Genomic DNA, 72,089 nt, shown 5'->3' with positions numbered 1-72,089 from the left:
GATCTGTAGTCACTGGGACGTTTGAGTCACAGCAAAACTGAGTCTGCGTTCAGCTTGCAATATAAAATTAAGTTAAATAGTTAAAAAAAATTACCTTCAGCCGATTGTTTTTTGGGAGCATTTTTAGAAAAAATGTAATCTTTATTATTTGTTATAGTGTTTCTTTTTAAACCGGATGAAGAAATGGCCTTTGGACATGTATTTCTGTATACTCTAATGTTTGCGTTTGATCCTGTTGTCTGGGGTGATGTTCTGCTTTCAATAGATGTCAAATCATTTACGTTGGTTAAGGATTTATATAGTTTATATTCTATCGTAGCCTCTTTTCTGACAGAATTAAATGAATTTGAAGGATTATCATTAAATGAGCTTGAAGGATTTTCCCAATCTTTGCAAGTTTCTGTATGCCGTGAAAGATTTCCATTACAACTTTTTTTCAAGCTTTTTCTTCTATTGTTTGAGATTTGTTGAAAAAAGTTTATTTTTAATCCGTTTTCGTTTTTAGTGAATTTTTTTGGTTCTCGCTTACTTTGTTTTGTTGGTGATGTTTTTGCGTTAGATTGTTTATTTCCCATGTTTTAATTATTGTAAAACACAAAAACTTGATGCTAAACATGATTGATTACCTAATTAAGAAAAAAATTATGTATCAGATTCATAAACAAAATTAAACAACTTGCAGTAAAATTGGCAAACAAATGAGCTAAAAGTAAACGTTGGAATTGAATGTTTGACGTGTGTACGATAAACTCACCTGCATTTCTTACATGCTGCCTGCGTATCCACGTTGCTGGAATGCAGCCACTTTCTTATTTTCATGATGAAGTGGATGAGATTGGAGAGATCGTGGCAGCCAAAAAGTGTTTTGCTGTTTCTTTTTTGTTAGAATTTTGTTAATTGAAAATTAATCTGTTAACTTGATATCATTATATGTTTTAAAATTCTTTTTATAAATTCTGTAACAATAATAAAAAAGATACATACATTTTTACTATTCTATTCTATTTTGTGGCGACTCGTGGCGCATTAAGCAGAAGTTATTGATCAACTCTATTGAATGATTCATCGATCAGTCCAAAAATAATACGCGTCTACACACTGATAACGTTCTTTCAGGGAAGAATTTTGCTCTAACAAGTCAAAAAACGTCTATCCAACATTTTATCTATCAATCTGCCTGTCCGTCCGTCCGTCTGTCTGTCTGTCTGTCTGCCTGCCCATTCCGCGATCTATCCATCCATTCATACGTTCATCCAATTTTAAAATTAAAATTTTTTGAAATTTTAGAAAAACTGGCTTGACTTTTTTCATTAAATTGGAAATCTTAAATTCAAAATATATAATGTAACTTTCTTGCTTAATAATGGCTAAAAATTAAGTCAGCCTTTGTAACAACGCCTGTCGGCAAATTTCTGTGTATGTCCTTGGTTTTGATATTTTGTTTCAAAAGAAAGCCAGACAAAAAAGCATTAACTGCTTGACGACTTTAAAAAGCGAAACATTCTCAATAAAACAAAAATTGATAAAAACCCCAAAATGATATCGTATGCAATATTTAAATTATAAAATGTTATGTTGTTCACGACTCTTTTAACCTTCAATGTTATTTATCAAGTTTACAAGCATTTTTATAAATAATAAGTAAACATGTTAACTTTTCTAAACTTATAACTGATGATTTAAAATTTTAGTATAGAATAAAATTTCATATGTGCACGACTAACAGTAGATTGATACGGGCCACTATATATATATTCGATTTTGGTATTAATTATTACACCTATGTAGTTTGCTCTTATATCAGTTATTTTTTAATTCACCTTTATTTTATTCTGCTCAAACGTCTTGAATATTTTATTTAATTCAAAGTTTAGTTGATGAGTTTACAACTCAGCTTTGAGAATACGACACATACAAATTTAACAGTGCACAAATAAACAACGACATCGTCACTTTTACAATACAATATTGATGTAAAATGTTGCGGTTTTATGAAAAAAGAAACGTACCATTACAAAAAAGACCGTCTGCAACGCAAAATTAATTGAAAAATACCTTTACATCTTCTAGAACTATGTTAATATCAATCTAACAAACATTTAACATGATTATGACCAAACTAAATGCGTCGTTTCTGTATGAATGAAAATTGTTATCTAATTTAAACTTGAAAGGTAACTCTTGAACATTACAAGATTTATAAATGTACTTTAAACGAGATGAAAACAAAAGATCTAGTGGTTATTACGGTATATAAATTCGTGTGGACTTACTAAATCATTAGTACCTGAATTATTAAAAATTTGTTACAAAAACATTATAAATTATCTATAAAAATAGACATTTGTATTCAGCGTCAAGTGTAAAGTCCTGCAGGTGTCTATGTGTTGTTTTCTCGTGATTTTCTGCATTCATTCAATTGAATTACATCTGTCCGTTGCTTCAACTGTTAACACAATTACTTAAGATCCCAAATAGAAGCAATTAAAAGAGCATGCATAATATGCTTAGTGAAAATTTAAAATTAAAGTTATTAAACTTTCAGTCCACAAATTAAATTTATCTATTAAATTTTCTCTTCAGCGACCTTACAAAGCCAATTAATTTTAATTGTCGTTATCGATAGGTATGTAGTTGATGATTTCTGCATCGGTGAAATTGGATGGGTCGTTTGCATCAGCAGATTGCAATGGCGAGGACCTTTCAAACATGAGTGAAGTTGGAGGTGAGGGCAGCGGGATGTTGGCGTTGATGTAGGAAGGTTGGCTGATTATTGTTGCTTGGTGTGTCGTTGATTCGTTCATAATGGAAGATTCTGGTGAAGACGTCGATTGGAGTATTGCTTTATCGGCAGTGTTATCTTTATCGTCGTTCTCTATGCTCATTTTGGCGGTGTTTGACTCTTTTGAGGACCTATCATCTGCTGACATGATGTTGGAGCACATGATATTTCTCGAGTCAGACCTTTCCATATTGCTCATATCACCGTGCTTTGCAAAATTGTACAAATTAAATTAGATCATAATTTATTTTAAAAAAGTTGTTATTTCAAGACGAATTACTTTGATAATACATGATATAGAAAATAAATCTACCATTCAAAAATTTTTATCTATTTTTATTGGTTTGATTGAATATTTAAAATTAAATGCAAGTTTTGTAAACTATTTTATTAAAATCACTTCATCGTCTCTCAAAGTTCTGTCATCAGCAGTGGAACTTTCGCTTTCAGTGTTCCTCCAGTTTCCAGGGGAATGATAGTTATCAGCTGTCTGGTCGATTTGTTGCTGCTCTATCAATGCTTTGTTGCCGTTTTTATTGTTGTTGTTCGTTGTTGCTTTCCTTTTTTCTTTTTCTAATAACTGACCGAGCCTGTAAATAATTGCCATGGTGACAGTCCATACTCCAATGAAGATGAAAATGATCAAATACAGGATAAACTTTTCTTTGTTCACTGTCGGGGACAATTGGATAGATTTAATTAAAAGATTAATGATAACAACAGCATTTGTAAACTAACAACTAATAAATTTGCTAATCTCTTTAGGTTCTTTCCAAGAAATGATCCATTTAATCATCTGTCTGCTAACAAATGTTATTTTCGGTGTTGTATCATTTAATTGGTTTTCATCCATCATAAGTTCGGTACTGTTGTCTACGTGGATTCAAATGATGTTATGCCAAAATTGACTGGACAAAAGTTTAATTTAAATTATACATGATTCTTCACATTCATAGTTCTCCACACTGATGCACAAAAACATTTAAAAAAGAATGCGTAAATTTAAACTTTTTATTTTAAAATTGCCAAAAGACAAACTTACGAACAAAATAATTTGCAGATAACGTTTGCTTATAAAGTTCCAAAAACGCTCGCCTGTGTTAAAACGTACCTTGATTATGATGTAATTTTATCGGTCCGCGAAAATACGTTATAACGAAGTTTTACTGCAAACATTTTTGAAAAAGTATGCAAATCATTAGCAAGTTCCAGTATTGAGCAAAAAAGCCGTATTTATGTTTATGAAGTTTTTCGTAATTTATGTTTTTACGGAAAACATTCTAGCCTTTAATGAGTGTGCTGAATGTCTTAAGGCCCAGCACACGATGCACGTACCTTAATTATGGCGCGTGCCTTAAAAAATATACTTCAAAATATTTGAAAATTTTCGCAACATGATCACCGGATTTCAGTAAACATTTTCTCAATTTTATCATTTATTATAATATAAACGTTAACATTTTTACGATTTGATAATATCAAAGTTGAATAAATTTTTTTGGTTCCGACTTCTTCAATCAAAATTGAATCTTTCAAATTTCTCCGAACCCGCAGTCATGTTGAAACATTTATAGTTTCAATAATAAAAAATTTATGAGATCTCCGTTGTTTTAAAGGGTCAATAAAAGGTTTTTTTAATTTTCTAAAGTTTTGTTTATATACATCAACAAATTTGAGTTTTAGAAACAAAAGCGTTAGTATGGAACAACTTGCACTATTTCATGAAACAAATTCATAATTCTCCATTTTAATACGTTAGTAATACACAATTTTTGTGCATATCCTTATCTCATTTTTCAGTTGTTAATAAAAACTTTGTACCTGTTAGATTTTGTCTAACTTCCCTTTTTGGTGAAACGCGTTTTCTCTTGAAAAACATCCTGGATTTTTCCAGACCATGCTTTGTTGCTCTTCCATCAAATTTTGTGCTGGTGATATTAAGATTTTCCATAATATTTGACTCAATGTGCTTTCCCGTTTTGTTATAAATTTCATGATGTTCTGGTAATGTTGAGTATATTGAGCTGTTTAGATGATGATTGCGTGGTCCGTTGAAACTTTCCAATTGATGTCTGTGATCTCTGGAATTGTTGCTACTCACATTTGAAGCATTGTTGGTTAATTTAAATTTTTTCAGTGCTTTCAGTAACAAATGATTGAATTTTGTAAATTTAAAAGATTGAATGTTCCTATTAATGGCTGATACGTAGGAAGAAAATAGAGAAGGTAAGAATTGTTTTGTTAACTTTAATTGGAGTGGTAGAGCATCATGAAACCTTTTTCGCTCATTGGTTTTACTTGGAGACACCATCAAATTCTTAATTACCGGGCTTTTGCAAGAAGTCAGTTGTTGTATTGAATTGTCTGCAAAAACATTGATAAATGTTTGATACTTTATAATCGTATTAATTTTCACGAAAGCATACCGCAAATATATTCAATGATGATGTTGCCAGATTTAGAAGCATTGGGGCACCTCTGCATGATCGAACCTTGCAACAAAGCATCGTACGAGAGGTGACACTCAGTTCTTCCACTGCACTCACGGAGAACGATATCATTCAAACATTCCGTTTGGCATTTCTTTTGTAGTGCTTCTATTGAAAATGTTAATTTGCTAATGAATTTTGAAGCTCACCGAACAATTGAATCGAAAATTGTGAATTTACGTTAATTCTTTTGTTATTTAATTTTATCAATTAACTGATTATTTAAAAAATTGAAAAAAATGGTTGAAATAATTTAAAAATCACAACCGATACTTTTGTTGGCAATGTTGGCATTGAAGGAGCTGGCAAGTATTATAATTTGTTCTTTGTCTCCACAACCAAATGATAGCATTTGAGATTTCTCATTCCAAATTTTTTTCAACACACTGACTGTTGGAAAATCGCATAAATATTAAATGAGGAAAAAATTTCTGTTTTTCATTTACAGTAAAGATTCATCGTAATTCTCAAATTGCACTGTTATAGAACGAGAAAAGTTCAGATACGATTAACGGATTAAGCAACCCACATTACCTTATGAAAAGACAACCAACTTTAAGTAAAAGCAGTGTAGGCAGCCGCAAATGGTGGCACTTTTTAGGGTCGGCAGTTTCATAAATGTAGAGACATGCACACCAGTCAATTTAACATTTTAAAGCTTTTTGTACATTCAAGGACTAACCCACTTAATTTGCATAAAAAAAGGTTCGATAAATTGATACATAGAGTCCTTGCCATTTTTATGCAATTTCAAGTGCCTATAATTTCTATCAACGTTGAAGTAAACGATCTTACAAAAAAAAACATTTAAGTGGCACCCGTTGAGAAAAAAGAAGGGTTGATGATATTCGTTCGAACACTTCCATTTCAGTGGAGTTTATAAGGCACTAATTGCCAGCGCTGAAATTCTACGTTAAAAAATATTGCGTAGACTTGGAGTTAACAATTACATTTCATATAAATCTAATCGATTTTGTTGAGTCGTGTTTCTGCTTAACCTGATCTACAATTTTATATATTTTTGTTCCAACAAAAGATAGATAGATAAATATTTTTTCATTATTATTCATTTTGAAAATATGTTGTCTTTTGAATACACAATTTTGCATTACACTCACACGCAAAATTTTTAAAACTGATTTTTTATGCATATATGCGTACATTACTATACTATATGTTACCAAGAGCATGGGAATGTCAGGATTAATTTGGCATTTGAAACAGACCAAAGCTCAGCCGTTAGTTAAATCACAACTTAGCTAATTGATGAGCCAAATTATTGACTATTAGCAGTTTTGTTATTAGAAAACATTTATAAGAACTCACGTTTTGAGCATGGATTTTTCAATTTTTCTAAACCTTCTCTTAGCGTGCAAACGTGTTGATTGCTCTTAAAATAAAAATTTAGTTAACTTATTTTAATCTATCAAACCAATATTATAACAGAATCTAACCGAGAATGCAAAAATATTTATCCAGGTTAACGATAAAATTGATAAAACGACACCGCCGACAATCGATTTCATTTCTGTTAACATTCATGAAAAACTGCTCAAAACTATCGAAACATTTATTATTTCTATCGAGTCGGCATTGCCTCTTGTGGTAGCTTCAGCAGACGCACATGTACTGTACATCGATCCAATGATGGACAATTGCGTTGCACACAAGCGTACACAACATGTCCTGCTTCCAACAGCACCAGCTTATTTCAGATATTTTGCTGCTTGAGCGTATGCCTATAAGATGTAGACATCATCACCGTGCATATATCATACGTGAATAAATACGAAAAAGATGTGTACGGCTGAATTCGATGAAAGCTCTGATGTTATCACATTTCTTCTCCCGTTTTCTTATTTTCCATTCATTTTATAATCATTTATTTATTTATTCATTTATTCATTTTTTTCGTTACTATTTTATACTATTGCCTTGCATACAGTAACAGTTTCTGCGTCTGTCAGATCCTGATTTTTTTAGGAATTTTTTATTTAATATATATATTTTATTAAATCTATTACCCCATTGCATGTTAAATAGTTTTTATAGTTTTTATTTTAAAGACAACGGTCTATAGAAAAAAAATCTTTTTTCAAAAATGAATTATTTGGCCGCCAATATTGTTTAGTCAGAGTGCCGTCTTCAGAACCGAATATTAAACAAATTATTTATATTGTAACATATATGGAAATATGTTTAAACAATATGAAATAAAGTAAAATAATTTTGTATTGTGTGAAAACTATTTTAAAAAACAGAAAAGATGTTTAAAGTTCTAGTCAGAAAAAAAACTCCCCAACAAAAAGTTAAGTTGAAATAACTGTGGAAGAAATTAAAAACGCATCGCGAATTTAAAACGCTTGCAGTTTATGACTGGAATAAAATCTAGAGACATGTAAAACAACCAGCTTTAAAATATTACTTACAATTTTGATGAAATTAAATAAATTTTACACTTCCAAACTTTTGCGCTTATGAATAAACTGTAAACACGATCGAAGTCGAAAGATCACATTGAATAGTTAGTAGGAAATACTTAGCAACAGTAGAATCCTCAAAAATAAAATTCATTCCACTTTGAACGCCATAACGCATATATCAGCTTCATTGAAACTTTCAATCAGTAGTTAAAAAATTTGTTATCGTCATTATCACAACTATCATTACTATTAATATCACCACCACCACCACCATCATCAGTATCATATTATTATCATCGTCTTCATCGTCATCATTCTACCGTTTGTCCGTTTGTTTTATGCGTCATCGTTCATAACGATCCATCTATGATCTATCTATGTTATTTATGTATCTATCTATGTACCCATCTATGTATCCATGTATCTATCTATGTACCTATCTATGAATGCAACGCAGTATCTGTAAAAAGTATACACATGAAAACGAATACATTCTCAATAGACACATTCATTTTCTTCATTAATATACTTACACGTTGTTTTTATAACGTTATAACAATTGTTATTATATAATATCTTAAATAAGCTATCACGTATCCTTCCTCAAAGATACAATGATCGTAATTCTATTCTTAATTTTCATCATTATTTTCTTGATTGTTAATATTTTCTATTTTTTTTTTAATTTTTAGCACTCTTTCAATGTTTTGTGACAATATATTTTCAAATCATATTAAGTTGGTTCAATGGTTGCTGCTTACTCGCTTGTTTACTATGCATCATCTACTGTACTTTTATCCTTAACAACAAACATCGTCGTCGTCGTCATCATCATCATCATCGCCATCATTGCAATTGTTTACGAACTATTAAGCTATCTCGCACCATAAACTAACTCCTTTGACTCTACGAAGATCTGAAAATTCGTAATTTCTTTTTCAACATTCGCGATGAAGTTCTGGTTAATTATATTAAGTACTTCTATTCTTTATTTCACGACCTTATGAATAATTATTTACGAATATTTACTTAACTTATCTTAAAATTATTTTCCTTCCAGATTTTGTGGTGCTCACATTTTTTGCTTCAGCAGATGTGAATTTTTGTTCGTTGGTTTTACAATATTTAACTTTGTTAATACATATAAATACTGTTTTAAATTTTATTCCGCATAGCTTCTAATCACCCGTGTAGGAATAACACGGTCATTTATTACGAAGACCGTCAGACGAGCAATGTCGTTGATTACGGACTGTCTGGGAAAGTTTTATGTGACAGAGTTATGAGGAATAGATGGTACAGGTTCAAGAAGAGGAATGGCTTAAATGGAATGCTGCCAAGTGAATGTGCCGAAGAATATTCCTGTGGCACTCACTCTCCTGTTTATTTGAATGCCCAACCCAACCATCTACGTAACATATGAGATATGATATTCCATTAAATAATAAGTTTTTCATAAAATTTTTAATTAATTGTTAATTAACAATAAATCACGAGTTTAATATAATGTGTGTGTGTAAAATTTCAATGATGTCAGATACCCAACATCCAACTGAAGCTGGAGAGGAGGCAATTCGTGAGGTGTGTGCGAGTTTGGCCGGCAACTGTTGCATTCGAAGGTGGTACATCAACATCTTCAACTGCGGTGGTTATTATGTCTACAGACTGCCCGATACACCAGGCTGTTACTCCGCTTATTGCGCTGGTTTATTTTTATATATTTATTATTTATTTATTTATTATTATCTAACTTATTATGAAAAATTTTTCAATTATATGAAAGTTAATATTGTCATCATCATGCTATTTTCTTGTGATGTGTGACCCTTTATAATTAATTCGTAATAATCAGTTTAAAGCTTTTTCAATTTGCTACAATCAAGTTGGGACATGATTGTATTATTTCGAAAATTTGCAGAACAAATTCGCAGAGCAAAACTGCATTTATAAACTGATTTATTTTAATTGTTCAACAGATGACATGTGATGGACATGCTTCCAGTTTCTCGTCTATCGTCATTGTTGTGATGACTTCTTTCCAACTGGAAACTAACTTGATGTTTGAAAATTTTTAGTTGTAGACCCCCATAAATGTAAATTTAATTCTCTTTAAGTTAACAATCGTTTCATACATTTTTTAATTTTTTTTTCAAAATATTTCGCTTTTTTATTTGACAAAATTTTTGTTAACTTATTTCATCTAACAATTATTATTTGATTTTTAAATATTACTTACTAAATGTTGAGCTTTCACCTAGTGACAAGCAGATATTTTCATCCGGAAAGTGTTACTAATATGAATTTGTTTTTTATTCTAAAACATTTTTTTAAATCGGGTTTTTTAGAATTTAAATATATATGGCGATGTGCAATCATCTTTAATACTGAAAACATAATATGTTTATCTCTGCTTTGTATTTATATCCTTTTTGTAATGTTAAAGGTTAAAGTTTACTCTCACTCTTTTGCGTTAGCTTCAGAGGTTTCAACGAAAAACACACACAGCATATATGAATACGCGTGCAAACCACGCATCATACACATTGCATTTGATAGGCGGGGATCTTTTTGTATTTGAACCCAGTCATTGCAATAGCAAGACCAGGCGCCTATAACCATTGAGCCATCACGCCGCCTATATATAATGTATATATCACTTCTGTAATATTTTCAATTAGTTTAAATTCTTGCTTTAATACTTCTCAGCAATATCAACAACACACACATCAAATGTAAAAACGCATAAATCTATGTGTAACGTACACTACAAGTGAGAGCATGAACTTTTTTGCAGTTGAACCTAGTCATTGCGACAGTGTCAGGCATCTTAACTATTACACCATTCCAAATATATATGTATATATATATATGTATATTTATGTGTGTTTGTGCGTGCGTGCGTGTGGAAGTAAGAGTGCACATGTGGTTTGATGTTGGTCAGTTCATGCTTGCGCAGTGTTATGAGTACAGGAAATCCATTTGAAATAATTTGGCGAGCATGAAAAGTTACGATTGATATGGAGGTCATGAAGGTAGACGTGATGCCGGAGATAACAGACTGCTCGCAACCTCACAGTGAAGATTGTTGAAGATTAATAAGCAGGGTAGTCTTATTTGTTGCATCTTGCATTTGACAACTTGCTTACTTGGAGTATAAGTTCAACGTTGGATTTTGTGAAATGTTAAATTGATTTTTAAAATGCAGAATGTTTGGTATAATGAAAAATTTTCAACAATGAAGATATCAGAAAATCAAAAACAAACAAGTAGAAAAGCCGACGTATGATCTGATCGGTCACTGTTCATGAAACGTAGCGGCAAATATAAGACAACATATGTTTCTGTGTTGTTTAAAAATTTTGCAATAAAAATGCATTGCCGAGAATTCACATTGAAAGTTTAAAGCGACATTAAATTAAGACAAACCCTCAATCTAATTAATTTAAACATTATTAACACGATGAAAACTTTGTAGGCATCCTCATCTTTACTCTCACATTAGTAGAACAAAAGCAATTTTTGAACGGGCGTTTGATAATTACTCTGACAAATTTGAAATTTCAATATTTCAGAATAAATTATACATGTTGAAACTTGTTAAATTTACAGCTTTCAGGTTCTATCAAATTCGTCAGCTTTTTTTAATTATAGAATTAAAAACATTAAAAAAAATCAAACAAGCAGAAAAAAATAAACTCGCCACATCAAAGCTTTAGAAGTGAAGAAGTGATGAAATAATAACTTTTTCTTTTTTTACAGCCGTGAATAATAATTTTTAAGTCTTTTTGATAAATGTATCACTCAACTGAGAAAACATGTGAACAGCACACAATGGATATTAACATTCGCCTGTGGAGTTTATAAATTTTCGTCAGATCAATTATACTGCGAGATAATTAATAACTGTTGCTTAAAATCATTCACTTCTACTGCATCGAGTTTTATAATCTCATTACTAGCAAGTTTTTTTAATTGTTTGTTGTTGTTGTTCGTGTTGTGGTTGTTGTTTTTGTTGTTGTTGCTGTTGTTGTTGTTGTTGTTATTGTTACAAGATTCCCAACGATACATACAGATCAAAAATCAGAATTTCTATTTAGCTGTCTGCCTTAGCTCGTGAAAGAAAAAAATGATAATATATGCTGCCGTCATATGCTGGCTATCAATAACATTGTTCTTATTATTTTCATGCAAACATGCCCACAAGATGAGCTAAACAAATACATAAATAAATTAAAAATGGATGCGTATATGTATGCGTATATACACACATTGTACAAATATATATATTTTTATTCATATGTACCTATATATGGTAGGAGATATAGGTTTGAAGGAGATCATATTTTATACAGTATTGTATGAATTCTACAGAATTGTTAACATTAATCAGTTTAAGGTTTGTCTTTTCAATTTTCCTTACTAGAATTTTCTGGAAATGGTTCAATTTGTTGAAAATAAAATTATCCAAGTTCACCGTGAAATTTTCATAAAACTGCTGTTATCCAAATTCATCATGCAGATAAGGCCTTGTTTCGATTTGTCATAAATCCTCTTCGGAACAGATGTGGTTTATATAGTTTTTTTAAACAAAGCAAAGTTTCTTTAGCAAAGTTTATTAGTTGGTTTATTAGCTTCATATGTGTTGTTGTCATTCCTTTATTCTTCATTGTTATTAAAGTTAGTATTAAGGCGTCGATTTGGTAATGATGTTATCATTCCTTGTTGGATGTTTATTTGGGGTTTATTGATATCTATTAGGACAGCTTATACAAATTTTAAATATATTATATTGGTGTTTTGACAAATTGTTTGTGTGTTGTTGTCAAGAATTTGGCGAGTTATTGGAGTTGCATATGTTGCAATCTAACTTTAGATACTTGAGCATTTGGCCAAATACACAACGCATCAATCCGAACTCCGAAAATGGTATAAGAATACCGAAAAAAGCTTTTTCGTTCTGCCACGCTTAAATGATGTTCTATCATGATTAAAATAAATAAAAATTTTGGTTTTGAATTCAAGAAACTTGATGATGATCAAACGCGGAACATGCTGTGTTTTTCAAATATATATATATATATATATATATATATATATATATACATATATATATATACAATTAAGACTGTCAGAAATGCAATTATTGATGATTCGCATTACTTAGCTTTTTGTTTAATTTTTCGATTTTTCTTTTGGTAAATCGTAAGTCATTGTCAAGTTTATTGAGTTCCAAAGTAAAATTTTTATTTAAGCGTGGATTCAAAACCAATTTTTTTTATTTATTTTTAGTATTCATTTATTTTATTTAAGAAACTTTACAATGATTTACGATTTACCGTTAAAAAAAATCGAAAAATTGAACAGGAAGCTAGCTAACGAGATTTTCATCAATGTATATATATGTAGTATATTATATATATATAATAATATATATATAGTATAATATATATATAATATATATATATATAGTATAATATATATATATATATATATATATACACACATGTGTGCTACAATTATGTTTTTAAAAAGGTATTACGTTTAAATTTAGTTCGATCTCAAAGAAGCTTGAAAATGAGCATTATGATAATATTTTACGGCTGCATAATAAAACATTACACTATCGCCTGCAGAAACAGAGGAAAATATAAAACTGCTGTGAAGTTTCAAGACTAAATGGTATATAAATAAATAGTAGGTTCTCATCTCTCCGTAACAACAGCCATCAAGCGCAATCACATTCCGACCGTTTGTATCAATTTTCGTTTTGTTTATTTTTGTTGCACTTTTGAGAGATGAACACGGATCAAATTGATCTCGTATGGATATCTTCATCGTCTTCACATTCATTCGAACAAAGAAAATAAGTATCGGATATCAACCTTAGATGCTCGGATTTCTCGAAACGCAATTCATCAGATGTTTAATACTCTTACAAATGTTAACACTAGCTAGAGATTTACTTAAAAAAACAAAAAAAAGCCAGCAGGTAAAATGTTTAACGTTGTGTTTCTGGACGGATTTTATGAACAACCCGTCCATCATGTACAACTTGTTCCTGCCAACTCCAATGAAACTCACCTACAGTCCCGACAAAGTTGTCCTGCTGGGAACTGAAACCGGGATGATCAAGTTAGAAAGGAAATTTTTTTTATTTAAAAATTTTTTATGTAAAAAACCTTAGAAATTGTTGTTAAGACAATTAAAATATTGAAATGAAGTTTTGCTACCAGTCAAGTTCGGAGCATTATGTTTGGTATATTGTTTCCAGAGAGGAAATAGAAGAAAATTAGAGTTTGTATAGCAATCTGCACATTTGTGGAATAACAGGGAATAAATCACTTAGCGGTGATAAGCTGTTTACATGCATTGCTGAAAATATCTTGCTTTTTAAGACGCTGCGATCTTCATTCGATGTTAAATGTTGTTTGTGTTACATGAAGATTAATTCAAAAGTGCTGGGAGGTAGAAAAAAAATCAAAATTTTTATTTTGATAAAGGGTTTGTTGAAAGAATTTAAATAATGTAATAATCCTACTATGAAATCAGAATGCACATCTGCTCGCTGAACGCTGCATTATCATCAATTAAGTATCCTGCCATGGTGCGTGCAGCTCGTCATGTATGAAGTTTTGATGCAGCAGATACAATTCGTCTAAAATAACAATCACTAATCTTGTTTATGGAAAAAATTTAGATAAAAGTAAATATATCGTTCGTGCACGCACACACCCTTCAAATGTATATGTGTGTGTGTTGTGTGTATGTGTGTTGTGTGTGTGTTGTGTGTGTGTGTGTGTGTGTGTGTGGTGGGGTGTGTGTATTGACTACTATATTAGCTTGTTTAAAAAAATTTGTTAAATGTTATTTATGGCCGAAAAGGTAATACTGTTAGGATTATATTTGACGTTGTAGCGGCAGTTGTTGAATTAATGTTGGTGTTTGCAAACGAAGTAAATAATAGCAGGTAGTGTTGTAAGTTAAGTAGTCTCATCATATCAGTCACTCAATCTAGCATAATAACATTTACTTTCTTACCCTAGAATTTTCATTGTTTTTTCAAGAGTGTCTGAGTCGGAAATATGTAATCCGACTCTGACACTCTGGTTTTTCGTTGTGTTAATTTTTTTTTTGTTTGATGATATATTTTCACTTTTTTGAGAAGAGGTTTTCTTGTGATCAGTTTCCATAAAATAATGAAAACATGATTACTTCTACTACCACAAACAATAATAATAATAATAATTGTTATTATTATTGTTATTATTATTAATAATAAAATTGATAGTAATAGTAAAGATTATTTGCACTGCTCTAACCGATTGAATTTTAGGGACTTTGTTTCTTTGATACAATACAAACTTCTTTCAAATCACCAACCTGTTTCAGACGTATATATAAAATGATTTTTAACGTTAAACAAGATATTGCATCAGCAAACACTTTCCTAGTGTAGAGTTAGTTGTGATAGGAATATCTCAAAATATGTCATTTTCTGACAATTTTTCACACGGTTCATTGAAGTGTGTTGAGAAAAATAACGTTTTTAAAGAAGTGTGATAATGCTGGTGGATGGCCATAGTAATAGTAATAGCAATAATAAGAATAATAATAATAAGAAAAAGAAGAAGAAAAATAATGATAATGAAGATGATGATGGTGATGACGATAATGATGATGAGGATGGTGATGACGATAATGATGATGAGGATGGTATGGTAATAAGGTGTTGAGAAAATAACAATTTAGAAAAAAAATTAACATCGTGCAGTAAGATCCTTTTTTCTTTTCTCTAGCAAAATTACTATTATAGTAACTAATAAAACAGAGAAATAATGTTAATACACAAATAAATAAATAAAAAAAATATATTAAAAAAATAATACATATCTTCTCAGTTTGGTATGCATTTTGAAATTATTTAAATAAAATTTATATTATGTAATCTAAATGGTTTTTAACGGTAAAAACTTTTCACATTCATTAATTTCAAATTTTAGTTTAACCCTTCGAGAATGACAACAAGGTTTATTGGAGATCCACACAACTGTGATGTTAACCTGAAGGAAGAGTTTAAATAACGTAATTACATGTATGCTAAGATATTGTGAGATCAAAAGTAAAACGTCGGAAACGACAGTTTCAAAAAAACGTTTCAAAAAAATTCCTATGTATTGATGTAACATAGGAATACATTTGATCGCGAGAATACACAACACTACTTCATTCATAGGAAGATAATTGTAACGTAATGATATTAGGTTGCTCTACAAATGCATCCATACGCTATTTACTTTCAACGCAACATTTGTTTGCAATTAATTACCATTAGGTTGAAAACAGCTAAAAAATCACTAGAATGTTTTTTTGTATAACGTGTGTACGTGTACGTACAATGTATATAAGTGAGCGTATAACACGTAAAAATGCACAATATGTATATATATATATATTATATAAATATATATATATATAAATATATTATATATATATATATATAATGCTTATAAAGTTTTGTGTAATGAAGCTGTATAAATAGTAAAGGCGAGGGTGCTTTATTGAAAGAATGTTATTGCGTTTGTTTAAATATGTGTGCTCATTATATGTATATATATATACATATATATAATATATATATAATTATATATGTATAGTATATTATATATGTATATATATCTTTATGATGTTTCGAGAATAGAGCGTTAGTCTAACTAAACAAAATGGATGTCCGTGTGGTCGATATTTTTTCGATTTAGAAGATGAGTATGGTTGGTTTTCTTGGTTGAAGAGAGGGAGATATGCCGTGTAGGGGATGCATAGAAATGATGCGGTAGATAGATTTGACGTGGGAGAATGGTTTGAAGCGTTGGATAGTTTCGATGTGTATAGTGTGAGTGATAAACATATTTTTCCATAAGCGTAAACAAAAGCGCTTCAGATGCTTTCTTCTTTAGTTGTATCATACCTCTTCAAGTCTACAGAGAGAACATTCCACAACCAAGCAGACGCCAGAAAAAATTCATCGTTCAGCACAGAGAGTGGTATGAAATTTTAGAAGTACCCCCATAGCCATTCCAAACATCTGAATTTATTTTATAACTTTGTATAAGGTCAAATAAAATATTTGTTTATATTACATTTATTTGTAATGAATGTTGTCTAGATATGCCACTGATTGCACTACTCAATCTTGTGCATATTTCAACCCGGTTGATTTCACTCTAAGGCAGGGTACCTACCGCCCTGTTAATTTAAAAACTGTAATTGATCAAACCATGTTAAGAAAAATAGTTTGACGTGGTTTTCCATTAACACTACGACATCCAAAATTACTCCAAGATTAGATCGCATGTCTTGAAATAAAAAATAGTCGTTAACTTCTAGTAAAGAATCTCGTTAACATTTCGTAAAAATTCTAAGCCATCCCCACAGATAATTTCTGACTCCGCCACGGAAGACGGTATTAGGTATTTAAAGTATGCCGCATTGAATATATTGTACTTTCATGTTAAAATATAACAAAATATAGATTTTAATATAATAAATAGTACGTGCAATATTAATATGATATTTCAATAAAAGACAATATTACCATCATCGCCGTCAAATGTTTTTTTCTTTTATTACTATTATTAGCTTTTATGAAGAATATAAATGAAGATGGATTATTCCTCATTACACCTGCCGTTAATTTTATAGCAAAGTATATTTATTCATGTATTGAAAATTTTCATATCATTCCAGCTTGCAAATTCATTCCATCAAGAGACAGAGATAAATGTTTTATTATTTTATTCAACTTTTTTCATTAAACCAATTATTCCTTTGCTAACTTAAAATCGGAATGGTTCTAATTCAACAGAAACTGATAATTTCCTAATTGTTCATTGTGTTATTTAGATCAAACTGCTGCAATCAAGCATCCTATCCATACGTTGCAATCCTCCATCAAGCAGTAATGAATGACTAAATAATAAATTAAATCTAACCATTAAATACTTTTTTCTAAGCATGGTTTAACATTTTCTCTAGTCAGATTATGGTGTCAACAGTTGATGACATGGAGCTTTTCCACGATGAGATAATGGGCCTTCCTCTGCTCATGAGAATTTGGGTAGAATACAATCGGAATGAATATATAGGAGCATCTTATGACGGCCCTTATTTTGAAAGTACGCTTTCACATTTTTTATTATATTTTTTATTTATAAAATCTTTTTTCCCAATTATTTGAGTTGAGATACAATACAACAAACATGCGATAAGTCTTGTTTACCAAGCATTTGATCAAAAATACATCCCTCAACCATCAGTCATTTCGAGAGCTCTTATATTTGTTGTGTAACGATATAAGTGCGTTAAGCCGGTAAGGAAAAGAAATTTTAGGTTAGATGTAAACAAATCATTCAACTAATCAATTTGTAAATTATGAGCTATTTTTTCTAGACGCAATTTTCAACAATTTACAAAAATTTAGCGCTAAATTGTAAACTGCCAAATACGCATCATGCACTTTAGAGCATGACAGATAGATGGAAATCATACAGCATTAGTTTTATCAGCCGACAGTCTATTTTTCAAATCAGCTTCACCAAAGAGTATACAGCTTGGAAGTTAAATTGATGAATGTTTTGTGACGCACCTTATTTGTTAGTACAGGTTTATAAATATTTTGCCAACATTGCAGGTGATATGGCTTTGTTAGTCGATACGTCTCATCCAATGATTTATCCTGAATTCCAAAAAGGCATCGAATGGGCAAAAAAATCTATTCAATCCAAAAAAAAATTTTGTTTGCAGGTTTTTTGTTTTTTTTTATATTAACCTTTGTTCACCATTTAACAAATAAAAAATAAACTACATTAATACATAAATTTATTAAATTTACTCTTTAGTTTTCGAATGTGTTTTAGTTACTTGATAGCACTTATTCCGTCGGCTATTAGATCGGACAAGTGTTATGCCTTGTGTTTTTATTACGAGCTGATAGTTCGAACCGTGTCTTTCCGAAAAGTGCCCTAGAAAAATAGACTATGAATCACAATTAAAATGCAATGTATCTTATAATAGGACATATAAGATGCTTGAAATAATTTATTTAATTATGCAAATATACATTCTTTTAATGTTCAGTTTGACTTTGGTCCTTCCATTGAAAATTGGCTGTCAAATAACTACCCTCAAACCTTTTACACATTCAAAATACTGAAGAATCATCAAGCACGACTCTATGTTACTAACTTCTGCAAGCCAAAACATTGTTTCGACTGCAGCGTGTTGTGGTGTTTTTTATTGGGACCATGTTGGCTTTTTTCGGCTCCATGCTATAAGGTATTTTTTTAGATTTTTGATGAATCATTTAACTTTTTAATGAAAATATATTCATAGTGTTTTTATCTTCTTTCCATGCAATAAATTTTATATCTAAAAATCGAATCAACGCGATAAAAACTGCTATATTTGGAACAATTCATAGATATATTTTGGTTAAGCCAACACCCATTTTTAAATGTGTTCATTAACAACCATCAATATTGTAATAAAAAATTATGTAGAAAATTACTAATAATTTTATCAAAATCTGGAGCTGTAATTAATAAAACGAAACCCTTAAACAGTATGTAAAAGACATAAGACCATGTATACAACAAGACCATGTATAATTAATATACATGTTCATGTTAGCGACTCCAATGCAGCCTTCGAACGTTCAAATTAATTTCTGTTCAAATTTTTTCGAGCTTCAATAGGACATAATCGCGCCACACTTATAAATGCTTCTGTTATATACACGATCGAGATCCAATAAAATAAAACTTACACGTTTCAAATGTCAGTTTAAACATTAAAAATTAACAAACGATTACTGCGAAATTGCCCAATTTTAAAATTTATTTTGTTCACCCCCGCCCTTCTGTTGTGAAGACAACACATCATCCGCCTTCACAGAATTTTAAATTGAAATTGCTCTATCGTACCTTTCCATCATATACACTCTTTCTACTTGAAGAAAAAGAAGCAACGAAGTCACGCGTCCTTTATAATCGATGCAGGAAGACTCCAGCGGGCGATTGTTTAGTTACAGCGTAAAAATACTTTGTAATGATGTAATTGCTCCCAGATCAGCATTCAGAATAAACGCTTCCATTTAACGCTCATTATATAAATATTACTAAATATTTTGCAAAAAATTAATTGCAGTTGTACAGAAAGCTTCAATGCAAAGATCTAATCATCCAATTCAACGTTCCTGTCGTCAGGAGAACTGCACTACCCACCGGAGCATGTATTGAGCTCTCTAAATAACTAACTGTATTCATTCATACTTGTTTTATTCGTTACATTTTCGTTGTTAAAAATGTCAAATTTTTAAACTGCCTATTTTTTATAAAAAATATAAATACAGTAAAATATTCTTTATTAGTTACATATGAATATATTACACATATTACCGTTAAAGAAAATCGAAAAATTAAACAAGAAGCTAACTAACGCGAATATGCTGTGAATTTCGTCAATAATTGCACACATACGTATATATAATACATAAATCAGACCGGTAATTTAAAAAATCAGTATCGATGTTTCAATATAGGTGACAAAAAGAAAACTATGCCGGTTAATAAAACAGGAACCGATACAAAAAAAAATTTAGCTCTAGTGTCGCCATAAATCTACCGACGTATTTTTGTTATTAATAACATTAAAAAATTTGTAAAGCCTTTCGAGCTAGAGATGCTCAGTAAATACGATGACAAATTTACACAAACATGATTGTTGCTTACCTATGAATTTATTCCTGCAAATTTCTAAAGTACAAATACAAAGATATGATCATGCTTAATTTGGTTTAAGTGTTGACGTCTTTTAAAAAATTAAAATAGTTGAAAGAGCAGTCCTAAAGATCTTCGCTGAGTTATAGTAGTTTCAAATCTTCCCAAGTTTTTAAAGCATACGTGCGATTTGACGTTAATGAAACATTTTAATTACGATTTAATTACTATTTTTCATACTTTTTTATCCTCCTTATACATTTTTACTCAAATGTTCAAAATATTGCAACTTAACATGTTTGACAATAACTGTACACAATTTTCATTGCATGTAAACATAATTAAAAGTTATTTCACAAACTAACTATAGAAGCTAATTTACACAAACAATTAGGCTCAAGCAAGCTAAAATGTTAAATAATTTTTTTCACTGTGAAAATTTTTAGTGAATTGGTTTTCAAAGTATTAGTGAATTTTTAGCACAGGTCAGTTTCTAGAAAGCCGGTATCGGTAACAAAAACCAATTTTGAAACGTGATTAACGCCCAGTCCAATACATGTATACTATATATATATATATATTTATATATTATGACAGAGAAAAACGAATAGACAAGCAATAGTCTGCATGATGATATGTTGCAACAATAAGTAACAAGTTGGAAAAATCTGAATACATGTTATAAAATTCATAATAACAATTACACGAAAGTACTGACAAGGCAATAAAAATGATTATTAGAAATCATTACAAATATATATAATTGATTATGAACGAATAGAAGTAAATAAATAAGGCATAGAAAAGATTGGAGGTTCAGGGTTGGAAATGTTATGCAATATATATTAATAACTTAATATAAAATTATATAAAAATGCAATACTTAATGAAACATGATATAACATTCAAAAACGATTTTATGTAGAGAATGAATAACTAAATCTCCGTCGTCAGAGAAAATGGCTTTTCAGGACTTGGAATTTTTTTAGCTTGTAAAGCGATCATATCTACATCATTCTGTCGCAAATAAAAAAAATTAATTTAAATTGTTACCACTAAAAATTAAATTTAATTATCATTTAAAATTATTTGAAAGTAAATCTACCGACAAATAATTTATTGAACTACAATGGAAGGTTGCAACCGAAGATATATAATGAAAACGCTAATGATTTCAGCTTCTAGAAGTCAGCTGATTGGTAATCAATAATTTTGTCACATACCACATATACACAAACAAAAGCACACACGCGCACTCGAACGCGCAGTTACACAATTGTGCTGTTTTGCCCTTTTACTTTAACGATAAAGGCACGTGATTGTGATAGTCTTCATTTGCCATATTTTCACTAGCTTCATTTTCATGTACCGTGCCTTATTCAGCGGCCGCAAACTAAGTTAATAAGAGCAGAATTAAAATTTATTTTTTAATATCGTAAATAAGATAACATCTCGGAACCTCGAAGTTTGAATATCATAAATTGTTCATCAAAATGAAAATACATCAAAAGCCTAAAAAAACTGAGATATTAAAGGAGTTCAAACGAAAGTTTAGCTTGAGAGTCATCCCAAGATACAACAGAGTTGAGATATAGGTACAGGTGACTATTCAGCTTAAGAAATATTTTGAATGATAAATAATATATAGTTGAGACGCAGGGATGGTATGTGAACAAACCAAGTTTGAGTAAAAGAACAAGCATAGAAATCATCAGCAGACAGCTGACACAAGAGGGAAAAATGCAATAACACTAGGTAACACGAAATAATTCAGATGCGTCAATATGAAAATAAAAGAATCAAGGAGATAACCATGACAAAAAGAGTAATTAGCATCTGAATTCGAGAGATATACTCATACATCAGAAATATAAATAAACCTAAATCAGAAACACTGAAAGTTTTGTCGCACTAAAACATCATGAATTTTAAAAAAACCTTTTGCTTCCAAATAAGTTTTATATATCCTAGGCACTGAGTTTTCAAATAAGAATTCTGTCGACTTATTCAACTCACGCAAATCACGTAAATATTATTTAATGTTACATTTTGAAATAATTGAAAAATGTTTTATATTAAAAAAAAGAAAAATGTTTACCATTCCCTGAAATTTTGATTCCTTTTGACTAGATATCTCGCAACCTCTGCTGACAAAAATGTTCATTAAAATTGTTAAGAAATATGAATGGCAAAAAAGAAACGCTAAATTTATGTTCATATGCGGTGTAGGCTGTTATATTTTACAAGTAACGTCACCTATGAGATACAATGAAACACTTAGCAGTGGCAGATCCAGAACTGTAAAGTGGAGTAGAGATGATTAATAAAGTTGACGATCCCTTTTTTTTTGCTTATTCGTCACCAATTTTTCATTTTTTCTACATAACTTCAATACTACTCAAAACAGAGTTAAAACCATGTTGAAAAGTACGAAAATATTCAGTGTGGGAATACAACCCGATATCTACCCACTGGATTCGTCACTGTTGAATTTGAAACAAATACCATACTAGGACGACCAAATATGTTACACATTATAATTTTTTTCCTATAGTATCAGTGGCGGGCCTCTGGATCCGCCACAGATACTAGAGAGTTGACATAAATCTGATAGTAAAAGGAAGAAGCGTAAGGTCAGATGGAAATGATAAATTTAAAATCGGCAAAATGATCGGGAAAAATCAGATATTTCAAAAACAATTATTCAATGTATTGTAGCTTATGGGACGATTTTGAAATGTTTGTGAATACATTGCAAATAGCTGAAAGAATTTCGTTAAAATGAATTAAATGCAAAATATTAAAAAATCATGGTAAGTCTATTGTTTCCTGCTCTCCGAATTTAATAAATAAGACGAATCTCTAACAAGTGTGCAAAATATTTGCCAAATAATATATTGAACACACCTTATTTCTTTGACGGTATCATGTAAGAACGGGTCTTGCCCTATAACAGAATGAGAGAAATAAAAAAACTAACAAAGAGCATTTAACATGAGAAGTGAAAATTATTCATTTAATTACATTTTCACTGAAATATGTGTTCAAACAAAAAGAAACTTAAAAAAGAAATTGAAATGTGAGCACGTGGCCTATCTGCTCTTGGTACCTGCTCTATTCTTTAATGTCTCCGAATTCTGAGATGGAAAAATAAAAAATATTTCTGATAGGTCCACATATTTGAATGAATGAAAATTAACAAACCAGGATTAGATTATCAAGACGTTCCACTGCAGAAGAAACTAAAGCATCATTTTGAGTGTTCCTTCAAAAAAATGTTTAAAAAATAAATATGTAAATTCACATTAAAACCATGGTTTGTTAAGAACATTATTATTTCATGTACATTCCGACAACAGTATATTAATGTTTTAAAGATTCTTGAAAATTATAGGTTTAATCATTTATTGCAATTACTTGTTAATAGCTGATGCATCAGTTTCATATCGTTTTGAAAATTTCTGACTAGGTTTCCTTTCAAATTTAACACTTCTTCGAGCTTTACTCATAGTAGCAGATTGAAATTCAGTTCGACCACTTCAAAATAAGAAAGAGTCATTAATTTAATGCACTGTTTAATTTAGATTTAGATATAAACCTGTATCTGAATCTAGACCCAATTCTCAAAAACATCTGTTTCTGGTTGGTATCTTTTCTTGAAGTTCTCAGCCTAAAGAATGTGTGGTGTTCAACTGCACATTTCCATAGATGTTTGCAAGCTTTGTCGTTTTTCATTCGGAATAAAAACGTATGTTCTTGCTCCCTACCCTGTATGCAGGGAAAAAGAAAGTTAAAAAAAACTGTTAAGTTTTACAACAAAAATGAATTTGAAATGATTAATACAAATATTTACGTTACAAACTGATATAATAATCGACTTTTCTTAAACCCTAACTATGTTCCATAGGAAGAAAAATATGTAACATTGAAGAATTCAAATAAAACTGAACTTCTGATAGGGTGAATGTTACATATTATGTTTTATTTCAAATTTTAAATTTATCTTAAATAATTACTAAACTTTTAACAATATTTTTGAAAAAAAATAATGTACTTGATCATTGTCTTCCAGTACGACAAGCTTTAATTTTGTTTTTTTGAATTGAAGTTTCGTTATTTTTGGCCTAAAAAAATTACTTATTAAGTTAAATTGTAATATGATTTAAAAAATGTTTACTCACCAAAAAAATAGTCCTATCTTTTCTACTTTTTCAAAAATAAGAATTCCAGTCGGTGTAAGTCCAAGCATGTATTCATTATCGTCTCTACCCTTGAATAAAAACGTCACAATTGAAAATTGAATCACGTTATTAATCTTGCAATAACTTTCACTCTCCCACGCTGAAGACTCAATTTTAAACCAGTTTTAGCCATTTTTCACTGAACCTCATTGTGTCAATCAATCAATCAATCTTCGTTTTGCGTCCAGAGACCCGGTTTCCCGAGGCAGGACTAAACCTCATTATGTAATTATTTTTTCTTGACATATCTGTTCTTGATTCACAGATTAATTTTATATCACTTAAACTAAATCAATTACAATTTAAGCTGATTTTTTCCATTGCGTGAGCTACGGTAGAACTTATTTTTTCTTCTTTCTCAGTTAAACTTCTCTACTTTCATACATAGTCCTAATTTTAAATCTGATCAAAAGTTTCACTCTTGAATCAAATTTAATTGGTCTTTCGAATTTTCCAACATTTTAATTTTTATAGAAATGCTTTTATCCAATCATTGGTCCATGTTCTTATTAAACTAGACCACCTGGTCATTTTTTGCCTCATGCACATTCTGAGACCACAATGAAGTAGCCAATCCTTGATGAAAATCTCAACTCAAGTCCGCCTGATATTATGAGAAAACTCACCAAAATACTACCTTTTGCTACATTATTCCAACTCTTATTCTGCCTGTCTATAAATTATGCAATATCTATAACTTTCGCTAAAAGTACCCAAAATACTAACCCAAAAAACTCCACCTTTTGCTACATTATTCCAACTCTTATTCTGCCTGTCTATAAATTATGCAATATCTATAACTTTCGCTAAAAGTACCCAAAATACTAAACTCCACCTCTCCAACTAATTTAATTTCAAAATAGTAGCTACTTGTCCATTAAATCTCTTCTCGTTCATATTATCTCCCCTTCAGCAAGCTCATCTACTTTCATACTGGTCACTCTCTGGCTGGAGTGATTTACCATCAAAACCCTATTTCAAGTCATTTGGGAGTTTTGACGACAGCTAGAGGCACATTCGTTCCTTTAATAAGAAAAGATGGAAACGGATAACCGTTTTGATTTGTTTAAATTTGTTGATTTGATTGGTTTGATCGTAGTTATGAATTTTGTTAGTCTTGAGCATCTTTGTAGCTTAGTCCTTAGAACATAGAGAATATAAACTGTACTGTTTTAAAATGAAAAACGTTACTCAGAGCTTTGCTACAATAAATTTAATTTCGAGACTAAATATGTTTACAAATTATATAGTAATCTGAAGTTAAAAACCTCTGAAATTGCCTAACCCTATTTAATGTGAACAATTAAAAAAAATTTTTCTTTGAATATTTGGCTAAATATAAATTACTTGTGAAAAACCAAACAAAGACAATATAATTACCATGACAGAATGCATATCAACTCCGTATAGTTCTAACCATTTTGCTTTGTTTAAGTAACCTAGTTCAGCCTGTGCCGGTGTTTGTCCCCTAAAATTTGTTATACATACAAATATCAGAAATTGCAAGTCAAATTTAGAGCTTTATTTATAAATACTTGTATGTCTTAAACTTTTCAATGACATCTTTTTCAAATTCTTCACTTTGATTATCCACAAATCGAAATTCTGACACAAAGCTTATATCATGAACTTTGCTGTCGAAATCTCCAACCTCAGCTGAACAGTGAAGCAATATTTAAATACAAATTAATAAATATGTAGGATATGAAAAATTAATTTAAGTTGCTATGGGGAAGCAAAGTCAAATTGCAAGCAATGCAGTCACAACTTCAGACGTTATTCAATTCTACATAAACACAAATATCTGAACAAAAGTCAAAATATCATAACACAACATATGAATCATGTAATCATTGGTAGATTAGATAGATAACGCAGTATCTTCTTTCTGTAATGTGTGTGAACGTGACATATTAATAATGAGTCACAACACAACTTTCGTTTGTAAAAATTACATTGATACGTCTATCAATATATGAATATGTGTATAGTCAAGCTGTGTGTGACTGTGTGTGTGTGTGTATGTGTGTGTGTGTGTGCGATTGACTGTGAGTATTGTGTGTGTGCCCGTGTGGCTAAGTCCCAATGACGAAATATACAAACCTAAACCTGATGTGTTTTTCTTGTGTGGGGTTAAAATATTATTTAACAGATATGCAATAATCACCAACACTGAAGTGCTAATGCAGCAAGTTCGACAGAGGTTTCATATGAACATTCTAATCTGCCCTCCAATATGTCTTGCTTCAGCTGTAAGAAGAACTGATACCTATTTAATTTTAAATTAGCATTGAAATTATTACACAATTTTGATGGATAAAGGCAAAATAACATGCAAAAAAATATTATCATTGAGTTTAAATCACAAGGTAATTTTTCACTTGTGCACATGTTGATATATGTTTATAAGAATTTTTGAAATTATGAATGATTTAAAAAGAACTTTTAAATTGTGGACCTTAAACTATCTTTAGTGGATACTTATGTAAGAATATTTGAGGAAAAGTTCTTTCTTATTAATAGTTAACTCTTTTATTTGTGAAATAATCACATAAAAGTGATTTGTTGAGCTCAGACCACAACGATATTTTTTAAAACAAAATTTTTAAAATTAGCCCAGTCTTTCAATGCTATATTATATATAAGAAGTAATCCTCCCAAAACTTATTAACTTGCTAGGTGTTTTCATAGCTGGAGATCTCTGATATCAAGAAATAATAAAAAGAAATACAATAAGTCATGAAAATCATTTAAATCCGGACGAAAATCAGGTAGTGTTGCATTGGAAATTATTGCAGGTTACCAAAAATTAATGTCATCAATACACACTGATTAATAAACAAAACGATTTTGCTCCAATAGTGACATGAGTGACAAAGTTGGGATAAAAAGACTTTGTGAGCTGAAAAGACAAAAAAACATGAAAAAATATCTAAATTTGGGTTGTTTGTCGAGTTCGGAAAAAGTCAGGATGAATGAGAAATTTGTGAAATTATAATCCGGAATTGTGATGTGTGTGAGGTCTGGTAGATGAAAATTTTCAATCTATAAACATTATCATCACTTTTTATGTACCAAATATTAAAGAAAATTAAAAGTAAATAAAAAAACTAAATAACAAAAATAGATTAAAACATGAATGAATGGAGCAACTTGAAAAACAGTTATTTACACAAAATTCACCTTGTAAGTTCTTCATGTAAATTGCTAGGCTCGCTTGTATAAAATTTGACTTGAAATTTGAAGCAATAAACTGCAATTGTCATAAAATATAATTTGAATCCAAAATAAATTAATATTAATATCAATAAAACTCTTCTTTTCAATTGTTATAAAATATATTCTGAATCAAAAATATATTAATAATATTAATATCAATAAAACTCTTCTTTGGAGATAGTAAAATCTTTAGTAAATAAATATATTTTTGTACTGATTGCATGCATTGCATAGGACAAAAAAAAACTTGAGAACAGAATTTCGGCATTAGAAAAATCAATAAGTGGCAGACTGGGTTGGCCCCAACCGTACTGATTACTGACACATTAGTTGGTTGTATTTTTATGAATGGAGTGTTGTTTAGCAAAGACGATAATGATGATACAATGATACAAACATAGGCATTTGTGCTTATGGTTTCAAGAGTTTTATTAGGTATAGTGTATTATAAAACACAACAACAACACACGTTTAGACGACATTTTCCCCGAGATTGCCGTTTGGCTACCTATGATGAAACCGAAATACCCCCCGATGATAGTGTATTATAAAAGTTTATTTTTAAAACATTTTATAATTTAATGAAGCAAAACAATACTTTTATCTTTTGGATGTAACTGCTTTTTAATTTTCTTTGTTGAATCAAGCCATTGCTAAAAATAAAAAAGTTAGAAACTTTTTCAACTAAATCATGAAAAAATAAGAAAATATACAATATATATGAAAAAAACACGACTTTCAAGATAACAAAAATAGTTAGAAACAACCAAGGATCCTATCAATCATTTCTAAGAGAGGTAATTTCAAGAATATCTCAGCTTGATGTGACAAAATGAGATGAACATTTTTTTTGAAGAGTAATGAATGAGAAATTTATAAACAAACGTTTCTGCAGAACAACAAAAACCAATTAACTACATTTAAACAATGCAATAAGCATCATTTAAGCCTAGAAAAGAATCAAACCTAACAAAATTAATTATAAAAATTTAAGTAAACCTTGACATTGTATGCATCCAAGTATTGCAATCCAAAATAATCAACTTCAATCAAATCAAGGTAGAAAAACACTTTCTCGTATAATAAAGATCCATGGCAATTTTTCTGCAATTGGAAGATTCATTTATCTAAAAATATTTGATGTTGTAAAATATTTCATGTCCTTATTTGTTGTTGATCATTCCAACCAACAAAATTAAATCCCTGAAATTCAACTACTCATTTCATTTAATACAAACCAACTGTCAATTATTATTATTGGATAAGAAGTTAAATACAAATGGAAGTAAAGTCAAAAAATTGAAAATGATGTATGTATTGAAAATGACGCCACAATCTTGAAAAATAATTTTTAATAAAAGTTCTTAATTAAAATCAGTAGATGAAATTACATGATCTGAAAACTGGAATAGTCCAGATAATTTTAGGCCTAATCAAGATTATTTTTAATAAAATATTTAATGAAAGGCATGTGAAGCAGACACAAATAAAATTAAAATCATTAGATCCAAATGAACACGAAAAAAATTGACAGAATTAGTCTGATTTGAATATTTAAATAAAACGTAAAAGAGCTTCTCACATTTTATTAGCTGACGATTTTACATTCATTTTTTATATAACATCATATTATTTTATTACTGATTTTTTGAGGAGTATTATTATCAGGGGTCTTAATTCATTTCAGGGGTCTTAATTCAAATTAAACTTAATGTTGAAAATCATTTTTAATTTGCAGTTCTTTAAAAAGCTCCAATTAATAAATAATAATAAACCACTCAAAAGAATGGACTTTCAAGTATAAAAAAAAGTATAACCAAGTTGACAATAGCCAAACCTCAAGTAAACCAGTTTTACTACATAACATCCTAACACAAGCAAAAACAATTATCTTCAGCCTTCAGAACCAGATGACCTAACTAATCAAAACAACAAGGACAAACACCATATAGCATAAAAATTTAAAATTCAATAAATTAAAGGAAATCTGTTCAGACAAAGTATTTTAATAAAAAGGAATTAAAGAATTAAATCCGAAAATGTTACATAACTGTAATTTCAGCTATTTTATTATGATCCTAATGCATATTTATGAAACATTCCAAACCAATTCTATTTATTCAACCAGGGCTGAAAGATTATTTACATATACATATGATGCTAGCAAGTGCTAAAAAATTCAGTGATTTTTGTTTTCCATTAGTATTATAATTGTTTCCATTTAATTTGTGCATTTAAATATGTAATCTGTTAATAAGCATTAGCTATGTCAATATGAAATTTTGTCATTCTAAGGAAGAAAATGCATAGGAATGATGAACCTCCTCATTTGAATATTGCCGTTAGAAACATTAATTGTCAGAGGTTGCATAATTTTTGTTTAAAATACAACAAATTCTGGCTTTTTAATAAAATGTAATAAAATAACTCAGTCTTCATTGTAACAATGTTGAATTAAAGATTTTTCTAAAATTTGATTTATGAAAAATTCAACTTTTAATTAATTAGTTAATATTATTATGAAGAAATTTTGTTGAATCACTCAATTTGTCAATAATGAAATGTTTTTTAAGAATTTTATATTGAAAATTAATCACAAAAAATGAAGTAACCAAAATTTTAAAATAAAACTTTCAATTAAAAATAAATAAAAATTATAAAATTAAAATTTTACAAAATAATAGAAATAATTAACATTATTACATTAAATTTAAACTATATCATTACTGAATTTTAAAATAAATTTAACCATATTTAATTAAAAATGAAATTTAAATTAAAACAAAGTTATTAAATTATAAATGAGTAACAAACTAATCAACAGAAAACCATACATATTTTTTAACAAAACTAATAGACAAGTTTAAGTTAGGTTGTTAGTTAGGGCTTAGTAAGGATACTCACCGAACTGAACCAACATATATTATAAACAAATGAGAGTGAACATGAACTAAACACTGAACCTAACCAGCACCAACAGGGAAAATGATATTTATATAACAAACCGGCAGAAATGTTTCAAAGAAGGTGCCATCGAGAAGAAGAACTTTACAGTGAAGTTTATTTTTATCAACTTGAGCCAAATTCGTTGAATCTCTCGAACTACGGGATCTTCTTCTAATAAACAAATCGATGAAAGAAGACATCTTAACTTAACTTAATAACAACAAGCTGTTGACAAAAGTTCTATACAGAATCACTCGCCGATAATTGTACAATGACAAGAAAATGTAGAATGCCACTAAACTTAATACTGTTTTTGTATTCATTGTTGTCATATATATCATATAATTAGAATAAATATATATAGAATGATAAGTATATTGTCGTTGTTCCATATCATATATAATTGTCAACTGCTCTATCAAACTAATATATAAGATCAAACTACAATGGTTCGTTTGAGTGAACGAGTGCCTTAGCCCGGAAGCCATAAAATATATATAACACCGTAATCAACATTCTTTACTTCTTCCAATTTGACTAAATGCTTATTAAGAGCTTTCTTAGCATGGATATATATATCCATGTTTCTTAGTGGCGATTCAAAAAGTAAAGAAGAATACAAGAAGATATTTCACCAGCTTACCAGGATTTTATCTACGAACAAAAAAACGATGTGAACCTGACGCACTTTTCACGCAAACCAATTCTTAGCAATAATCATAAAAAATCACAACCGATTTTAAAATTGGGATTAATATTGTTACCAAATTAGTTTTCAAAAACCTTTCCTGGTATTTCCATGGATATATCCATGGGATTTCTGTATTTCGTGACGCAATAACGAAAAGCAACGAGTTATTAGTAAGAATGGTTCACTTTTAGTTAATGTTTTTTGTTTTCTCCCGTTAGTGTTTAATTTTATCGCGTGGGATGGCTTCTGTTAAACTTGAAAATGCAAATCCTTCAATTTTTAAAAAAGCACAAGAAAGAAAATTATCTTTCAACGATTTAGATGATAATGTTAATGAATCGTTTGATGCTAGAGAGATTTTTGACATATCCTTTTTGTTTTTTTTTAGTATGGTTTGATTAGTTTTTTTGTAGTAGTTGACCATATGATCATATCGTATATCTATATATACTATAACTATATATAAATATATATATGATATAAATAATTATAAGTTAGATAATAATGTTAATGAATCGTTTGATGCTAGAGAGATTTTTGACATATCCTTTTTGTTTTTTTTTAGTTTGGTTTGATTAGTTTTTTTGTAGTAGTTGACCATATGATCGTATCGTATATCTATATATACTATAACTATATATATATGATATAAATAATTATAAGTTAAATATAAATACAATAATTCAGGCTACGCTAGCCAGTCACAAAAGAAAAGATGCTAGTGTAATCTGCAATGGTAAAGTGCCTTGGTACTGCTATTGATTCCTAATGTTGTTTGGTCTTTTATTGCAAAGATATCTATACCTATCACAAGCATTGTATTTGGTTGATGATGTCTGAACCAAAAAGTATTGAAGAATTGTAATAAGTAAATAAATATCAAAGAGAATGGCACTGATTTAAAAGATACAAAATCAGAGAGCAATCAGAGAGGAAAAGCAATCTTTTTAAAGTAAAGACCTTGTAGAGGCTAGGTTCTACCTCATCCTACTTAGGGTAAGCATCTGTCTGTAGGAGGTGAACTACGATCTCAGAAAACTAGTTTTTGGTCACCCATAATTCGGTTTTATATTTTATAAGTTATATATTGTTAAAATGTTTTGACAGACAGCTAGTCTTTTTAGTTTAGCTTTACGTTGTTTTAAATTAAAGAATTTTAATTATAATTATACTGGGTCCAGTTGTCTCAAATTAAGCTTCAGGTTCAGGTTGCTGGCATTTATTTATTGATCTTTAATAAATGATTCACGTTGGACATTTTTTTAGGAAAGCTAATATTTTAATTATAAATTATATTATGTCCTTAAATTAAAAAAAGATTATGATTTACTTCTTTAATTTAAATTCATTCACTGTATAAGAAATATAAATGATCCTGAGCATCCACTCACCCTTGAAGAATTGAATGTTGTGGCTGAAGATCTTATTGAGGTTAGCCTGTCCATTTATTATTTGTTTAATAAAAAATTTAGTATTAATCTCAACCTTTCAGGTCAATGACGAATCCAACATTGTTAATGTTTTCTATAAACCTACGATACCTCATTGCAGCATGGCAACACTCATAGGGCTCTGTATAAAAGTAAAGCTTATTAGATGTTTGCCTTCAAGATTTAAGGTAGTAATTTTTTGTTGCACGCTCTTCATTCTGTAAAATACAGTATTGTTTTCTAATAGATCTCTGTTGCCATAATGCCCAGTTTTCATGTTTCTGAAGCAGCTAGTAAGTATACACTTCTATTGGGTTGTAAATAACTTTTGATAAATTTCTTAATGAATTTATTTATATTTTGTGAATGTTAAAAAGTTAATAAACAGCTGGCGGACAAAGAAAGAATTGCTGCTGCTTTAGAAAATGTGAATCTTCTGAAAGTTGTCAATCAGTGTTTATCAATATAAAAAATATTATACAAATTATCGATCATCCCCTTTTTTTGCTGTTCAATTTGAAAAACTTTAAAATTGTATATTTTGATGTATAAAAAATGTACTCAATAATGTATTACGCTTGTCGAATTTTAATCTGTTTGTAAATGAATAAAAGCTCAAATATCAGTGTATATATATATATCATGAGTGATCCAAAATGCTGTTTAATTTCTGCCAGTGCTATATGAACATTTTAATATTGAGGCAAAAAAATCCATGGCGTGGTGACTACGATATTTTCTCATCTTTTATTTTCTGGCTCAGCCATCTGTTTGAATGAAATAAAAAATAACAAGGTTGCCAGCCATTCCTTTCTTGAATAAATCGAAACAAACTTCACTATTTTAATCGATCCAACCGTATGTTAAAACTAATAATGGAACTTGCTATTGCTTTGCCGTATCCTTTTTTTAAAAAATGACAGTTTCTAAGTAGTAAGCGTACTAAATGATTTAAAAGTTTTGCGACCGCAATAGAATGCGTTGATAAATCATCGATAATGGGTTAAAAAAACGTAGAAGGCCGCAAATTCTAGCTCCTGATAACAAACATAACCTATATATATATGAAAATAGGCACAATGTTAAAAATCTGACACGTCTGTTCATTTTGATAGTATATTATTATTTTGCTTAGTCTTTGGTAGTTTATTGTTGTTTTCTCTCATATATATTTTCTCTTTTGTTTGGATTGTCTTTATCGTTACCGCAGTGCACCCGTGGTCAAGTTTCACGTGTGTTGCTAATTTAATTTGCTTGTTCGCGATCGGATTTCACACAAAAAGTATTTAAATTTTTAGTTAGTATTTTTTGTTGATTTTTTTGTTTAACATTTTACAAAGATGGTTTTTCATTGATATAGTAAGTTTTTTATGGTATAGTAGCTTCAATCACTTCTTCACAAGGTTTCAAGAGTTAAAGATGAAGTATCTGTTTTCACTTTTAAATAATTAATAATGAATAAGTATAGCCTATGACGCATCAAAATCTAAATTATCAAAAATAATAACTTTTCAAAACATTCTAATTTAATAGTCATGAGTTTTAGAGGAAGAGGTTCAGGTAGAGGAGGGGGAGGCGGACGAGGAAATTTTGGAGGTGAACGTTTTTTTAACAGTCTTGTAAACAAAACATTTTAAATTTTGTTTATTTTCAATTTAATCTGACTCAGCTGTATAGGTATTGTAATAAAAAAATTATTACGAACTATTTGTACCAGGAAGGGGAAGAGGCAGAGGTGGCTACCAAGGAGGTTCTTATGATTCGGGTCCTCCAGAAAAAGTTATAGGTTTGATTCTTAACCTAATCATGGTTACTAATTCGTCTTTACACATTAGTAAATATTTTATAAAATTCTATTTTAAAAGAGATAGGCCACTTCACACATTCCTGTGCAGAAGATTTGGTATTAAAAGCCACACAGGAAAATGTACCATATTTTAATGCTCCTATTTATTTGGAGAATAAGCAACAAATAGGAAAAGTTGATGAAATATTTGGGCCAATCAAAGATTATGTTAGATGTTTAATTTTATTTTGTACCCATTTTTATGGAAATATAGTATAATTTTTTAAATCATTTATTTCAATACAGTATTTGTCTGTGAAGTTATCAGACAACATGAAGGCATCGTCTTTTACAAAAAACACAAAGGTATTCCTATTAACAATTATTCTTCATCTTAGGATTTGTTATTATTCAACATTGTTTTTTTTTAGCTTTTTATAGATCCAATGAAAATGCTACCCCTAGCAAGATTCCTTCCACGACCACCTGGTGAAAAAGGAGTTAAAAGTGCTGGGAGAGGCAGGGGTGGTGGTGGACCAAGAGGCGGTAATTTATTGTATATGCTTTTCACAATTTAACACTGATACTTTTAGCTGAAAATTATTCATTACTTGATTTTGGTTCAATGGGCTATGGTTTTTTTTTTTGATCAAGCAGTTTTGTTCTTATTTGCCTTATCATTTTTACTGTTTTTAGCCTTTGTTTACCCATTTGATTAATTATTTAATTTAGTTTTTTTTGGTATGCCTGTCTTTCTCATAAACTGCATTTTGTGCATCAAACTGATTCCAAGACATGATGATTCATATGCGATTGGTCATTTGAATTAGCTTTGCAGTCATTCACTTATAACCTTAACCTTGCATGTTATGAATCACTTTTTTAAAATCTTTGGGATTTTTTGTATTTTAACTGCTTAAATGTTAACACTTAATCTTGAAGTTTGTTAATATCACCTTATTATATCATGAATAGTTTTTTTTATAAAATAACTTCGAAGTGAGTAAACGTTTAAAAATGGGAATTAAAAATTATTTTACATGAAAAATTCATATTTTAAGTAAATTTTGTGTTCTAAATGATTGATTGTGTTATAATTTAATTATTTGTAAAAATGACGTTTTGCAGGTTTTCGAGGTGGTAGTGGGCGAGGCAATCGAGGATTTCGTGGTGGTGGCGGCGGCGGCGGTGGTAGTGGTGGTTATTCAAGAAGTGGCTCTAATAGAGGTGGAGGATTTAGAGGCAGAGGTTCACGAAATTAGATAAATTTTTAGTAAAACTTGTTTCTTATTTCTGTTGCAACATTCTTTGTATTTGTTTATATGACAATATATCCAATTACACTACAGTTTTTTTAATGTTAATGATTTCTGTTCGTAGTGGATGTTGGGTGTTACAAATGATTACTCTCTCAAAATAAATGGTGGTGTAGGAAAAATTGCTAGTAAAAAATTAATTTATCATTCTTTAAGCTATTTCTGTTGCTTTTAACATATGTATTCATGTTATGTATTTTAAATTATATATAAATATAATAAATATATTTATATTTATATATAATATATATATATAGAGAGAGAGAGAGATAAGGGTTGTACATCTGACAGTAGTCGGATTTGCAAGCATAAATTCAACTGGAGCTGAAGTTATATTTTATGCTGTAACTTGTGACTATGGCTTTATTAGCTTGCCTACGATAGTCTCTAACCTTGTTATATTACATACATTGTTATCAGTAACTTAGTAAATTAACATAATTTTATTATTACAATGCAAATTATTACCTCTAGTGATGTCTGTAAATGCTATCATACACAAAGACAAACACACGTGAAGCAAAAAACATATACGTATAAAAAGGATTTCATTGAAAATTTTTGCCCACTTGCAACGATATGGAATTGTTGTAAATCTTATTCATTGAGAACTAGTGACATAATTTGGCTGGCTAACAACGTTGTTTATGTCACTAATTCTCAATAAATACGATTCACAACAATTCCATATCGTTGGGTGTATTTTTAAAAAGTTTATTAATGCTAAGTGGGCAAAAATTTTCAATGAAATCTGCATAACTGAAAACCTCGTCCCAAAATGTATAAAAATGAATAAACGTGTGATTTGCATGCATGCACCACACCTGTTAGCATATTTTGAAAAGAATCTATTAATCACTCTTTTATCTGATAATTTAGAAGTATGATGTATGAAGTATGATTTAGAAGTATTAATCTGATAGTCAAATGTGTTCTGTGTTCTGTACACTTGTATGCATTCAAAACGTTGATCATATCTTTTATATGCTGATTAAGATATATGGCATGGACGATAAAGAAAATATAGATTGTCAGCATTTGAGATTAACTGCCACAGTTGTTGGAAACCAGTTGGTGACGGAGAGTAAGAAACGTTAGTATGCACGAAAACTAGCGCGTGATTGCAAGGCAAGTTTTTTTAGACATGTTTGCAGATTGTTTTATAATAGGTTAATTAAAATTAGTAATAACAAAAAACTGGAAGATTTGCCAAAAATGGATGAATGATGTGATGTTGCAGAATGCGTTGTGGTGGGAATGTTGAATTTAATGAAGCTTGCTAAAAGTAGAAGGTGATGTTGAAAATTGACTAAAAATAAGAAATGGAAACTCCATCGACATTAAAAAGAATTGAAAATCATTGATTGACTTTACAAGTGTCCGGCCGAATATTAATATTTTCTGCTCAAAATTATAAGAAGTGAGATAGCGAAATATCGTTATTGGAAAGGTTCAAACTCAATGATACCTGTTTTCAAAAGTAATTGGGTATGACACTTTATCTTATGTATGTTGTGTGTGTGTGTTATTTTAATAAAAATCTTCAAACGTTTTATTGCCAGTGATCGTCGCGAGTTAATAAGTTGAATATAATTACGCCTAGGCTTCCGGGTAAACATTTTTTATCTATTATTATTATTGTTATTATTTCAAGTAGCACAGGCCCCTCGCCAAACAAATACAGAAAAATCAAAAATATATGAAATTAGCAAAAACACCGTCCACCGTCAACAGAATTGAGCTGAATATAAACACGTGAACCTAAGAATGTACACGAAAACCAAACTGATGAGTAAATCGTTAAATGACAAACGAATCTAATTTTGATTCAAAAGCAAAATGGATTTAACTGTACAGGTAGACAGATCAAGTACAAATTATGAATTAGATGGCCAGTTGAATTTGAACTCCACGTAGCAACTATCGACTGCTGACTTGTAAACGCTCAAGAAGATGGCATTAGCAACGGCCTAAGGCAGTTTGTTCTATTCTTCCACCACTCTATACGAAAAAAATATACCGCAGTCTTTATGACTAGAACCTACAGTTAGCTTAAAGTTATGGCCCCTTGTACGAACATCGTGTGCAAATCATGGATATAAGTTTCCATCCAAAGGGTATAGGTTAAAGACGGTTTGTTGGAGCAAATTTTTATCAACTGACATTTATCTTTGTTTAATCTCAATTTCCAATTATTAGTTTTTTTTAGTCTATATTATTGCAGCTCTGACATATGCAGAACCACTTACATGTTACAGATATATTATCTAGATATTTTTTATTATGTTTTTCATATCTTTATCCATTAATTAAAAAAAAAATTTTAACAATTTATTTTTAGGTAATTTTCAAACTCTAATAAATATGATATAATATAATGACCAAATGACATTTAGGTCAAGTGCTTTATTTTGATTCCTAGTTATTCAATGCATTTAACCGTAAGATAACACTTCAATTGTCGGTTCTTCAAATAATGGCTAGTCCATTTCTATTTACGTTTAAGGTCCGTATTGTGTTTTTAATCAAATTTTGTGTATCTGTAAACGATTGTAAAAGATCGTAATTTAATTAATTAAGTTTAAAGTTTTACTGCATTTTTTTGCAATTTTTAGCATGTGTCTTTTGTGGAAAATTGTCAAGGTAAAAATTTTTCGTTGATTTTTTTTGTTTTAGTCTTCAGAAGTCAAATGAAATCCTTTGGTTCATCATTCATCATGGAATTGATAGATCATTTTCACTTCTTCATGTCTTCAGCTTCAGCTTGTACTTTCTAACTCTAACTTTTCTTTACTTACATAAATTCGTTAAATACTTTTTTTACCTTACCTTAATTAATTAAATCGCTGTTAGATGTTAATTCATAATTGTCATAGATAATGAATGGTTAAAAACTTAAAATTTAATAATTTTTAGTATTTAATAATAAAAATTGCCTTTATTTTGATTTTATTTAATTTAATAATTAATTATTAAGTTGAAAAGATTTTTAAGAAGATTCTTAACTTTAAAAAGTTTTTTTTTTATTTTATTTTATTTATTGGTATCATGGTGGATTGACGATGAGACAACAACTAATTACAATAGAGTTTTAAATTTAATAATAATAATAATAATAATGAAAAAGAGATTTAAACTAAAGTGACCCAACCCAAACTAGAAGTGGGCAAAATAGTATAGAATATTATTATTTATTGATCATTCCAATTTCTTTCAATTCCCATCTAAGATTCCCATTTTTAAAATTCCTTTCAGATTTATTTAATTTTGTTTCTGTATTAAATTTATCATGCTATGCAAAAAAATACTGACCATCACTGACCATTTTTGCTCTTATTCCTGTCTTCGTCTCATTCATAAAATATTATTTTTTAGGGTGTTGAAGTCAGGGTATTGTTGCACAACCTTAAAAATTATTTTTCCAAAACAACTTTTGAAAACAAAAGAAAAAATTGTAATAGTAAATTTTATAACTTTATGTAACTTTATAACTTAAATAAAAATAGTTATACTAAAATAATTGAATTTTTATTACAGAGTTTTTTGCATTAAGGCTAAGGATTTTCATCCATTATGATTTCTGTCATTTTGAACAACATTTCTGATATTGAAAATGGATATGTTATTCAAGTCCCATGTTCTAAAGATCAATCTACGAATCAATTTTTGGTGGAGGCAATTAAATGTCTTCAAAATGATTTAAATTACACTAAAAGTATAAGTTTGGAATTGGTGGAAATACTGTTTAGCGATGGACAACCTTGTAAAGAGAGATATATATGTGAAGATGAATATCCATATGTCATCAAGAAGCTGTGGCCACAACCAATTAATCAGCCTTCTTCTTACAAATATGAATTTGTTTTGAGACCTAAAACTCAAAACTATATTACTTACAACTCATTAAATACAAGAAAAAAGGACAAATATTTGACTGGTTTAATGACAACACGAAGAACACGTGACTATCAAGACCTATGCAATCTTCCAGAGTTAAATGAAATAACTTTACTGGACAATTTAAAACGACGATTTTTGATGAATAATATATACACCTTCATTGGGTCAATCCTGATATCCATAAATCCTTTCCATTACTTTCCAATTTATAATCCTAAAGATATTGAATTATATCAAAACAAGAAGTTGGCTGATCTTCCACCACACGTGTTTGCCATAGCAGATGCAGCATATTACAACATGATGACGACAAAAACTAATCAATGTATTGTAATTTCTGGGGAATCTGGTTCCGGAAAGACCGAGAACTCCAATTTTCTTCTTCACCATCTTTCAGCTTTGAGTCAAAGAAACTTTTATAGTAATGGAATAGAAAAAAATATTACTGGTGTTGGACCTGTTTTAGAGGTTTTTATTTAATTACCTTTTATTGTTTTTTTCTTATAAATGCTATTGTATCTTAATAGAATTGTGTTCTTTTACTTCATTTATTTTAAGGTTATTTCTATATATTATATTGCAATATATTAGTAACAATTTTTAAGTAACTGTGTGTCTATAGTTACGTCTATTTACTGATATTTGTTTTTTTTCTAGCTTGACTAGACATCAAGAAACAATGACCTAAATATTTTTATCTTTCATTCAGGCATTTGGAAATGCAAAAACTGTTCATAACAACAATTCAAGTCGATTTGGAAAGTTTGTTCAAGTGACATACAGGGAAGATGGAACTGTTTCTGGGTTTGTTCACTGTTTTTTGTATTTTTTAATGTTATTTTTTGGCTTATAAAGAGTCAAATTTTTTAGGCTATAATCTGAAAAATTTTTAAGTTATGTTAAATCTACAGTAAATTAATGTTAATGGAATTCCTGTTATTATAGAACATTTGTTTACAGAGCCACAGTGGAGAAATATCTTTTAGAAAAGTCAAGAATTGTATCCCAAGCCCCCAACGAAAGGTTTTTGTTTATAAAGTATTTTATTTTTTTGTTATTGGTAAGATACGAATGTAGCAAGTTCAACTCTTGTAACTCACATAATGGGTTTTAATTGGAAAATTGGGTTATTGAAAGTCCACAGCTCATGGTGTTACAGTAACAAAAGATCTATAAACTTTTTTTTCCAGAATTATCATGTATTCTAATTATTGCTGGCTTGTTCCTCCCGATTATAAAAAGACTTTACTTCATTTGCCTAACCTGAAAATTATTTTTATTTGAATCAGGTTTGCGCTGTAATTTATCTGTTCTGATTACAATTATTAATTATTATTTATGTAAAATAATCAATCAAAATTTAAAAAATTGGTCTACACATTTATAATTTTATTCTTGCAATAATAAAGGGACTTTTTTTTACAAGTGTTTTTATCAAATTTTTTTGGTTTCATTTTTATTGAAACAACCTAAAAATGTCAACACTCTTAATATCAATTTTAACATACTGAAAATAATTTGACTAAATTATAAAAAAATTTTCACTGTCTAAAATTTTTTTATCAAGTTATATATTGAGGCTACAAGATCAGATATAAATGTCAAGCATCATCCTCATAGTTTCTAATAAAATAGTTTGGAATTAATTTTGTTAACTATTAGAAATATACTAAAATGTATTAAATTACCTAAGGGATTGTAACAAATTGTACCTAATTTTAATTTATTTGTCAACTTCAAAAAAGATTTTAGTTGTTCCAAATTTTTAATAATTTTCATATAGAAATTGTTTCAAAAATTTTAATTTCAATTGTCTGAAAGCTTTCGAGTATTTGTGGAACTTTAACGACCCACGAATTTTATAAATTTATATCTCAAATAAAAAAACTGACAAAAGACTAATGCCTCAATGTCATCAGACCAAATTTATTATTTGACCAAATTATTATTTGCACATTCAAATACTCCCCAGAATGATTACCCTTGGCTATCGATGGATGCGGAGCACGAGATCAACGAGTTTGATCGTTTGAAGAATGCCATGACAGCTGTTGGATTCACTGCTGGCATACAACAGAGGTAGATCCTATATGTTTCTTTTTATTGTAGGCTTTCGATTGAAATATCATTCACTTCACATGCATGCAATCGTGACATTGGTCAATTCTGAAAGTTTCTTGTAATTATTAATTTAGTTTGCTGTATTATATCTCCTAATCACATTATTTTTTTCTATTTTCAACATGTCAACCAATCTTTCATTTATACATTTTATTCATTTTCCTATTAGTTTAAAAGTTAAAAAATTGATGTAGGTTGTTCACAGTACTGTCTGCTATTTTAAACATTGGCAACATTGAGTTTAAAAAGGTAAGAAAGTTTATGTATTGTTTTGCTGTATTGTTTTGTTGCAATTGCAAATATCTTGCAAATGAGTTTTTCATTTTAATGGATTTCTCAACCTGTATAAAACCTCTTCTTTTATTATACTTTATAACTCCACAATTATTTTTCTGAATGATATAATCAACTTTGATAATTTGTTTTTTGAAAGTTCTTCAGCTTTTTAGATACTTGCATTTTAGCTTAGTAAATTGATTATGAACTTTGCTCTACAGCTTTAGCTTTGTTAATTGTGTTTAAAAAGATAAAAAGAATTAATTTTGTTAGCTGCTCAGTGCAAGTCCTACACTCCGTTTTGTTGTCGGCTGTGATGTTAATTGTTTTGTGTAAGCAATAATTTTGTTTTGCTCAAGCATTCATTTTTTTAATTGTTTTTCGGCGTTGTTAACTGTTCTGCAGCAGATAGAGGCAGGCCGTCATGATGAAAGTACTTCAATCTCCAACATGAAGCAGCTTCAAATTGTGTCAAATCTCTTAAAAGTATATAAATTTTTTTTACTTTCGTAGTCATTATTATTTAATTTTTTGGATGTTGTCCTGATTGGCATAACCTTGAGAGTGGAATATATTTGTTATCGTACTTATGATCGCAGGTGACAGAGAAATCTTTGTTAGAAGCTCTTACAAAGAGAAGAACAATGGCTGGAGGAGAAACAGTTGTCATGGCAAACAAGATTGATGAGGTATTTTGTTTTTTTTTAAATTTCCAGTCAGCGCATTGATAGTTCGTACACTTTTTCCAACTGTAGATTCTGCCTTGAATTTGACACTTAACGCCGTATACTGTATTTTGTTAGCAGGTTTTTCGGAGACTAAGCATCTTATTGGGTCTTTATGTAATACCTACACATATATGCAAGACTGTTGAATCTTTCTTCACCTAATTCTTCTTCATTATTCTATATTGCAAATACAAAAACCCAAGAAATGAAGAAACTACTAACAGCTCAGACAGACAGATCCACAGTGCTTTGTTTTTTTTCTCGTTGAATATTTCATTCATTCTCGCAGCTTTAATAGAACCAAACAAAGTCCAGTTCGAGCAATGGACTTTAGTAGAATAATTATCATTTAGATGTTCATCATTTGAATCCATCATGTTTCCATCCACGTTGTTAATACCGTTATTGTTATTGATAATTATTATTTTATTATCATTATTTGTATTATGATGATTATATTGTTATTATTGCCAATTCTATAACTACCGTTGCCATCACTTCTGTCATTATTAGTCATTATGGTTAGCACAAACCTTCACATTTTTACTGCAAGAGTTTAGGATTTAAGTTTCAAGATTTGCATTTGGTTGTTGTTTTTTCACTGGAACATTCAGCTTGTGATGATATTTATAAAGTTGAACTATTTCACAAATTGAGCCGCACACACACCACAGGCTGTGTCAACTCGAAATGCAACGGCGAAATGTTTGTACAATGCTCTCTTTGACTGGATTGTCTATCAAATTAATGCTGTTCTCCTCGCTAAACATGATCTTTCCAAACTCATGGTTAAAGAATTAGTTTCAATTTTCGAATATTTATTATAATGCAATAATTGAAAATTAATGAATTTTCTTGGTTTTTTAATGTTATTCTTTTCACCACGCACAGCGTAAATACATCGGAGTCCTTGATATTTTTGGATTTGAAGATTTCCAATTCAACAGTTTCGAACAATTCTGCATAAATTATGCCAATGAGAATTTGCATTTTTATTTTAACCAGCATATATTCAAGTTGGAACAAGAGGAGTATATAAAGGAAGGTTAGCATAGCACTAATAAAGAACTTGAAGTTGAATATTGTTCTATAGTTTTTATATTTGTTGACATTTAAAATTTTCATTTCATTCAATGGTTGAATGTGATTCATGTTTGTGATGAAATGTTTTGTTCTTATTTCGAAGCACTTTTTACGATTCTTCAATTAATTTTCTCTATTATTCTCTCATTGTATTAAAAAACTTTCCTCAATGGTTATTTTGTGATAATATTTGATTCAAACGGTTTTCACATTATTTTTGCTTCTCTATAATTTTTGGACAAAGATAAAAAGTTTTTAAAATATATTTAATCCGGTTATTTGCTGTTCATTTTAAATGTTACCTCTTCGATACTGACAATATGTTTTGTTTTTAATTGAACTTAGTAGCTGTAATGACACATGTATTTGTTGGTTGAGAGTTGGCTGATTGTTGGTAGATTGCATGGTTGCTTGAGGCTGTTGTAATTTTTTATTGTGGAAAAGAAGATATCAAGTTTTAACTTTGCTGTTTTGTGTTTAATTTACTTACCAGGCATATATTGGGAGAACATAGAGTTCATTGATAACACTGGTTGTTTGGATCTCTTCAATAAGAAACCTTCTGGTCTGTTACATCTCCTCGATGAAGAATCCAAGTATGTGTGCCTCTGTGTGTTTAATAATCACAAGTTATTAATGCATTTATTTCTTTTATATAATTTAGAATAAAATTAGCTTAAGATTAAAATTCTAGCAAACATTAATTCATTTATTATTTTAACATGCATTATTTTAAAGATTTTTTTTTCACTGATTTGCAGTCGTTTGATTGTTATTTACTAATTAATGTGAACAGCTTGCCGTGCGGGTCGAATGAAATTTTGCTGGGCAAGTTCCACGCAGCCCACCAAAGCAATGCATATTATGACGTTCCACACAGGAAGCAGAACGCCTTCATTATATTACATTATGCCGGCAAAGTCAAGTATTACATACAGGTTGGTTTTGCATTTCCAATTATTTCATCCAACTTTCGAATAAAATTGATTGTTAATAACTTGCTGTTCAATTTTCATTATAAAATTTTTAAAATGCGCTGAAATATTTGATGGAAAGTAAACAAATTTAAATTTTATTCAGAGCCGTTTTTTTATGATTTTTGTTCAAATTTAAAAATAAAAGTTATAAATAAAGTATGGAGAAATTTTAATAAATGATGAAAATATTGTTGAAAATGAGTATAGTTAATATTAAAATTATTTTTTTAAATAATTCAACAGCTTTTCATAATATAATTGAGTGAGATACAGTTTATTTTGTTCTAAAATCCGATATTGAATCCATTACATTGTTCAGCTTTATTCTGGAATAATTAAATTAACTATAAACAGACAATTAAGCAAATATTTTCTATCGCCTTAAAAGCTTCAACAGTGAATCAAATGGGTTCGACCATATTTGAAATTTTACAGGAATTTCGTGAGAAAAACACAGATCTTATGCGGAATGATGTCGTGATGCTGTTGAAGAGCAGTAAAATGGAATTCATTAGAGAGCTCGTCGGTTCGTTTTTTTTATAATGTAAAATTTACATGTGTTATTGTTACTCGTGTTATTGGTACTTGTATTATTGTTACTTGTATTGCGTGCTATTGTTACTTGTGTTTTTGTCGCTTAGACATTATTTTTCTTTTTGCAATACTGTTTGTATTTTGTTTTGTATGTTTTAATTTGTGCTTCTTGTTATTTACGTTTTGCATGATAGTTATAATAATCTTAATAATGTTTATTCATTTAATGAAAAAACGACTTGGGCATGTCCCTGACCAACAATTTAAAATAAATGAACAGTCTTGACGAAAATTTAAGGAAATAAAATAGTTACTTATTTAACAATCAAGAAGATGAAAGTTGACGGATCATTTCTAAAACTAAGAAGTGAAACTTAAACAAACTCGTCAGGTCAGAACGTCGTGGCGATAATGCGGTGGGCCATGTTGAGAATCTTCTTCAAGGCCTTCTTTGCTTTCATGGGCATCGCCAGCAAATGCATATCTGAAAGAGACAGCAGAGGTACGTGATACTTCGCTTTGATGCTTCTAACTTCTGCTGGGCCAATTTCTTAAAACTTAAACTTTCAACTGAAATCTAACTTATTCATTAACACTAACAAGTCTCCGGATCCAACTAAATTAAAATAGCCGCTAATTTGGGTTCAGTACATTGCATTGCATGATCAGTTTAGAACCGCATGTATTTGTAAACTGTTTTAAAATGTTCGATTTAATGTGATGACGACTACATGAACTGAGTTCATAAATAATTATGTTACCAATGTAATGTTTTTTAAATGTTTGATAGTGCTTGTTATGATGAAATTTATTGTGAACAGTTGCTACAGGTTTTCCTGCAAATTCAAAATCCTGCCTCATGAAGAATAGGAAGAATGAAAGATTAGAAAAAGCCGACAGTTTTTGCAGGTCTCGTATTTATATTGTTAATTTTTTTTGATTAACTGTCATTCTTGATGTAATATTTTTTTGAATTTTATAAAATTGATTGTTGTCATATTTGTACGCATTGTGTTATGTCGTTATGAAGTCTTGTATTTTGTTATGTTACGTTTTGTTATGCTGCTTCGTTGCATTGTTACGTTGTGTTATATTGACTGACTAGATCCTTTCTGCTGCGTCATCATCCTTCAAATCATTTCTCCGTATTAAATTGCAGTTTATGCATGCATTATCATTTTTAGGCATGAGGGAGAATTTTTTCAACGATCATTATACAATTATACATCATTCGTACACACATATTTACAATGTTATTATTATTATTATTTATTATTATTATATATAGAATATTTTATTTTTTTTAGTTGCAAGTTCACACATTGGAATGTTTTTTCTACTGTTTTTTTAGCAAATGCATGATAATGCTTCTGTCTTGCTAATTTAGTTTGCTATTGAATTGAGTTTAGACTCAAATATAAATATAAGTAAGCGTGAAAGTATTTCTAATTTAAATTAATTTGAAACACAGAGATTTTAAAATGTGTGATAAATGCAAAAGTTAACCTTTTTTTCGACAGAACCACATTTGATGTACTTTCTATGTGCCTTCATGAGTTTCACCTGGTCTATTTTTTCTTTATGCTAATAGAAAAGTTTGGTCATGACATGTGTGACATTCCAACTCGTAACGAAGTTTATAAACCACGCTAAATAGTGGAAAGCCTAAATTCGGCATAAATAGCAAGACCCTCAGATTTTACACGTAACTGCTCTGTTTAATATTACTGTTTCCAGTATTCTTTAAAGATAGCCTCCAATATACTCTAACCAGTGGGCTTTATTGTTGGCGTATTCCAAATTACAATTATCTTCACACTTTATATTTTGTATGAAACATTTTTTGGATATGTTTAAATGGAAAGTATAATGTACATATGTTTTATAGCTTTAATACATTTTTAATGCAGTTTTATTCTTTTACGCGTTCATTGCATTATTCCTGTTGTTTTTGGCCAAGAAAATACGATGAAAACACACAAAAGATTTTACTGTAACATGTCAACATGTTGATTTTGTAAGATGTTGATTTACACTTTCAGTGATGCCGTAAGAGGAAGTTTCAGCTGTTTATCACAATGCAAATCATTACGGTCTGACAGAAAGAGACTAATGCACGCTCATTCACTAAATGACGAAATAATGATTGCTGATAAATGTCCAGCACTTGATTTTAATTTTCCTCGTCCAATCACTCCTCCTTATCTTCGTGGTCATCATCTCGCGGTGATGGTGAACAGAGAACCGGTGCAACAACAACATGGTCAGCGAGATCGTCATTCAATGAGTTCTGCTGACCCATCAGTTATGTATGTTGATGTTGCTAGCTGCTTCTATTTTCTATTGCTTGTTTTCCAACGCTTTAACCTATTTTAACATTTCATTATACAAATTAGTTCGGAATGTGATTTCCAACCTGCTTCTGCATGTTTTTCATAATCTCCTTTATCCTAAAATTAATTTTAAATCTCGTAAATTTTTCTTTCAAGAAAAATCAAAACGTACAAGCCGAGGATAAAGTTAGCAAAAGTTCGTAAGTTTTGTTTTATTTTAACAGTTTCCTATTTTGATGTTATTTGCTTGTGATAGTGCTTTTGAAATGAAGTTTGTTTTGTTACGCCTTGAAACATCATACAAAGTGTTTACATTTTTATTTGAATGATGTGAGTTTTTATGATGATGGCTTTGATAAGAATTGTTGTTATTCAGCACATGCAGGAAGTGAAAGCGTTCCAACACTCTAAATTACCTCTATCTAGTCGAAGCAGCAAATCGAAAAACAAGCCTCCAAGCATCAGTGCCCAGTTCCATGTTGGTCCTTCGTCTCTTCTTTTTGGAACATATTTCTATAAATCTGGGATATCATTGTTTATATTGCATTGAATTGATTTACATCATGGAGATGATATAATTTTGTTTGCGTTTTCTAAATTATTACTTCAATATTAAAAATGTTGGTTGTCAAGTAACGGAGCCATGTTTATTTTAAATGAAGAAACGATATTGGTTATATGAATGCAGAACTCGTTGATGCTGTTGACGGACACGTTGAACCAAGCCACCCCATTCTTCATCAGGTGCATCAAATCCAACCAAGACAAGGTTTTCAACTCTTTTTCCTGAATAATTTTATGGTTAACGGAGTAGTTGACGTTATATTTGATGTTGAATCTGATTTTTTTTATAAATAAACAATAAATAATGACAGGCTGCAAAAGTGTTTGATGACGAGTTGGTGGAACGACAGCTGAGGTACACAGGCATGTTGGCCACAGTCAAAATCAGGCAGTCTGGATACAACTACAGATTATCCATCGAAGTCATCTTCTTTTCATTAACATTTTCAATTTTTATTGCGATTGTATTAAATTTAATAAAAAACGTCTTTGATAACGTGACATTTCAGAGTATGTTTGTCGTAATTATATATATTTTCATACATACAGACTAAAAATGTGTTATTGTAGTTGAAAAAGATAATTCCTTGTTTATAATTTTCTAATAACTTTCATCTATGAATTAATTTACTGCAATCAATAAGCATCTTTTCAATTCGGTCTTTATGGTTTCACTCACTGTGACATAGGTAGGGCCGTTCAGTTTTCTCACATTTCATTTACTTCACGTTCATCATTTTTTGCAACTAAGCCCGTGTTAATCTTTTGACCGTTCAATGTATGCTTCCATTATGTGTTATGAATTTTCATCTTTTATTTAATTTTCACCTGTTTCAGTTATTTTCGCAGAGTCAGCTATGTGATTTTGCTATGTATCATTTATTTATGTATTGTACAGCGGTTAATATATTACTTACATAAAGGACTTTGTCTACTCATTCCATGTATTGCTGCCTAATGGCAAACGGAGTACTAAAGAAGATATCAACAAATATCTTAATCAGCTCAGCATTAATAAGAAGAACTTTCAAATTGGTCACACAAAGGTTCATTTTGTCATGCTTTAATATATGTATATTTTCGCTTCTGAAGTCAACTCGTGAGAAGTTCTGTACAAATATGCGTTTTTTTGTTTGGTTTTGTGTGTGTGTGTATGTTTGTTTGTTTGCGTGCATGTGTAGCGATGTACGTGCATGTGTATATCTATGTGGTTGATTTTCATCAGGTGTTTCTCCGTGAAGCAGAAAAAATTTACTTAGAAGAGTTGCTACATGAAGCCTTGCTAAAGAAGATTGTAATAATCCAACGATGGTTTAAAATGCTTTGGAGTAGGAAAGTTTTTCAAAAAGTCAACCTGTCAATTATTCTCACACAGGTGTGTAATAGCAAAACAACTTCCAAATTTTCAATTTGAATTTTAACGATTAATTGATTTACATTGACGGTTTGCGTCTAGTACATTGGTTATGTGGTCTGATTGACTTTTTATACTTTTTCTCTTCTCTTTCTCCCTTCCCTATTTTCAAAGTTTCTCAATTTAAAGCAAACCATCAAACTGTCAGTAATTTTCTGCATTGTGCACCACATTTACGCGTCTATGTTGCAGATCATTTTATCACAGTATTTTTGTTGCTATAATGGAATAATATAATGGAAAATATGTAAAATGCTTATAGTTGTTTTTTTAAAATAAACTAAAAATTTAATTGTTTTCATGTAAAGTGGTAAACTATACCAAATTGTTTATGTATTGTAGTAAAATTTTGAGGCCTAACATTATTTCAAGTTGCCTAAACGATAAGTCTTTTTTGAAGTGATTAAAATATTTTGTTTTTAAAAATAATGGACTTGTTAATTTATATTTAAAATAAACATTTAAATAATTCTTTTAAAAGTAATTGTGTACTCTATTTTCAACATTTTGACTGTTTTCTAATATTCGTTGCACTTCATTCAAATGCGTGCATGTGCGTGTGCATGAGAAGATATGCTTTTGTTTTCCATTACGTGAGAATTTTGATATATCATTCAGCCATAGAAATAAAATTAACTTTGTTCGTAAATATTATTATAACTTTTTGTATATTTTTCAATATATTACCGTGAATCTGTTTTATTGTAGTTTTTTCTGCCGAAACTAATCTTACTTAATATTGACCTGCAGAGCTACATGAGAGGTCATCTGGCGAGAATCAGGTTTTCTCAATTAAGACTTCAGTGGTCTGCCAGTGTCCTCATCCAGTCGTTTTTCAAGATGCACTTTGCAAAGAAGAAATATCTACGAGCAATTAAGATGCATGAATGTTTATTGAGAACGTGTAAAATGTACCTGGCTCAACAAAATCTTAAAAAGCATAGTGCTCTTCATTTTCAATTTCTGCAACAAAACACCACTGCCAGTGACAATAGAACAGAGACTGATTGTTCAGACAGGAGCGGTAAAGATCATCTGTTGATAGCTGCAAATGAGGGCGAAGGAGATAGTTGCAACGTACTGCACCCCGCTGGGCCATCATATTCAAAGGACGACTTCCTTGATATTATCCGAAGTTCTGATCCTAGCATAAAATCAAATGACAACGTCGACGATCAGAGAGAAGGCTTAAGTCGCATTTTATTTGTGAACTCAAAGAATCCAAGCAGGGAATCATACGATATTGCATACAACACTGGTAGATTTGCAAATGAAGCAAGGAGGAAGAAAAAGAAGAATCATTTCATTGAGGATCACGATGCAGTTGATGCAGTTGCGAGTGAGAATGAAACAACGATCATGTATGTTTTTGTTTCTTATATATGTTCTATGATGAAGTTATCATTTCGCTGATGTTTTCTCGTAAAATAATTGACAGAGAGGACATTTATGAGAACGAAGTGGACTGCAGATTGTCGTCCTTGAACGACTTGCACTCCTACGATCCCCATGCATCCTTCACCAGCCAGCACGAACGCCAGAGGTCCGTCCGTCTTTCTTTCTTAACTTCATTATTTTAAGCATTCTTTAAACATTTCATACTGAATTTTTTTGTTTATTGTTCATTTATTAGGAGACGTTTATTTATTTTTTCTTGCCACCGTTAAAGGAAACAAGACTGCCTTCCTTTACTGCGATCTTATATTTTCTTGATTTTCAAAACAGCTTGCAGATATTTTTATAAGGCTTGAATCCAGTGTGATGTAGAAAAAGATATACGGTCGTGGATGGCAGTTTTTTATATAAGGAAGATAATAGCGAGCAATAATAATAAGGAATGTAAATACGCGAGATGGTCTGGGAGGGCATTGGAAATAGCGCATTTTGTTGTTTCTCTGTTGAGTAATTGAATCGCATGTTATTTGACGTTTAAATGACACTCAATCCGTTTTGATGTGTAACATTTCAAATATTTACGGAGGTGTAGTTAATAGACTAAGATAACTGCAGTAATTTGTTGGCTTATTGAATGTAATTTGTTGATCAGTTGAATACTTCAGCATTCATGTTCATATTCAGAAATGACATGCACGATGTAGCAATGGAGGGTGACAAAATTAGCGCTTCTGTGAAGATGCAACACGGTCTTTCACATTTAACTCGGCATTCAATAAATGACCCTTCTGAAAATGAAACAAATAAGTTAGTTTTTAATATTCCAAAATTGTAATAATCTTATACGCTTTAAATAAAAATGCACAGGTAATAATTTAAATTGAAGTTTGGTCTCAGTTTTCTCCCTTTTCATCCACTCCCTGTAACATTAATAAGCGTTACAAAATTTTATTTTAAACAAATACAAATTAAAAAAAGGCTTACAAATGGTCAACTTTCCTTATTTAATTGGAAAAAGTCTAATATCAGGACTCATATTTGCGTGATGGAGTTTTATTTGATCAGAGGTGATGGATGCTAAATATCTCCTAAACGCCAGTTATATCAAAACAGTTATTTGTTTATATTTGAGGCCAATAAATTTTTTTTTAATAAAATTCGACAACTACCTAGCGTCGTAAGCCAATTTGTAAATGAAAAACTGAAAATTTTTGATAAAAATCGTCATTTTTTTCAATTTAACCTGAAATAAGATACAGGTAAATGTTATAACATTGAGCTATAACTTTTCTTTTTGAACATTATAGTAAAATTACTTAATTAAACTCCTTTGCATATTAAATACATATGACAACATACTAGAAAGTTATATAAAAGTTTCAGCTAGTAAAATGTCTACATGTCGTTTGTTTATTTACAAAAGTCTGATTTGGATTTTGCTCTGCGTTATCACGTGCATCATCATCACCAGCAGCAAAATTTTCAAAAATTAAAATGTTAAGGTCAGCAATTTATAATGAAAAATTATCGATGAACTTGAAGACTTAGTTGTCAACACTTTGAAATGATACTTGATACGCTTTTTTATTTTTTGCAAAAAATGATAATAATGCACTTTATTGTTGAACCTGACAGGACCTCTTCTCAGGCCGGTCCTGCAGATGTGGAAGTGAGTTTCTTATTGACACTAATGCTTGGTTTCAGTGATGAATGTTCCTTTTTTATTGTTTGTTGTCAGTAGCGAACGTCGGAGCTTAATATGACGCACATCTCCACTTTATAATTCAGTGTTTTTCAATGTTGTAGGTCTTAGTTGTGCCAGCTATAGAACATGTGAACAATTACGATGGCAACGACTCACAAGATGTCTTCGTTATCAGCAGTGCGTTCCAAGAAAAGCATGTGAAAGCTCCTCTGGCTGATGAAGAAAACTTCAATGATGATGATCTGGTTGCTTTAACGGGCGATGTTAGTCCATGTCCATGTTATTATTAGCAATTCTAGTTGTTTATCGATGTATCGTAGATAAACGTAATAGGTAGATGGCTGGTTTTTCATTAATAGTTCTTCGTTTTTATCTTATCATGAAGAACGATTTGGACTGTGAGGTTAAAATAGTGTCGATTGATGATGATGACGAAGACGGCGAAGTAACTGAAAGCGTTAATGTCAGCACACATCCCAGTGAAAACTTACCTCAACACAATCTTTTTTCAGGTTTACTTTTCATTTTATTCTGTCCATTTTAATTTTATTTCTTCTTCATGTTTCAGGTATGTTTATGTTTATGCTTCATGTTTATTTTCATATGATCTTTTAAATATAAACTTTTAGGCAAATTTAAATAAATAAATATATTATTAAAATTTGCAACCACCTGATAGAAATCAGCAGCGGTTAAGCATCAGAATGAAGTTATTCATTGGAGTAAGGGGTAGAAAAACTAGGTTACTTGCTTCACATAGCAAGTTACTGAAGAGAGAAATTGATCGGTTGTGCTAAGGAAATCTTGTCCTGTAGGGAGAATGCAGAAAAAGTGCCTTAAAAATTTCTGTGCTAAAATAAAATTGAAATAAAGGGGCAGGTAAGTGAAATGTAAGTCGAAGGAGGAAGGAAGTGCGTGAACGATTGAAGAAGTTTTGCGAAGTGCTACAATCTTTTCCTTCAGCCTGATATATACGCTATACAGTCATGTTGATTATGGTTTATCTTTTGTGAAAAAAATAATTCAGTTGGTTTTATCGAAAATCAATGTTAAAAACATGTTAGACGAATTGATTTTTAATCTGACAGATCCTATCGGAAGTTTGAATGAAAAGTTATCAGTCGCCTTCATGAAAAATGAAAAGTCAAAAGTGAAGCCTTCCAGAAGTAGGAAGTTGTCGGTCGTGAAGCAGAGGCAGGAACAAAAGATGAGTTGGAATGTTGCAGGCACCATGCAGTGGAAGTATCCACTTGATCTTGTCATTGAAAATCTCAAAGAACTCAGACAATTCGAACATCATCTTTCTATCAAGGTTTGTATTCTTTCAATATGCCGTCAATTTGGTCAATTTTTAATTATCGTTAATTTTTTTAAAGTCATTTCTATGTTTTGTTTCGGCGTGTTTTTACAAGAGTACAAAATTGTTCATATTCTTATTAGTTTGAAAAGGACGTAGCGGATTTGGAAATTATATTATAGGCCCACGCAATTTCTAAAACCTGAAAAATAACTGTTAATTTATAATTCAGAAATTGAACACGTACAAGTTAAACAGAGAGAGAGGAGGCAAGAAAGAAAACATCATAGATGAAATATTCAAATCAACTCTTAACGAATTCCATAATAATCTACTTACTCAAATATCTACTGCCAAAGAGGTATGCTATGCTATTCATGCAATCATTGATTTGTTTCACTTTAGTTTTTGATGCATGTCTGGCTATTATTATCATTGAGTGTTGACGACGAAGGATTTCACAAAAAGGCACAACGCATTTGTTATTTTTTTTCTTCTATATGTTTTTTTGGTTAACTGTTAGGTACAGAATTCAAAATTTTGAAACATAGCATGAGCAAATTTAAGTTATTTGATTCTTGAGATGAGATCAGAGAAGAGAGCTTTCAATCGTAAAATAATTTGACTGTGAACAAACAGATCAGTTATATTTCCGATGCTTTATTTTCTTCATTCTTTAAGTTTGGAAATTTAATTATTAAATTTGTAGAATTTTCTTCCAAATTTTGTAAATTAATTTAAAATTGAAATAGAGTATCTCCAGCAAGTTTTAAGTTCCATAAACTTATCATGATTTGTTAATTATTATTTCGTCGACAGTCGTCCGCCTCTGAGTACGTGGTGTTCAGTTACGAAAGGTTGATGAAGCTGGTTGAAGAGATATTGCGAGTGAAGAGTAGAAACAAATTTGAAGACGATAACGACTTCCCTCACACCTTTTTCATTAATGCATTCAGAGGATTCTTGGATGAGTTTATCAAAAAGAAGGAAAATAAGGAACTGCCTGACATCAAATTCAAAAACGTTTTTAAAAAGTCCAAAAAGGAATCTATATTTGTTAGTAGTAAATAATTTTGGAAACTAGATTTTTATTGTGCCTGTTGTTAGATCTTGGATATGTTGTCATTTTTAGAGATGTGATTTGTTTATTTTTCTTTATCAGTTAAATATTTAAATGTTAAAAATTATGATTTAGGATGTTTAATTAGCATAAATTATTCAGAACGTGAGAATATTGTTTACAAACTGATGGATTTTAAAAATTTGCATATTATAATTATATTGAATATAGAAACTGGCTTTTTACAGGAACACATGGAACACAAGTTTCTTCTGATTCAGTTCGGTATTGCCACATTCTGTGAATGTTGTCAAGGCAAACTGTGGGTCCTTGAGAAGGGTTACACGTGCAAAGGTTGTGCTTGCTGGAAATATGATGTTCTATCTGTTCATTTAATATGATATTCATTAAATGTGATCTCATTTCTATTCGTTCTGTTAGAATATTTTATTAAATAGATATTATTTCATTCACACATTTACTACAACTTCTATTCAGTTGTATTCATTTCATGCATCGCTTCGTCAACCTCACTAACTTTTAATGACGTCATTCAAATTTTTGATCTTCCTCTTAAAAACACTAACGTTAAAAAAGTTGAGCACGTTTATAATATTAATATGTGTATTTGGCAACCAATAATCAACCAGTTTGCATGTTGACGATACATAGAAAGTGTTACTCGAAGTTGAACAGCAAGTGCAGCAAAAGCTCTGACGCTGCTTCTTTAGTTGCCAGGGTTTGACGTTTTTTTCCATTTCAAAGTGATTTGTTAGCACAATATGCATTAATTGGGTCTTAATTCACATCAATCAAAACTGTTGTGTCATTATCAAATTCAACTGAACTTTTACAGAAAGGTCATAAGATCATAGGTTCTCCTTTGAGCCTGTTGATGCAATCACTAGTCGACATTCACAAGGTTCATCCACTGATAGACAGGTTGATATCTACCATTGAGATGGACGGCTTGTATACGGAAGGTCTTTACAGGAAAGTCGGACTGGAGTCTGCTACAAAAAAACTCATTGCTGACATCAATTCAAGTAATAAATTTTTCATTGCCCATTTTTCGCGTTAGTCACAGTTTTGAACGTTTGAACAGATGCAGCAGAGCAAGTTGACTTCTCAAATCAGTCCATTCATGTGCTGACTTCTGTTTTGAAAACTTTCTTCAGAGAGATGCCTGAACCTCTTCTCACGTTTGAATTCTATAAAGATTTCATCAGATTTGCTGGTTAATATTTTTTTAGGAAGTGTTTCTTTTGCAAGTTAATTAGGGAAATTTTTTTCATATTTTTAATAATAGGGTATGTGTTGTTCTTACGCCTATGACTAAGCCACATACTCATATTATGAGTTTTAACTTCTTGCCATTAAGCCAGCCCAAGTAAGTGACAGTGTATTTCACTCAAATTTTCTGTTCTCAGATATTGAAGATGAAAACGATAGGACGGTAGCTTTATATTCACTGGTTGATAAATTGCCACCAATCAATCATGCCTTCCTAGAAAGACTCATTTTTCATCTGGCCAAGTTATTTTTTTTATGTTTTATTTTATTTACTTGATCAGTTTATTTTTGTGGGGAAATATGTTTCAAAAAAACTTTTAAATTGTTTTATTCACTGTGCATGTGCACTAAAGTTTTGAAGAATTCCATTATTGCTGCTAATTATGGTTGAAATGATGCAAACAGGGTAGCGTTGCAGCAGGAGTACAATCGCATGTCTGCCGAGGGCCTTGCCATCATATTCGCCCCGAGCATCTTACGAACCTCCCAGCAGCTTCCCATGCAAGAAAGTTTGCTCCATGTTCCTCGTCAGAGCTTGTTAGTTTTTTTCTACCGCGTTAACCTTCGTATCAGTGATGTTGCATGGTGAGTGATAATGGTGAGTGGGGAAGGTGGGGAGCGAGTGATAAGTAAAATAGACCCCTGTGGGGTATGTGACAGGAGAGTGAAGGCTAACTCGGTATTGTGTAAAGGATGTCAGAAATGGGTGCATAAGAGATGTAGTGGTGTGAGGGGGGCACTGAAAAAGGTGGAAGGCACGTTCAAATGTAAGAAATGTGTTCATGGTGTGATTAATAGGACGGACGCAAGGACGGGGTTGAGTGGTGGTATTAAAAGAGTGGAAAGCTTTGTTTACTTAGGGGATAAGCTGAATGCGGATGGAGGATGTTTGAGCGCAGTTACGACTAGAGTTCGTGTGGGATGGATGAAATTTAGGGAACTGGGTGGGGTATTGTGTGGAAAGAAATGGTCAGTGAAGATGAAAGGGAGGGTATATAAAGCATGTGTGAGAGCAGCGATGGTATATGGTGGTGAAACTTGGGTGTTGAGGAGCGAGGAGGAAAGTGTACTGCAGAGGGCTGAAAGAGCTATGGTGAGGATGATGTGTGGGGTTAAAGTGAAGGATAGGAGGAGTAGTACAGAGCTGATGTCAATGATGGGACTGAATGAGGACATTGTGACATTGATAAGGAGATCGAGATTGCGGTGGTATGGACATGTGTTGAGAAGGGATGAAAGGGTCGGGATTAGGCGAGCGTTGGAGTTCGAGGTTGAAGGAGTGGTAGGAAGGGGTCGTCCGCGATTGGGATGGAGAGAGCAGGTGGAGAAGGACAGGGTGAAAGCGGGGTTGCGTGATACTGAGGCGAGTGACAGATTCGGATGGCGTCGAGGGGTATTTCGGTTTCATCATAGGTAGCCAAACGGCAACCCCCGATCTCGGGGAAAATGCCGTCTAAACGTGTGTAGTTATTGTTGTATCAGTGATGTTGCATGCACCTTATATTTATTGGGACAGTTAATATTAGGAAGAAAGATTAATCATGAAAATTTCATGTTTGATGATTAAAGAATTGTCGCCTATACAGTTTAATTACTTTTTAATATTATGAGTATGTTGAAAATAATAGAATAATGCTATGTTTGATAATCATTTGGCAGATGTGTGGAGTGCCTGATAACATCTCAAATGCGAAAGACCCAGTCAACGTTGAGATACATCGAGGACATCAACAAAGACACCATCGATGTCAACAATAAGATCGCCACTCTCAAAGCCAACGGGAAGAGGGTCTCAACTGAAGTATGCAAATATTTGTTTAACGTTTTTCAACTATTTTTGCATAATAATTATTGCTGTAATAAGAAATAATAAAACCGTTATTTATTTGTAAACGTCGAAATCGTTGTAAACATAGGATTTGAAAGTGGAAGATGATTTGAACTCGTCCATCTCATCCGACGAGCTGACCACACTGACTCACAAGATGAAGACGCTACAAAGAAAAAAGTTAGAATATTATAACAATTTTTTTGTATTTGAACATTTGCTTCTAGCACAAGATCAATACAGGATAAAGATCAAGATCAAGTGCAATACAGGCCCAGAAAATTAATTATTTATTTGTTATTTATTTTATTATTCATTAATTTGTTTATTTGTTTGTTCATTCATTCATTCATTTGTTTACTTGTTTCTTACATTATTCCAAACAGCCGTAGAGTTAATATTTTCATTATTCATTTACACTTCATTCCACTCCTTATCATATATTGATATATTCAGGCAAGTGCTGACCGCGGCCTTGTCGTCCATGCCATGTCACAGGAGTCTCATTGATGATGGCCTGCAGTCGTCTGAAGATCTTGATAGCATGGTCGGTGACGAAGATGCCAGCAGCTGCAGTTTAGGTGAGTTCTATGTAATAACAATATAAATAACTCGTTTGATCCCTCATATAGTTCGTTATTTATTCGGATGTCTCAATACATTTTATACCTTATAAGTTAGCAAAGGATAACTATAAACTGGGTGCTAAGAGCCTGATCGATTAGCGGAGTTGGCCCAGGCAATCTTACGTCTTGTTACATTTCTGCTAGATCCTACCTTGAATGCATGAAGCTGCGTAGAAGGCAGTACGTACAATTGTGTATAGGTACCTTGTCATTGTCGAAGCAACCTTAGTCTCAGAGTGAAATCGAGTTTTCTTTTCCAGATGATAATGGTGATGCTTGATTTGGAAAATACGAATTATTATCATAGTATACAATAAATTAATGCGTGTAACTCTCTTTTTTTTTTTGCGCAGGCATATATGATAATATATCTCAATATTCTGATACTGATAGCGTTACTTACGCACAATGACAAAGTGAGTTTGGTGTAGCTCAGTGTATTTCAATATAACAAATTTTTATTCATATTGTCCTGTATTCCCCATTACGTTCAATGGAACATTCATTAATTTTATTCGATTGTTAATAAAGTTAATTAAATTGTTCTATATTACGGTGTTATTAAAAATAAAATTCATTGAACAGTTAATGTTACAGCCTAATTGATTAAATAATGATGGTTCTTTCTTTGCAGACCGTCTCTTATGCTGTTTACAGTCTTTTGCCGATGCAATCATGGGATTGCCCAGAAACTCCACCTGGATTGTTTTATTCGTACACAATAACTCCACCTTGATTATTTCATTCATACAGTTTTATGATAGTTTTTTTTTGTTAAGCGATGCATAAATACAAAAACGCACGCACACACACTTACGTACGTACATACATACATTCATGTATAATGTATTCCTATAATTTTTCGCTTATTTTCATTCCACAATGTTTATGTACATAACCAATGTAAACACTTCATTTTCTAACGTTTTTTCTAATTTTACATTATGTTTTTACAAGTATACACAATTGTCTTGTATATTATATATATATATATATATATATATATATATATATTGGTGAATGTTGGTAAAAGACCATAATTAATGCAGTAATTTATGTAACATACCAAATTTTTAGTGTTGGGGAGAGTTTTTTTATTGCGTTTCTCAATATTTCTGACCGAATTCTTGTCGTCATCATTTATTTTATTAAAATTAGAATAATATACAGTTTTCCAATTCATTTTCGACAGATTGAAAAATCGAAATAGGCCCTATACACTCGAGAATGATTTGAAAAACTTTATATTATTCTAACTTTAATAAAAATCTATAATGACAAGAATTTGGTTAGAAATATTTAGAAATGTAATAAATAAAAACTATCCAACGCGGGAAATATGTTAGATTTCATAAATTACTGCATATATATATATATATATGCATACGTATGTGTTATGTATATATATATATATATATATATATATATATATATATATACGTTGATGTGTGCGTTCGTACAATCTTCTACACAAAGCTTATTAAAATGCCTTAACAATTTATATACAAATGATTTTGCAATTTGTGATAAATCACTTTTTAATTAAAATTACTTTGACTCAATTGATTGCGACTGCATCGTGTCCATTAGCAGAATGTTTCGACAATGACTGAAATTTTTGATTATGAAATTAATTTTTAGTTGTTATTATTATTATTGATACTGAACAAGCATTTCTTTCTTTTGCAAATTATTCATTCCTCTGAACAACAGTAGATATTTGCATTATGTTATGTTCTTTTATGAAATTGTCATTTTATTAATTTAATTTAATTTCAAGTCGATACAATTTTTGGCGTTTTAAAAGCGATTTTAGTATTATTACATTTTATATTTTTCAATGGTCAAAATTTGTTATTTATGTATTATTTTTCAAGCCGTGTGTTACTGTATATAAATGTTTTAAATGATTGACAATGAATTATAAATGTTGGTGATTACAATTTACTACTAAGGTTTAAAACATTTTACACAGTGATTTCAGGGTCATTTTTGTCAAGCTTATTAAGTTTGTAAACAAAATTCTTGCACTTTTAACATTGATTTTTATTATTATCTCTATGATTCTCTCGTCTTCTGTATATGCCGTTGACAATGCCTCTTGAAATACGGTGTCATTTTTGTTACATTATTATTATCGTCATTATTGTTACCACGCTAACCACGTTATTGTTGATTTTATTATCATTTACATTGTTCTTTTATTTCCATAATTCTGTTTTTGTAATCGTTGATTAGTAAATAATCAGTTGCGTTTCTCTGTTGTTAGAAAATCGGTAGTTTGTGTAGGCTTCGTTGACAAAAGGTCTTTATTATGATGCTGTTTCGCAACATTCGCATTTTTTATTTAAGCATAATTCGTTGCTGGTTGCTATTGTATGCGCGAAAATTTTCAATTCGAAGTTGCGGTTTCATGTAAAAACGTCGAGGTATAACAACTTGTTATCGTTGGAATCTTTCATAGTACAATTTTATCTTTGTTAAATACTTGCAAGAATTTCGTTTATGAACTTGATAAACTTGAGTATGACTACGTAATCTCTGTTAATATATATATATATATATATATATATATATATATATATATATATATATATATATATATGCAAGAACTTGGAGGTTTTCAAGCCGAAGCTAGATCGGCTAAAATCGCTGGGCTAGGCGATGTCGGTAATTGAATTATTAATTCAAAAACTATAAATATGTTTTCTATTTTTTTCGCGCTTCGCTATATTTTTAATATTGATAATTAATACTAAAACGGAAGTAAGTTTTATAACCTTTGGTTGTCCAAATTTCTTTGTTTTGAGAATTTCTGACCATAGTCGTTTTTATCACTTGGCAAAAACGGCTGGAGTCTAGGGTGGCGAGTATTTGATTAAGAAAAGTAATATTATAAAATGTTGGCGAATTATATTCATGTTAAAGATAAGGTCCGGCTGCCCACGCGTTACCTCTACTACCAACGACTGACGCCAGTCTTTCTTGAACGGCGACCTAAACCATTTTGATGTCTTGGGCGGTGGTTGTGATTGCGGAAAAATCTTTTCTATTAAACTATAGCAATAAATTTCTAACCGAGGTTTTGAATTTAATCGGATAAACGCTTTCAAACAAATTTGAAGAGCTGCGCGATTTCAAAACTTTCAACAGATTAATTAAAAATTATTGTGATTAATTTTTGAAATGTTGAAGGTGGGGATCAGTTTTCTATCAGAGAATATGTAGTTTAAGCCAAGTAAAATTCTTCCCCCTAGATGAATAATATATGAATCTATGATGTTACCGATGTTGGCAATTGTGTCGATATGTGCTTTATATAGTGTTGAAATATTTGGTATACTGCGGTGACAAATTTTGCTACAGAAAAAATTTTTTCTGTCTCTCCAAGATTAAAAATTATTTTCGTAATCAAGTTTATACATCTAAAGATAAATTAAATGATGTTTAGATTTTATCAATAGAAAGTGGTGTTTAATACGATTGTTTTGACAAAATTAATTAATAGATATTTTGAATGAAGGGTTAGGCGCAAAATTTTAAAAGTCCCACTTAAATTTTTTGTTATAAATATGCGTTTTCTGTTACAATCGTCTGTTCTATTAAATTATTCAATAGAATTGTATTTTTTTCTGTGCTATTCTCAACCATCAACGTGTTAGTATAATAATTTCTTTTTCAGAATATATTTGTGAATTTGAATAGATTAGTATGGCTTAGAATAAATGATGTTAAGAGTTTATCATTATCTCTAGGAAAATATCATCGAAATAAATTTCTGCTGTTACTTAAAATAAAAAGGCGATAAGATCTCTGGAGTGATGTTTAATAACAGTCGTAAGGCGATGAAACTGAAATGCATCAGCATGCTTTTAAAATGCTTGGAATGCATGATGCAGAGCTTGCGTGTGCAAAAATGTTTGCACGTATTATGGAGATGAAAAATATTTTGTAAAGCTAAATATTTTTTAAAAGTAGGTCAGGTTGGAAGCATTTTAAAAAGGCAGAAAAATTAATGAACATTTTTTACACATTTTACAAGTTGCAAAATCGAAATAGAATTTTCGCGAAACCAAAATGGAAATAAGGCAATAACGATATTGCCCAAACACCACCTAGAATATTTCATTGGTAAAGTTATTTAATTCAGTTAATGTGATATGATTATATATATATATATATATATATATATATATGAAATCCTCGACAGCAACACCAAAGTAATATACCAGAACAGCAACTACACGCATCTTAAAATTGCAGAAGCAGTCCTAATCGACATCAATAAACCAAAAATAAATATACAACAAAAAATGACAACCTCACTTCCAACCCGGCGCTTAACCAACAACGAAAACAAAGAAGTAATAAAAACTAGCATCGTAAATATGATGATGACAAAGAAGAATATGATGCTATCGATGAAGAAAAGGAGACCAAAGAAGATGACCAGCCAATTAAGAAACCTGACAACTAATTCGCATCAAAGTTCAATTTTACAACACCAAAGTTAATTTTTACAACGTCAAAGTTAATCTTGACAAAGTCAATATTTCCTTATATATACAACAAGGAGCACTGACGATGATTCATTCGGAATCGAAATATGGCCTTATTTGCAGCATGAATTCGAAAAATAAGTTTATTTTGAATTTTAATAAACTAAACGTTCACCAAAAAACTTTAGTGAGAAAAATCGAAAAAACGAACTACAAACATATTAACGCCAAACATTCGGTAGAATTTATAGAATATTGTAAATATATATATATATATATATATATATATATATATATATATCCATGGATACGATACATTTTTCACTATTTCAAAGAAAAAATGTTTAACTATATACAGATCCGGTGCCCTATATTTATGCATTGCATAACCTCTGGTTTATAACAAACTTTTTCACATATAAGTAACATATTTGCATTGCCACTTGCTAAGTTTAATTTCGCGTTTTTTTCTTTTCTTTACTCTCTCTCGCTCATTTTCCCATTCATCTTCCTACCTTTTAAGTTTGATCAGAAGTTTTTCTATATTACATCAAAAGGGTTTTTACCATTTTCAGATAAATGTATGCGTTGGATTTTTGCGCGATAATGAAGCAACTACTCGTTAAACATTGATGCATTTTATTCTGCATAATAATAAAATTCTCATTCGCTATCGCTTGCTGGCACTAATGAATAATTACGAAAATAGATATGTATGTGTATTTGTATGTATACCAGTAAAATGTGGTAGTAGCAATCCTTTTTTGAATTTTTTTATTGAAATCGATCTCTATTACAGCGTTATTAAACTTATATACACACACACACACACACACACACACACACACACACACACACACACACACACATATATATATATATATATATAAAATAGTTCAGATTAAAACTCAATTTTTTATATAAGTAAACTACGAAAATAAGTTTTAATAAGATAGCTAGAAAACTTAACCAAAGAGTCTGATAAAACTATTTAACTACCAGCAATCGACTTAATACATTTTGTATGGGTATGCATATATTATGTATATATATTTGTCATGTGAATATAGTTCGAAAAACTATATTTAAATTATTATTGGTGACAAATTTAATTTACAAACATCAAACGAAAAAACATGTATTAAATAAATAAATAATAACTATATATATATATATATATATATATATATATATATATATATATACATATATATATATATTACAAGCATATACGTTAGTGTTTATACACTTGATGCTGTATAAATAAAAAACAATGGACATGATTTCACCAAAAATTGAAATAATTTTTACATCATCGATAAAAACATTCACTAAATTTGAAATAAAACGCGATTGGACTCCATGTTGAGATATGTATTAGAGGTGCCTGCGAAATGGTCGTGCTGGTTAACATGAACCCTGAGTCTATACGGGTCGAACCCGCTGATTAGTTACGCTCAAAACAATGTTATCAAACAATACAAAGTATTCAGAAAAGTGAGGCGAAAACTAAATGTGGGTACAAATATAAAAATTTATGAAAGTGAAAGTTTGATCTCGATGCAGGTTATCCATCATTCGATAATCTTGACGTAATTTCCAGGAAAGGTGCCGTACAAGTTGCTGGCCTCACAGACGCCCACGTACCAACCGTCGTCACACTTTTCGACGATTCTTATGATGTCGCCGGTTCTCAGCGATAGCTCATCCTCGTTCTGTGGCTTGTAATCGTACAAGGCCACGCACCTGCCGGCGGCAACATTCGTTAACATTTTTTTAAGAGTTGAACATTTTAATGTAGTATACGCAAAATAACGTTATACAATCTTCTATTATCGAAAACTTTCAGTTTTTAAAATGATTATTTTAATATTGTAAATTGTAAATTGTAAAGATTCGTTGAACTTAATTTTTGGCAAATCTTAACATTTTATAAAATTAGATAGTTTCCGTCACATCATGTATAATGTTCAACATCCGATGGCTTAAATATTGGATAATGTGATTTTAACAATAAACAACGATCTGTTCTGTTTATTAAGAAATAATTGCCTTTTTTAAAATTCTAAAGATAAAAAACAAATGAGCCAAATTATTTCGAAAGTAATAATTTTTATACGAATATTTTGAGAAGAATAATCTTATTTCAATATTAAAAACATTCCCACTGTTGCTAAAATATTTCAAAAACATGACATCTCAATTAATTCAAATTGATTTAGTGAAAATATTTCAAATTGACTCATTAGTAAAACAAAATCTATGTGGTTATCAACTAACTTTTCGGTGAAACAGTTTTTGATTTCATCCACATAACGAACGATGTTTGATTTTGAAGGTGGGTTAAACAAGCTGCCATCATATTGTGAAAAACTTTTTTCATCGTGGAAAATATTTTCCGTTGAATTCTTATGAAGAATGGAAGGTGACGATCGATTGTTACACGATGTATAAATTGTTCCCTTGTAGCACACCGGCCTGAATTTCCTCATGTCCTCCTCGGATTGTTTGTGATCATTCGTTGCTAAATAAATGTTTTCATATGCATTGTTTAATTTTGGTTGGTTGCCTGTATGGCTGACAGCGATTTTGTTATTTGCGAAGGTTCCAACAGACACTGGAATATATTTTGATTTCTTTGTTCTTAACGAAGTTTCATTTTGCTCGCTGCTGCTGTCATATTTTCGCGGTAAAGACAACTTGAAATAATTTGCCGATGTAATATCTCGAAGGATTAAAAAATTCCAACTAAATAACTTTCAACTTGTAGAGCAATTGTTAGTACAACTAAAACAACACAGAAAATTGATTCGTTGTACAAACCAGTAGAAGAGGTGGACAAGTCCTTGACGACTTGAACGTATGATGCTGGAAACAGTCCTTGCCTGCCTCTTAAACGGCCTTCAAACCAATTCTCATCAACTTTCCTTATCAGTGTCACCTCGTCGTTCTTTATGTAACAACATATGTTATGTATGTAACATGTGTAACTTATGTACGTAAGTAACGTATGGGGCTTATACGACGTATGCATGCGGGGCAACAGCTTAAAAGTCCACATTTATTTAAATATAATGTATCAACCAGAAATTGTTTGTAAAAATTAACATGCACATTAATTTTTGAGGTAATGTGAAGAATTTAGAAGAGTGCTAACCTTGCGCAGTGAGAGTTCGATTGGAAGCCTGCCAATGAAATCGTAGGTTGCAACGGCCATTCCTTCCCTCTCATTTGCCATTCGCTTGGCTTCGTCCAAAGAGAAAATAACCTTCAAGAAAAACATCCACACACTGACTGACGTCAATTTAATGCCAGTTAACTTTTTCTAACGACTTACATCAACGTAATTTGATGGGAAGATTCCAGCTTGACCATTTATTTCACCTTCGAACCAATTTCTATTTATTTCTTTTATCAGAGTAACTATTTCACCTTTTTTCAAGGCCAACTCACTGAAAACAAAATTTAAAAAAATTTATATTTTGCAAAATCTTAGTTTTCAAACCAAACTTTAGTGAACCAAACAAACTTTGGATGATGAGGCACAAAGTTATATATCACTCTTGCCTTTCCTTTCTTCGTCAACGAATTATCTCGAGAACTGCAAAACATTGTTCTGTATTTTAATTCTTAAGGGAATCACTCATAGTTTAATTATTTTATGTGAAAAATTATAATTTCTATGAGAACATGGTCATATTACAAAATGAAAAATATTGGCCATTTAAGTTACAATTTTACGATTATTTTGATTACCTGTGCTTTTCTTTAACAGGTACTGCTAGGTTCTCACTCTTTTTTTCTACCTGTAAGTGAAAATAATTATACCAATAGCTTAAACGCAGTTTTGTTTGGTTGGTTAGTTTTATCTAACTGTAAAAAATGTTGATAATATTTCTCGTGGCCATTATCATTTTAATCATTATTCAATAATGTAATGACCACGAACATTACCTGATTTGTTGGAACCTGCCTCAACCTGTCAGACACTTTCTGCTGATGATGTAGGGAAGGACGACTTGATGAATAGCTGCTTTTTTGAATATTTTCCTTCACAGTCTTGCATTTTTCAGGTTTTTTGACAGACGATGAAATTTCAATGAATGGATGCACAAAATAATTTGCCGCCGGTGAATATTTGGAAAGTTTTTTGACAAGTTGCTGAGAATCTGTCAAAGTTAAAAGTTTCTATAATTATTTTCAGATATACATTAAATATTATTTTATTCCCATGTAACTTTTTCAAACAAATTGGATCAAAAGATAATAAATTTTTAAATTTCGTTCTTATTTTGCTTTGTCATTGTACTTTAACCTTTCATAACAATTATGACAAAATATATTTTCTGTTGCTAAACAAATAAAAATGCAAACTATGAAACCTTGAGCGGCTCTATACGGCACGCGGTCCATCTCCATCTTGCTGGTGTTAGTAAATTCCATCGAAGTGTGGGGACGCACGGGCATGTCGTCTGCGTTCGTCACGTTCATTCATTTCAATTAATAACAACATCTATTAATAACAATTTATCTCAAACTATAAAATCTTTTACCAAGTGCGTTGTCCTTTTCTAGATGTTATTTGTGATAATAGTTGTTAAACTAATTTTTTTTATAAAATTGAACACTACAATCTCAAATAATTGCATTGAATTTTGCGCATTAAATAGGATCAATGTCTCCTATGAACGTTTGTGAGCAGAATGTTTCATTTGTTTTCTACGACGTGCCAACTATAATTTTCTACGGTAACTGTTGTGTATCTATTCAGATTACATAAATTACTCTGCCACCAATTAGCAGAAGATAGTTTGGAAATAATAGAAATTGTTTCCTACATTTTGTTTTGAACGGGTTAGGGGTGTTGTTCTGCTGTTTCTGGCCGTCAGCAGCAGCTGAATACTTTTCATTGAGTATCGGAGTCCACCAATCCTGTGCGTTATATAAATTAAAAAATTAATAAATACAAATAATAAAATTAGTTATTTTAAATAAACATGTAACGAATGACTGCAAGGGCAAGGACGAATGACCTCGGAAAGACAAGAGTCAGTGTCTTCATCGTTGTAAGTGGACAGGTTTGAGATGGTCTCGTATCTGCTCTCCACGTCGCTAACAGGAGTTTCCCGCTTGATGCTCTTCACTTTTATTGCCAACGATTTTTTACTTTTGCTTAGTGGCTCGTTGCAAAAGATTTTGCACGATGATGATGATGGCACTGAATAAGTTGATCGTGTAAAAAATAATTGGTTGTTTTCAGTTACGCATGTTTATGTAATAACAGACTGATGTGATCAACAAAATATTAAATCAAGCCATCCACAATAAATACTTTTTTGGGCCAAGAGTGGCGAAGATGATGGCGATGAGAGCAAGGAGGAAGGTATGAAAATATTTAAGGCTGTTGATTTCTGCGCGGCTCGTTGTTTTTTCACGGGGTACAACTTCTCTTCAATATTTCCGCCGTGCTTCGGACCTTTTGTTTTTTAAATTTTGTAAGATTCAAATAATTTTAGTAAATATTTAATTATAAAACATTCATTAATTTCAACATTTTTTCCTTTTCTCATTCTTCTAATTAGAAGTCATGAATACTGACAGAAAAATGTATCTAGCTATATATTTTTTAAATGTAATCATTTAAAAGAGAAAACTTGAGAGGGACGTCTGCCGTGTGACCTGGTTCAAATACAAGCAGAGGAACGAGTAACGAACGTAAATGATTCGTTGTTATATAGAGATTCATACGTCATTAATAGATTCTTCTTTTATGGTGAAAAAGCCCCTTCCTATTATTACATATTACTACATATACTATATGTGTTCTGAATTGTGTTAAATAAACTTCAGTGGTTTGTTGAGCAGCTTCTAATGTATTTGACTAATCGGTAATGTCTTGAGACGGAAGTTTCTGTTTAAACACAAGACTGTACAAGTACATACACGTTATGAAGTTGACATAAATATGAGAAAAGTTATAAAAAATAAAAGAAACTAACAAAATTAATAGAAAAATTGATTCGTTAGATAATGTTTATTGTTATTAAATGAACAACATTTGTCAGATAAACAAAACAACGTTTTATATTCAGACAATCATTGTAGTTTCGTTTCATTAATGAAGAAAGAACAATTGAAAAATTTAAAACATTAAGAAGAGTTTAACTTGGAATAAAAAATTGAAAAAATGAAAAAAATCAAATGTGGTGTACAAAGAGATATAGTGAATATTTCAAATAACGAGTAAAAGCGTAAACAAAAAGTATGTCATAACAGAATTTTAGTTAGAAATAATGCTTTCAAAAACTGATAAACATCTATTATTCGAGCATCATCGTCGTCTGTTGTAAAAAAAATCCTGAAACATTGCCTCAGTAAACAATGGCATAACATTGAACGGAATGTTCTTACAAACAGGTCAATAACAAATAGATGCTGTGCGTCATCGCGTTTCTATTATATTTTATAACAATAATAATCTCACAGAACAACCTTCTGCAGACCGTTGATGATGTGTAGAAATCTTGTATATCTTCCTCCTATCTGACATTTGATCAGACTCCTCATTGAAACGCAAATAAAATTCAATTTTTAATCGATTTAGATATGAAAAGGAAAACAACTAGCTTCGCTATTTAATTTCTCACTAAGTATTGAAATTAAGCTTATTGTTACAATCAAAATTTTAATTTTTAAATACGTTATGCAAAAATTTAGCATATAGTTTATTATACGATAAAGATAAAATGCGAATGCCTTCCTAATATTTAGTCAAATTCAAATTGTAAGTATCGTTTGTCTGGACCATCAATTTAAAACGTTAACCAATAATTTATATTACGGTAAACAAACAAACCTTTAAAATAAAATAATATTAATAAAAAAAAGGAGACATTAATAACAACATGAAAACAAACAAAAGCAAAAACAATATTTAAAGCAAACCTCAGTTGAAAATGGTTGAGAATAGGTAGTTATGCATTTTAAAACTGTACAACAAACGAAATTTCGTTTATTCCGTAAAATTATTGAAACTTTGCAGTGGTTTCATGGCGCTATGTACGCCCTTTAAACTTTATAATGAAGAGTTTCTAAAAGCCTAACAAAACATATTTGTTTTCGTATGCTGCTCACCAAGAATTCTTCCGAGCTGGAATACGATGCATCATGAAGTGCATACCTCTTTGTACTATATACACACGTACACATACATACATGCACATAAATGTATATATATATATATATATATATATATATAATAATAAATACATCAAGAGAGACACATACAAAAACACAAACACATACACACAAACACACACACAAACACACACACACACACACACACACACACATATATATATATATATATATATATATATATATACATATATATATTGGATTTAGACTGTCATAAATGCAATTATTGATGAAAATCATGTTCCGCGTTAGTTAATTTCCTGTTTAATTTTTCGCTTTTCTAACCGTAGATAGTAAACCATACAAAACGTATCAACTCGAACATCAAAGATGGTATGGGAAAACTGAAAAAAGGTTTTTGTTCGATCATGTTTAAAAGTTCTCTCATGCTTAGAATGAATAAAAATTTTGGCTTAGAACTCAAGAAACTTGACAATGATTTACGATCTACCGATAGAAAAATAGAAAAATTAAACAAGAAGTTAACTAACGCCAAACTTGCTGTGATTTCTTCTAAATTCTTCACATTACCTCGAAAATAAATGTGCATGTTAATTTTTGCTGTGGTTTCCATCTTTCTCTCTGTCTGTCTCTGTCTGTCTCTGTCTCTCTGTCTTTCTCTCTCTCTCACTCTCTCTCTCTCTCTCTCTCTCTCTCTCTCTCTCTCTCTCAGAGGCAAAAGCAATAAAATCGAGCAAAAACTTTTTTTTCATTTACGTTACCAAATATCTGTAAATCAGTAAAAAAATTAATCTACAACCGAAAATACATTAATTGTTTCAGATGGTAAAAAAATTTTTGTTTGTTATAGGTGTTCATAAATTGAGTTCTTTTTTAAAATTTTATAATCTGCATATCATTTATCATTTATATTTATTTCGGCGATACTTTTTCATTTAAGTAGAGCGATAGCGGAGATAGCGATTAAAGGTGTTCTAACAAACCAACCAGCTAACTAATTTAATTTTGTAAGTGAATGTATATAATGGATACAGTCATAGAAAAAGAAAACCTTAAAGATCGATACGCCATTAATGTTACAGCATAATTTAAAAACTTACAATTATATAATGTTACATGACTCTAAGTAAAAAATAATAATAATAATAATAATCTGTAAAGTTTATACAGCGCTCTTTCAAGTCCTCATGAACGCTTCAAGC

General features: G+C 30.5%; 8 protein-coding genes across 8 annotated transcripts in view; 4 read left to right on the top strand and 4 right to left on the bottom strand.

Annotated features, from left to right (window-relative positions):
- The window catches only part of HELRODRAFT_167723 (hypothetical protein), a gene marked incomplete at both ends in the record, with an annotated part of 4,693 nt that extends 3,874 nt beyond the window's left edge, over positions 1 to 819 (bottom strand). The window contains 2 exons of the mRNA XM_009013471.1: positions 95 to 327; positions 755 to 819. Coding sequence (XP_009011719.1) covers positions 95 to 327; positions 755 to 819 — 298 coding nt within the window. The remainder of the gene's footprint in view (positions 1 to 94; positions 328 to 754) is intronic.
- A 1,787-nt stretch (positions 820 to 2,606) lies between these two features.
- HELRODRAFT_167722 (hypothetical protein) lies at positions 2,607 to 6,009 on the bottom strand (the record flags this gene model as incomplete). The annotated part of the gene is made up of 6 exons (XM_009013470.1): positions 2,607 to 2,990; positions 3,183 to 3,454; positions 4,604 to 4,783; positions 5,209 to 5,379; positions 5,545 to 5,657; positions 5,954 to 6,009. The coding sequence occupies 6 exons, from the start codon at positions 6,007 to 6,009 to the stop codon at positions 2,607 to 2,609; spliced, it is 1,176 nt and encodes a 391-aa protein (XP_009011718.1).
- Positions 6,010 to 17,754: 11,745 nt separating this feature from the next.
- Positions 17,755 to 20,000, top strand: HELRODRAFT_167721 (hypothetical protein; the record flags this gene model as incomplete). Its single annotated transcript, XM_009013469.1, has 4 exons — positions 17,755 to 17,866; positions 18,382 to 18,494; positions 18,828 to 19,025; positions 19,896 to 20,000. 4 exons carry the CDS (start codon positions 17,755 to 17,757, stop codon positions 19,998 to 20,000), a joined length of 528 nt encoding a protein of 175 aa, XP_009011717.1.
- Positions 20,001 to 23,880: 3,880 nt separating this feature from the next.
- On the bottom strand, positions 23,881 to 31,073 carry HELRODRAFT_73015 (hypothetical protein; the record flags this gene model as incomplete). Its single annotated transcript, XM_009013468.1, has 11 exons — positions 23,881 to 24,004; positions 24,066 to 24,235; positions 24,522 to 24,591; positions 24,649 to 24,737; positions 26,089 to 26,176; positions 26,244 to 26,364; positions 26,880 to 26,977; positions 27,892 to 27,961; positions 28,526 to 28,580; positions 28,927 to 29,031; positions 30,933 to 31,073. The coding sequence occupies 11 exons, from the start codon at positions 31,071 to 31,073 to the stop codon at positions 23,881 to 23,883; spliced, it is 1,131 nt and encodes a 376-aa protein (XP_009011716.1).
- A 730-nt stretch (positions 31,074 to 31,803) lies between these two features.
- Positions 31,804 to 33,463, top strand: HELRODRAFT_72949 (hypothetical protein; the record flags this gene model as incomplete). The annotated part of the gene is made up of 5 exons (XM_009013467.1): positions 31,804 to 31,940; positions 32,926 to 32,995; positions 33,057 to 33,185; positions 33,242 to 33,287; positions 33,372 to 33,463. The coding sequence occupies 5 exons, from the start codon at positions 31,804 to 31,806 to the stop codon at positions 33,461 to 33,463; spliced, it is 474 nt and encodes a 157-aa protein (XP_009011715.1).
- Positions 33,464 to 34,210: 747 nt separating this feature from the next.
- On the top strand, positions 34,211 to 36,567 carry HELRODRAFT_109340 (hypothetical protein). The gene is made up of 8 exons (XM_009013466.1): positions 34,211 to 34,292; positions 34,529 to 34,590; positions 34,712 to 34,780; positions 34,860 to 35,008; positions 35,087 to 35,146; positions 35,212 to 35,326; positions 35,909 to 36,324; positions 36,352 to 36,567. Exons 2-7 carry the CDS (start codon positions 34,530 to 34,532, stop codon positions 36,040 to 36,042), a joined length of 588 nt encoding a protein of 195 aa, XP_009011714.1. The 5' UTR covers positions 34,211 to 34,292; position 34,529; the 3' UTR covers positions 36,043 to 36,324; positions 36,352 to 36,567.
- Positions 36,568 to 39,669: 3,102 nt separating this feature from the next.
- HELRODRAFT_190322 (hypothetical protein) lies at positions 39,670 to 60,778 on the top strand (the record flags this gene model as incomplete). The annotated part of the gene is made up of 42 exons (XM_009013465.1): positions 39,670 to 40,464; positions 40,706 to 40,800; positions 40,942 to 41,056; positions 41,969 to 42,075; positions 42,312 to 42,366; positions 42,799 to 42,879; positions 42,993 to 43,082; positions 43,796 to 43,909; positions 44,013 to 44,166; positions 44,698 to 44,800; positions 45,001 to 45,142; positions 45,617 to 45,707; positions 46,107 to 46,217; positions 46,537 to 46,624; positions 47,236 to 47,350; positions 48,205 to 48,234; positions 48,425 to 48,526; positions 48,737 to 48,817; positions 48,924 to 49,034; positions 49,536 to 49,658; positions 49,838 to 49,987; positions 50,777 to 51,387; positions 51,465 to 51,569; positions 52,106 to 52,228; positions 53,057 to 53,090; positions 53,228 to 53,389; positions 53,512 to 53,638; positions 54,215 to 54,438; positions 54,656 to 54,784; positions 55,243 to 55,479; positions 55,732 to 55,837; positions 56,134 to 56,222; positions 56,340 to 56,529; positions 56,589 to 56,720; positions 56,914 to 57,019; positions 57,182 to 57,313; positions 58,436 to 58,577; positions 58,693 to 58,784; positions 59,061 to 59,185; positions 59,584 to 59,646; positions 59,865 to 60,244; positions 60,268 to 60,778. 40 exons carry the CDS (start codon positions 39,670 to 39,672, stop codon positions 59,640 to 59,642), a joined length of 5,778 nt encoding a protein of 1,925 aa, XP_009011713.1. The 3' UTR covers positions 59,643 to 59,646; positions 59,865 to 60,244; positions 60,268 to 60,778.
- Positions 60,779 to 65,303: 4,525 nt separating this feature from the next.
- Positions 65,304 to 70,279, bottom strand: HELRODRAFT_167717 (hypothetical protein; the record flags this gene model as incomplete). The annotated part of the gene is made up of 12 exons (XM_009013464.1): positions 65,304 to 65,475; positions 66,010 to 66,253; positions 66,553 to 66,679; positions 66,887 to 66,997; positions 67,067 to 67,181; positions 67,486 to 67,535; positions 67,684 to 67,898; positions 68,112 to 68,201; positions 68,568 to 68,661; positions 68,763 to 68,947; positions 69,062 to 69,205; positions 70,222 to 70,279. 12 exons carry the CDS (start codon positions 70,277 to 70,279, stop codon positions 65,304 to 65,306), a joined length of 1,605 nt encoding a protein of 534 aa, XP_009011712.1.
- Between the last annotated feature and the right edge of the window lie 1,810 nt (positions 70,280 to 72,089).

The sequence above is a fragment of the Helobdella robusta genome (genome assembly GCF_000326865.2).
Source record: "Helobdella robusta unplaced genomic scaffold HELROscaffold_12, whole genome shotgun sequence".
Classification (NCBI taxonomy): Eukaryota; Metazoa; Annelida; class Clitellata; order Rhynchobdellida; family Glossiphoniidae; genus Helobdella; species Helobdella robusta.
Note: the sequence above shows the minus strand (reverse complement) of the source record. Positions and strands in the feature narration are given on the sequence as shown.

Excerpts from the sequence above, each read along its gene's own strand:
- HELRODRAFT_109340 (XM_009013466.1), top strand. The coding sequence starts at position 34,530 with ATGAGTTTTAGAGGAAGAGGTTCAGGTAGAGGAGGGGGAGGCGGACGA. Across the intron at positions 34,591-34,711 it reads CGGACGAGGAAATTTTGGAG|GAAGGGGAAGAGGCAGAGGT; the intron begins GTGAACGTTTTT and ends TATTTGTACCAG. Across the intron at positions 35,147-35,211 it reads CTTTTACAAAAAACACAAAG|CTTTTTATAGATCCAATGAA; the intron begins GTATTCCTATTA and ends GTTTTTTTTTAG.